Source organism: Dipodomys spectabilis, unplaced genomic scaffold, assembly GCF_019054845.1.
Source record: "Dipodomys spectabilis isolate Male_0828 unplaced genomic scaffold, ASM1905484v1 ptg000085l, whole genome shotgun sequence".
Lineage (NCBI taxonomy): Eukaryota > Metazoa > Chordata > Mammalia > Rodentia > Heteromyidae > Dipodomys > Dipodomys spectabilis.
In genome coordinates, this window is record NW_024870762.1 from 4,467,247 (window position 1) to 4,532,171 (window position 64,925).

General features: G+C 50.7%; 9 protein-coding genes across 21 annotated transcripts; 6 read left to right on the forward strand and 3 right to left on the reverse strand.

Annotated features, from left to right (window-relative positions):
- Positions 1-1,023: 1,023 nt before the first annotated feature.
- On the forward strand, positions 1,024-6,376 carry Daxx (death domain associated protein). 5 transcript variants are annotated; one of them, XM_042684220.1, is made up of 8 exons: positions 1,024-1,126; positions 1,957-2,239; positions 2,395-3,223; positions 3,336-3,550; positions 3,771-4,008; positions 4,164-4,635; positions 4,787-5,012; positions 6,132-6,376. In XM_042684220.1, the coding sequence occupies exons 2-8, from the start codon at positions 2,009-2,011 to the stop codon at positions 6,189-6,191; spliced, it is 2,271 nt and encodes a 756-aa protein (XP_042540154.1). In that variant the 5' UTR covers positions 1,024-1,126; positions 1,957-2,008; the 3' UTR covers positions 6,192-6,376. The 5 variants fall into 5 exon arrangements, with proteins under 5 accessions (XP_042540154.1, XP_042540153.1, XP_042540157.1 ...); XM_042684219.1 differs by having other exon boundaries at positions 1,031-1,160; XM_042684223.1 differs by having other exon boundaries at positions 1,031-1,160; positions 2,593-3,223.
- Positions 6,377-6,764: 388 nt separating this feature from the next.
- On the forward strand, positions 6,765-10,076 carry Zbtb22 (zinc finger and BTB domain containing 22). 2 transcript variants are annotated; one of them, XM_042683959.1, is made up of 2 exons: positions 6,765-6,867; positions 7,696-10,076. In XM_042683959.1, exon 2 carries the CDS (start codon positions 7,772-7,774, stop codon positions 9,671-9,673), a length of 1,902 nt encoding a protein of 633 aa, XP_042539893.1. In that variant the 5' UTR covers positions 6,765-6,867; positions 7,696-7,771; the 3' UTR covers positions 9,674-10,076. The 2 variants fall into 2 exon arrangements, with proteins under 2 accessions (XP_042539893.1, XP_042539894.1); XM_042683960.1 differs by lacking the exon at positions 6,765-6,867 and adding an exon at positions 7,013-7,095.
- A 632-nt stretch (positions 10,077-10,708) lies between these two features.
- Positions 10,709-16,480, forward strand: LOC122111413 (TAP binding protein). Its single transcript, XM_042684236.1, has 8 exons — positions 10,709-10,825; positions 11,282-11,452; positions 12,103-12,363; positions 13,329-13,727; positions 14,062-14,403; positions 14,487-14,576; positions 14,697-14,731; positions 16,216-16,480. The coding sequence occupies exons 1-8, from the start codon at positions 10,789-10,791 to the stop codon at positions 16,225-16,227; spliced, it is 1,347 nt and encodes a 448-aa protein (XP_042540170.1). The 5' UTR covers positions 10,709-10,788; the 3' UTR covers positions 16,228-16,480.
- Positions 16,481-17,184: 704 nt separating this feature from the next.
- Positions 17,185-27,070, forward strand: Rgl2 (ral guanine nucleotide dissociation stimulator like 2). Of its 8 annotated transcripts, none has more exons than XM_042683794.1 (18): positions 17,185-17,787; positions 18,524-18,720; positions 19,997-20,080; positions 20,609-20,787; positions 20,916-20,966; positions 21,053-21,350; positions 21,605-21,856; positions 21,948-22,051; positions 22,156-22,240; positions 22,321-22,389; positions 22,568-22,642; positions 24,700-24,732; positions 24,852-24,973; positions 25,062-25,157; positions 25,239-25,350; positions 25,456-25,749; positions 26,170-26,284; positions 26,399-27,070. In XM_042683794.1, exons 2-18 carry the CDS (start codon positions 18,565-18,567, stop codon positions 26,605-26,607), a joined length of 2,334 nt encoding a protein of 777 aa, XP_042539728.1. In that variant the 5' UTR covers positions 17,185-17,787; positions 18,524-18,564; the 3' UTR covers positions 26,608-27,070. The 8 variants fall into 8 exon arrangements, with proteins under 8 accessions (XP_042539728.1, XP_042539731.1, XP_042539726.1 ...); XM_042683792.1 differs by lacking the exon at positions 17,185-17,787 and adding an exon at positions 18,149-18,291; XM_042683793.1 differs by lacking the exon at positions 17,185-17,787 and adding an exon at positions 18,183-18,328.
- Positions 27,071-28,222: 1,152 nt separating this feature from the next.
- Positions 28,223-29,599, reverse strand: Pfdn6 (prefoldin subunit 6). Its single transcript, XM_042683801.1, has 5 exons — positions 29,439-29,599; positions 29,138-29,288; positions 28,840-28,910; positions 28,616-28,740; positions 28,223-28,424 (listed from the first exon to the last, which is right to left on the reverse strand). The coding sequence occupies exons 2-5, from the start codon at positions 29,199-29,201 to the stop codon at positions 28,295-28,297; spliced, it is 390 nt and encodes a 129-aa protein (XP_042539735.1). The 5' UTR covers positions 29,202-29,288; positions 29,439-29,599; the 3' UTR covers positions 28,223-28,294.
- A 211-nt stretch (positions 29,600-29,810) lies between these two features.
- On the forward strand, positions 29,811-39,174 carry Wdr46 (WD repeat domain 46). The gene is made up of 15 exons (XM_042683799.1): positions 29,811-29,938; positions 30,030-30,233; positions 30,344-30,424; positions 30,566-30,678; positions 30,794-30,881; positions 31,265-31,326; positions 31,825-31,929; positions 32,037-32,187; positions 32,305-32,440; positions 33,022-33,121; positions 37,726-38,039; positions 38,190-38,284; positions 38,453-38,548; positions 38,678-38,791; positions 38,909-39,174. Exons 1-15 carry the CDS (start codon positions 29,870-29,872, stop codon positions 39,014-39,016), a joined length of 1,836 nt encoding a protein of 611 aa, XP_042539733.1. The 5' UTR covers positions 29,811-29,869; the 3' UTR covers positions 39,017-39,174.
- Positions 39,175-39,490: 316 nt separating this feature from the next.
- On the reverse strand, positions 39,491-40,937 carry B3galt4 (beta-1,3-galactosyltransferase 4). Its single transcript, XM_042684149.1, has one exon. The coding sequence runs from the start codon at positions 40,828-40,830 to the stop codon at positions 39,697-39,699; it is 1,134 nt and encodes a 377-aa protein (XP_042540083.1). The 5' UTR covers positions 40,831-40,937; the 3' UTR covers positions 39,491-39,696.
- Positions 40,938-41,927: 990 nt separating this feature from the next.
- Rps18 (ribosomal protein S18) lies at positions 41,928-47,304 on the reverse strand. Its single transcript, XM_042683826.1, has 6 exons — positions 47,226-47,304; positions 46,665-46,763; positions 42,669-42,755; positions 42,488-42,589; positions 42,171-42,262; positions 41,928-42,042 (listed from the first exon to the last, which is right to left on the reverse strand). The coding sequence occupies exons 1-6, from the start codon at positions 47,226-47,228 to the stop codon at positions 41,967-41,969; spliced, it is 459 nt and encodes a 152-aa protein (XP_042539760.1). The 5' UTR covers positions 47,229-47,304; the 3' UTR covers positions 41,928-41,966.
- A 139-nt stretch (positions 47,305-47,443) lies between these two features.
- Positions 47,444-57,798, forward strand: Vps52 (VPS52 subunit of GARP complex). Its single transcript, XM_042683816.1, has 20 exons — positions 47,444-47,754; positions 48,548-48,632; positions 49,862-49,914; positions 50,373-50,448; positions 50,615-50,682; positions 50,953-51,128; positions 51,516-51,666; positions 51,938-52,038; positions 52,136-52,268; positions 52,360-52,417; positions 53,009-53,142; positions 53,760-53,915; positions 54,369-54,487; positions 54,999-55,122; positions 55,344-55,439; positions 55,544-55,651; positions 56,023-56,088; positions 56,753-56,864; positions 57,074-57,192; positions 57,379-57,798. Exons 1-20 carry the CDS (start codon positions 47,665-47,667, stop codon positions 57,523-57,525), a joined length of 2,172 nt encoding a protein of 723 aa, XP_042539750.1. The 5' UTR covers positions 47,444-47,664; the 3' UTR covers positions 57,526-57,798.
- Positions 57,799-64,925: the final 7,127 nt, after the last annotated feature.

The window sequence follows — 64,925 nt, forward strand, 5'->3', positions numbered from 1 at the left end:
GATCACGGGCGGCCCCAGCCTTGCCTCCACGAAACCCTTTAGCCCCCCCCCCCCACCTTCACCATCACCCCCAACCATCACATCGGCTTCTTCCCGTTCTTTCCTCAGCGCTCCCAGAAGAGGAGGTGACCCCCGGTATTTTGTGCGCTTCATCTCTCAGCCCTCACCACGGCCATTTTCACGGGCTTTCCACGAAGCCGCCACCCCTTCCAGTGCCCGCCCTGGACCCTGGATCCCTCGGGATAAAGAAGGGCCTCCTGGCCAGCGCCGCCGACCCTTCAGAGAAGAGCGGAGGGCCAACCTCGGAGGCCCCACCGGCTCGGTCGGCCTTTAGTTCTGGAGCTTGGACAGCAAGTCAATATAGCCATAATAACGCGTGTTCGTAGCGGCTCGTACTCATTTCTGCACACGGGTGTGACTTCGGGGGACGCCGCGCCCGTCGCGGGAGGCAGCTGCTGGACAGCGGCCCCGCGCGGCCCTAGAGAGGAGGAGTAAGCGCCGGGGGGAAGGGTGGGAAAGGGAGCCCGCGGCGCAGGAAAGCAAGGCCGGACGCCTCGCCGGCACCCAAGAGAAGGGAAACGTCTCATTTCCTTCCTCCCACTTTCCTTCCTTTCCCCAAATCCCGCATTGCCTTAGAAAGACCAAGTCCTTCTTAATCCATCCTGCTTGGCTCCCCCTCCCCTCCTCGGAAACATGGTTGCGTCCTACTAGCCCTTGACTCACGGGCGGATGGGTCAGAGGTAGGAAGTTTCTGATTGGCCAAGTCGCGGAAGTACCGGGTGAAAAAAGGCTCACAGCCTATGGGAACGAGCCTCGGCGGAGCCCAGTACCTACGCGAAAATGGCGGCCTCAAACTACTATGGGACGCCGGCGGGGACAAACATCACCCCGTACAAATCCGCAGGAAGAAAACCTCAGATGCTGTGGGCGGGCCCAATCCCACTTCCGGCCACAGGTGACTGTTTGCCGTACGACAATATGGCCGCACCCTGGTTCAAAAAAGGCGGAAACTGGGACTTCCGGTCCGTACTGGGGCCTGCGGTGGGAGGGAGGAAAAGGAAGGCGGAGAGAACATGCTAGGTTCTGAGACCAGCCGCGAGGGTCGCCTTGAGAGACCGTTTCTGAGGTGGGGGCCTGACCGTGTGGACAGCGAAGGAGGGGTGAGAAATACTGAGGGAGAGGTGTTGGGAGAGAAACCTGGGTTGCTGAGTCTGAGGTGTAAGCTGTTGTACCTTGCTGTGTCCGAAAGGGAGCAGGGTGGCCTGCGGCTGAACTGGGGGAGGGGACTTGGCGGGAAGCTCTGAACACTGGCCCGGTCCGACTGGGTTGGTATCAAGAGGAATCAGGAAGAGTCCAGAAGAAGGCCCCCGGTCGGCTACAAGTCAGAAAAAAATGGGGAAAATAGGGTGGGGTGACAGGGAGGGGACTTGAGATGAAAAATCTCCAGCCTCAAGCCAGGTTTGAGGGGAGCCGTCAGGAGGGTGAAATAATGGAGATAATTAAGAGTAAGGAGAACCGATTGCTGGGAGGGAACTTCCGAGACTTGGAGTTGGGAGTGAATTTATGGGGTGGAATGTGGAGGGTTTTCCTGGTTTAAGAGCGGAGGGGGGCAAGCGTGTGAGGTGACACCGACAGGGGGTGTGGAAGGGCTTGTCGGGAATTTGGGTTGCGGTCTGAGACTTGGTATTAGGGTTGGGAGTAAAAACCAACTTTGAGAAACGCAACTGAAAGACCGGAAATCGACGTGGGGGGTGGAGTAGGAGGTGGGGACTTACGGTTTGGGAGGCTCATCACTATCCTACACTTGAAGGACCGGAAAAGCACAAAGAAGTAGTTCCTGAAACTGGGCAGTGAGAGGACGTCCACCTTTGGGCTTGAACCCCAAGAGGACCATAAACTACAAAGGGATGGGGTGATGCTGGAGGGGCTCTTTCTGAGGTCCCCATCCCCTTCTAGCAGGAAATCTGAAATCCCCAACACTTCCTCCCTCGGGGGAATTTGATCCCCCATGGCCACCGCTAACAGCATCATTGTGCTGGATGATGATGATGAAGATGAAGCAGCTGCTCAGCCAGGGCCCTCCCACCCACCCCTGAGTCCTGGCTCACCTCAGGCAGAAGCCCTTGGCTCACCGCAGGCAGAAGCCCCTGGTTCTTCTGAGCCCCTTGGAGCTGAAGGAAATAGTAGTTCTGGCGGCAAGAAATGCTACAAGTTGGAGAATGAGAAGCTGTTTGAAGAGGTGAGCTTCACGGGAGGAGATTCTTGTACTCCAGGGAGGGGGATGGTTGACTGGCTTGCTCTCTGGTCCTGTCTTCCCCACTAACCCCAGCTTACCTTCTTTCTCTCAACTCTTTCCCTTGTCTCTTTCCCCCTTCTTTTCCCTGAACTCTGCAGTTCCTTGAACTGTGTAAGACGCAGACAGCAGACCACCCTGAGGTGGTCCAATTCCTCTCTAACCGGCAGCAGCGGGCCCAGTCTCTGTTTTTGGCCTCAGCAGAGTTCTGCAACATCCTTTCCCGGGTCCTCTCCCGGGCCAGGAGTCGGCCAGCTAAGTTGTATGTGTATATCAATGAACTCTGCACTGTTCTTAAGGCCCATTCTGCCAAGAAGAAGCTGAACCTGGCCCCTCTTGCTACCACTTCCAGTGAGCCCTTTGAGAATAACCCTCCCACAGACTCCTCAAACCTCACACATGCTGAAGCCTCTGCCTCTGAGGCCCCAAGGACCCGTGGTTCCCGACGGCAGATCCAGCGCTTGGAGCAGTTGCTGGCACTCTATGTGGCAGAGATCAAGCGGCTACAGGAAAAGGAGTTGGATCTGTCAGAATTGGATGATCCAGACTCCACATACCTGCAAGAGGCCAGATTGAAGCGGAAGCTTATCCGCCTCTTTGGCCGCCTGTGTGAGCTGAAAGACTGCTCTTCTCTGACTGGCCGTGTCATTGAGCAGCGAATACCTTACCGGGGCACCCGCTATCCAGAGGTTAATAGGCGCATCGAACGGCTCATCAACAAGCCAGGGCTTGATACTTTCCCTGACTATAGAGATGTGCTTCGAGCAGTAGAGAAGGCAGCTGCTCGGCACAGCCTTGGCCTTCCTCGACAGCAGCTTCAGCTCTTGGCTCAGGATGCCTTCCGTGATGTTGGTGTTAGGTTACAAGAGCGCCGCCACCTTGATCTCATCTACAACTTTGGCTGTCACCTCACAGATGACTATAGGCCAGGTAGGAGGCTAGTGGGATGCCCATCAATAACTCTTCAGGGTAGATGTGTGGCAGAGGGGGCATTGCCCTAGTCCCCTCAGGTTTGAGCTGACTGTTGTATTTTTCCACATAGGTATTGACCCAGCACTTTCAGATCCTGCTTTGGCCAGGCGCCTTCGAGAAAACCGAAACTTAGCAATGAGCCGACTGGATGAAGTCATCTCCAAATATGCAGTGATGCAAGACAAAAGTGAGGAGGGGGAGAGACAGAAGCGAAGAGCTCGGCTTTCCCAAGGCACTTCCTCCCAATCTCCAGACTCCCCCAAAGCCTCCTTGGATTCTGGTGAGGTGTGGAAGGGAGACTGTTTCCCCATCTGCCTGCACACACACACGCACACGCACACACACACACACACACATACACATACACACTTTCTCTCTCTCTCTCTCTGTCTCTGTTTCTGACCACCAGAGATTCCAGGGTGTTTGATGGGGGAGTGCACAGAAGGAATATAAGAACCAAACTCTGGGGCAAGGGATTTCTTAGGGAAATTCCTTTGTCTCTCAGGGCCCTAGTGGAATGGCATCCCAAGAATGCCCGCCTACCTCCAAGGCTGACACTGATGATGAGGAAGATGAAGAAAGTGATGAGGAGGAAGAAGAGGAAGAAGAGGAAGAGGAAGAAGCCACAGATTCCGAAGACGAGGATGATCTAGAACAGATACAGGAATGTCAGGAAGATGAAGAGGAGGAGGAAGAGGAAGAAGAAGAGGAGGAAGAAGAAGAGGAGGAGGAGGAAAGAGGAGGTTTGTAGAAGAACATCTATGTCAATTCTACCCTGTTGAGCATGAGCACCTGTTGAGATTCTTTCCTTTCTCTTCTTACTCCTAGTTCCTTTGCAGTAGTAGTCTCCCCTCCCCCAGTCCTCATGTCACTCCTCTCCTCTTTTCTTCTTCCCTAGGTAATAGTAGAAACAAAAGCCCAATGTCACCATCACAGACCTCCACTGAAAACGTGGAGCCCAGCAAAGAGAACAACAGGTCTTCGGAAGAACTGCAAAATAAAGAACTCACAGCGTCACCGGCTTCACTGTTGGAAGAACCCCTGAATCCTTCCAGCATAGATGCTGAAAGCAGTGGAGAACAGTATGAAAAGCTTCCCCTAGAGGAAGAGAGTCCTAAGTCTCAGCTCTTTGAGTTAGAAATTGAAACTTTACCAGTGGATACTACCCCCTCCCCTGAGGAAAAGGATATTTCCTCTTCTGGAAAGCAATCAGAGGATGTCCTCAGTACTGTTTTGGAGAATGGGGCAGCCATGGTCTCCTCCACATCCTTCAATGGAGGTGTCTCTCCTCATGCTTGGGGAGATTCCAGTCCTCCCTGCAAGAAATCTCGCAAGGAGAAGCCAACAGGAATAGGACCATTAAAAACCAGGTAACAACAGGTGGAGGAAAAGGGAAGCAGAGAAGGGATTTCAGGGGACTTTCTGAGGAATATTGAAGGATTGAGGCTTCTGGGAGAGATTGGATACTCTCCTAGATTTAGGCTTCTCACATCCCTCCATGTGTTTGCATTTTATTCTTAGCTGTGTGGAAGAGCAAAAGGCATTACAGGAGAAGAATGGGAAGAAGACAGTATGTACCCTGTCTAGTCCACCTTCCCCCTTGGCTTCTATGGTTCCAGTTGCTGATTCCTCTACAAGGGTGGACTCTCCTAGCCATGGCCTGGTGACCAGCTCCCTCTGCAGCCCTTTTCCAGCCCAGATGTCCCAAGTTCCCCAATCACAAGCTCTTCAACCCAGTTCTTATAAGGTAAGAGGGGTAGTCTTTTTCTTGACCATTCATTGTTTCAGGCCCTCTGTCTGGAACACTTGTCACATCTTATTTCCGTTTTTCCCACCTTAGTTTTAAACATTTTTTCTTTTTTTTTTTTCTTTTTTTTTTCCTTTTTTTTGTCGGTTGTGGAGCTTGAACTCTGGGCATGGGCACCATCCTGCTCAGTTCTTCAGCTCAAGGCTTGCACTCTACCACTTGAGCCACTTGCCACTTCCAGTTTTCTGGTGGTTTATTGGAGATAAGAGTCTCATGGATTTTCCTCCCTGGGCTAGCTTTGATCCAAGATCCTCAGATCTCAGTCTCCTGAATAACTACAATTACAGGTGTGAATCACCAGTGCCCAGCTTTTTTTTTTTTTGGTTATGGGGCTTGTACTCTGGGCCCAGGTACTGTCCCTGAGCTCTTTTGCTGAAGGCTAGCACTCCAGTTTTCTGGTGGTTGGTTGGAGATTAGTGTCTCATGGACTTTCCTCCCCAGGTTGGCTTTGAACCAAGATCCTCATATCTCAGCCTCTTGAGTAGCTGGGATTACAGGCATGAGCCACCAGTGTCTGGCAGTTTTTTGTTTTTTTTTTTTTTTGTCGGTCGTGGGGCTTGAACTCTGGGCCTGGGCGCTGTCCCTCAGCTCTTCAGCTCAAGGCGAGCGCTCTACCACTTGAGCTACAGCGCCACTTCCGGTTTTCTGGTGGTTTATTGGAGATAGGAGTCTCACGGTCTCTCCTGCCCGGGCTGGCTTTGAACCGCGATTCTCAGATCTCAGCCTCCTGAGTAGCTAGGATTACAGGCGTGAGCCACCAGCGCCCGGCAACAGTTTTTAATTTATTTACATGCTTCCTTCTTCTCCTTTGCCTATACTCTTGACTTTTTTTTTTTTTTTTTTGCCAGTCGTGGGGTCTGAACTGTGGGCCTGGGCACTGTCCCTCAGCACTTCAGCTCAAGGCTAGCGCTCTACCATGTGAGCCACAGTGCAACTTCTGGCTTTTATCTGCTTATGTGGTGCTGAGGAATCCAACCCAGGGTCTCATGCATGCAAGGCAAGCACTCTACCACTGAGACACTCTCGACTTCTTTGATTCTGTCTTTCACTTCTCTGCAGATGAGTGTGGCCACACAGTGTGATCCAGAAGAAATCATCGTGCTCTCAGACTCTGATTAGTTCCCTCCCACTCTCCCTGCCTTCCAGAATGATTTGGATAGCATTTGGAGGATGGTGGAAAGCAAATAAATTTGAGGAAGGGATGGACTGATCTAATTCTTTTTTGGTGGTTTCTTTAAAAAATCAAAAGCTTAAGCTTAAGTTTTACACAGAAACAATAAATAATAAAACTTTTTCTTATTGTATTTCTGTCTTGTCCTTCTGTGGTTACAGTTGTGTTTCAGCTGTTCCCCTAGCTTAGGTATAACCCAGGTCCCAGAGCAGCCTGGGAACTATCCTTCATAGCTTGTGTCATCTTAAAATGTCCTTGGGTCTGGACCCCTACATCAGGCTCTTAAAAAAAGAAAAGTGCTTTGGCTTTCTTTTAACTCACTTTACTTTTCTTCAAGGGTTAGGAATGAAAAGGCCAATCAGGGGCTGGCTCAAGATTACTTGGCCAATCCAGGCCCGGAGGAAGGAGGTGGGGCTTTAGGGGGAATGTTAAGAGGCTGGGCATGGGGTTATGTGATCCTGCAAATCAGCTGGAGGCCACAGCTTGGAGGCGGGGCCTGAGGAGCAAAGGCCAGAACCCGTCGCCGGTGGGAAAAGGCAGGGTTACGGAATTAAAGGGGAATGAAAGTTTCTACCAAACCAAGTTCTGGGCCCACAGTGGAAGAGGGGACCTGGTACCTTTAAGGTGGAATGAGGCGATTATTCCTTAAAGGGGAAGTGGCTGTGTCGGCAGAATCTTGCGCAGCTGCACGGGCGGGGTGTTTGCCTTTGCCTTTAATGTCGGTGGGGCAGGAGGAGGAGTGGAGGAGGCGGGCGGAGGGAGTCGGCGCAAGATGGCGGCGGGAGGGGCCCAGGCTGCAGCTCTGGCCGCCGAGTGAGGGGCGGGGGGGTGGGCCCCGGGGCGCGCGGCCCGGTAAGCGGGGACGCGCGGGGTTGGGGGCACCTTCCGGGTGGGAGAAAAGGCCGTGGTAGCGCGCGGGGCGGGGCAGGGGAGGCGGGGTCCAGTGTAGGCGGGGGGGGGTAGACAAGGGGCGGGTCGAAATGACCTGGGGCGGGGCGGGGCGGACTTTCTTGGGCGTGGTTAGTGGTGCGCTGTGGGTGGAGGGGGCGTGGTCTGTGACATCGCTGGGGGGCATCACTTTAGAAGAAGTGGAATCGGGGCTGGTTTCCAGTAGAGGAGCAGATTTGCCACCCTCCCAAGTAGAGTATAAATCACCCCAAAGGTGGATTTTGAAAAGTCGGAGTCAAGCAAATGGTAAATAGGGTGTAATTCCAAGATGCTCCCTAAGAGCGTCTTATTTCTAACCTCTAAGGGAAAGATCATTGCCACTCGTTAGCTGAATGTCCTTGGATAAGCTTAATCTTTCTCAGACTTAGTTTACTTACCTGTCAAATGGGGTTGAGGCATTTACCTATCCTTGTTATGGGAAGTTACTTAGAAGAGTGGTATGAATATGCTTTTGAACTGTAGTGGACATTTACAAAATGTTGTTCTCTTTTTTTTTCTCCCCAGAGACCCCCCCGGCCGCCCTTCTCTTTCCTTTGTTCCTGTGGCTGGGGGGGGGGGGTTAATCCTCTCCTTTCACAACATGGAGCCATCTCCTCTGTCACCCAGTGGGGCAGCACTCCCCCTGCCCCTCTCTCTGGCTCCACCCCCACTGCCCCTGCCAGCAGCTGCAGTGGTACACGTGTCCTTCCCAGAGGTGACCAGTGCTCTCCTGGAGTCCCTTAATCAACAACGGTTGCAGGGCCAACTCTGTGATGTGTCCATTCGAGTGCAGGGACGGGAGTTTCGGGCTCATCGAGCTGTTCTGGCTGCCTCTTCTCCGTACTTCCACGACCAGGTCCTACTCAAGGGCATGACCTCCATCTCACTACCCAGTGTCATGGATCCTGGTGCCTTTGAGACCGTCCTAGCCTCTGCCTACACTGGCCGGCTCAGCATGGCTGCTGCTGACATTGTCAACTTCCTCACTGTGGGATCTGTGCTCCAAATGTGGCACATTGTGGACAAGTGCACTGAACTCCTCCGAGAAGGCCGAGCTTCAGCCACTACCACCATCACTACTACTGCAGCCACTTCTGTCACTGTACCTGGTGTTGGTGTCCCATCAGGGAGTGGGGGCCCTGTGGCCCCTGCCAGCATGGGCTCTGTGCGCTCCCATACCTCCAGCCGGGCCAGTGAGAATCAGTCTCCCAGCAGCAGCAACTACTTCAGCCCTCGGGAGTCTACTGATTTCTCATCTTCTTCCCAAGAGGCATTTGCAGCTTCTGCAGTAGGCAGTGGGGAGCGGCGAGGAGGTGGCCCAGTATTCCCGGCCCCTGTGGTTGGTAGTGGGGCTGCCACTTCTGGGAAGCTGCTGCTGGAGGCAGATGAACTGTGTGATGATGGCACGGATGGGAGAGGGGCAATGGTCCCTGGGGCTGGGCTCCGGAGGCCTGCCTATACACCTACCAGCATCGTGCCACAGAAACACTGGGTGTATGTTAAACGGGGTGGAAATTGCCCTGCACCAGCACCTTTGGTTCCCCAAGACCCAGAGCTAGAGGAGGAGGAAGAGGAGGAAGACTTGGTGCTGACTTGTGAGGATGATGAGGATGAAGAGTTGGGGGGTGGCTCTAGGGTTCTATCAGGGGGAGGCCCTGAGGCTACTCTCAGTATCAGTGATGTCCGAACCCTGACTGAGCCTCCAGACAAGGGGGAGGAGCAGGTCAACTTCTGTGAATCCTCCAATGACTTTGGTCACTATGAGAGTGGGGGTCCTGGGGCAGGGCTGGATGACTCAGGGGGACCCACCCCTTCCTCTTATGCCCCCACACACCCTCCACGACCCCTCCTCCCTTTGGACATGCAGGGCAACCAGATCTTGGTCTTCCCATCATCTTCCTCCTCCTCCTCACAGGCTCCAGGCCAGCCGCCAGGGAACCAAGCAGAACATGGGGCTGTGACGCTTGGGGGCGCATCAACAGCAGGCCTGGGCATGCCAGGTGGCAATGGCGGGGCAGCAGGAGGGACGGGAAGTGGGGATGGAAATAAGATCTTTCTGTGCCACTGCGGGAAGGCCTTCTCCCACAAGAGCATGCGCGATCGGCATGTGAACATGCATCTCAACCTGAGGCCCTTTGACTGCCCCGTGTGCAACAAGAAGTTCAAAATGAAGCACCATCTGACAGAGCACATGAAGACACACACAGGTCTCAAGCCCTACGAGTGTGGTGTCTGCGCCAAGAAGTTCATGTGGCGAGATAGCTTCATGCGTCACCGGGGACACTGTGAGCGAAGGCACCGAATGGGTGGAGCTGGGGGCATACCTGGCCCCGGGGTGTCCACAGGGCCAACCTTACAACCCAAGAGAGAGTCCTCTGGAGGGGGTGGGGCCAGTGGCGATGAGGCAAGTGGGGCCACACCCCCACCCAACAGACGTGTCTGGTCCCCACCAAGTGTCCACAAGGTGGAGATGGGTTTCAATGGAGGTGGAGGAGCGAACTGACTGACGATTGGGGTAACTTCTGGGGAAGAGGGAATGGGGAGCCCACTCCAGGGGTGCTGTGATCCCTGGATGATCTCCCATCACACTGTCTTTATCACTATGGACTTGTACATATTCTGGAGAGGAAACCATGTTTCATTATCAACAGCTCATTCCACTCAGCCCCTTTCTCCCAAGGTATCCCCATTATAGCCCAAAGCCCCAGCTCTACAGAGAAGGGGAAACACGGAGAGAGGAGTGGGAGGGGGTGTTTGGAGCATCCTGGAGTTGCAGGGTCATGAGTCAGGTTGTAGTAGTCTGTACCTGAAGTCTGTGTTTGTGTTGTGGGAGAAGGCCTTTTTTTTATTTTTGCCAGTCCTGGGGCTTGAACTTTGGGCCTGGGTGCTATCCCTGAGCTTTTAAGCTCAAGGCTAGCTCTATATTATTGGGCTACAGCTCCATTTATGGCTTCTTGTGGTTAATTGGACATAAGAGTCTCATGGACTTCCTGCCTGGCCTAGCTTCAAACTGTGATCCTCAGATCTCAGTCTCTTGAACAGCTAGGGTTACAAGTGTGAGCCACCGGCTCCCTGGCCGGGGCCCAGGCCTCCTGAGTCTCACGGAACCTATCCTCTCCCACATGATACACCCCTATTTGTATATCACCTTACACACCTCCATTGGGGTTTCCTAACTCAGTTCTCCCGAGGAAATGGGTGTAGATTAGAAGGGAGTGAAAGCTGTAGTACAGGTTTTAGGTTTTTTTTAAACAGTGATTAAAATATTTATTGGTCACTTCACTTGGCTTCTGACAACCCCTCTGTTTGCTAGGGACCAGGCCCTGGTGGGAGAAAGCTGAAGGAAAAGTGCTGCTGGGAGGAGACCCGAGGGAGGAGTCTAGGGGCGGGGCGGGGCTAGGCGCTCCGGGAAGAGCTGGGAGGACTCGGTGGGGAAGGGGTGGAGAGGGGAGACTGGGGACTCCGGGTGGCCCGTGGGGGATGCACGCGCCTGGGCTCGCCCTCACCCGGCCCCGAGCGCAGGCTGGCGCGGCGCGGCTCCTCCCTCGGCCTGGGCGGAAGCGAAAGGGAAAGCGAAAGAGGAAGGGGAGGCTGGGGTAGTGGAGAGGAGCCCGCGCCATGGAGCCCGCCGCCCTGCTCCTGGCTGTGGGTTTGGGTGAGCAAAGCTGGAGACTTGTCTTGTAGCCCGTGTGGGGGAGGCGGGTAGTGGTCCCATTGCGGGACGCGCGGGACGCTGTGGTCCCACCGGGGGATCGTGGGGCGCAGGTGGACCCATCCAGGGACGCGCGGGGCAGGTGCTCTCACCGGGGGGACGCGCGGGGCTGGGGCTGTGGTCTCACTGGGGGACCGCGGGGCGCAGGTGCGCCCACGGAGGGGGGCGCGGGGGCTGTGGTCCCATCGAGGGGAGGCGGGGGGCAGGTGGTCCCACAGGTGGGACGTGCGGGTGCGGTGGGCCCACCGGGGGAATGCTAGGGGGCGGTGGGCCCTCTGGGGTCGGTAGTCTTACTGGAGGGACGCGGGAGGGGGGGCGTGGTCCCACTAGGCCCCTGACAACCTTGGGTCGGGTCGCTCCAAGCCCTGGCCGTGGCATCACGGGCGTCCTCTCCCCCAGGCCTGGTGACTGCCGCCTCGGCAGGACACACGGCGGTCGAGTGCTGGTTCGTGGAGGACGCTGGCAGGGGTAGCCTGGCCCAGAGACCCGCTGCGCTGCTGCTGCGTCCCGGACCCCAGGGCCCGCCGCCCAGGCCGGACCTCGACCCTAAACTCTACCTCCAAGTGGAAGGTGAGTCTTCCGGGACTCACTCCACCCCTTGCCTCCGAGGATAGGTCTTCACCCTCCCTCCTCCCCCCCCCACCCCCCCACCACTTTTCCCAACGTGCGAGTAGGGGATCCTGGGGCCTGGGGAATGACAGCCGATTGGTCTACTGCTGAACCACATCCTCAGCCTAGATGACACAAACTTTTTTTCCCCATTGCTGAAGATCAAGGGGCAGTCTCCCTCTTAGATCTCTCACTGATTCTGGAATTTCCCCTCCATAAATAAATCGGGATTAAGCTGGGCTGTGGTAGTTCACAGCTATAATCCTAGCTACTCAGGAGACTGAGATTTGAGGATTACGGTTCGAAGCCAGCCAGAACAGAAAAGTCTGTAAGACTTTTACCTCTAATTAACCAGCAAAAAGCTCGAAGTGGAGGTGTGTTTCAAGTAGGTAGCGTGCTAGTCTTGAGCAGAGAAAAACAAGTGAGAGAATGAGGCCAAGTTCAAGCCCCAGTATTGGCACCAAAATAATAGTAGTAATCATAGTAAAGTAAATTGGGATTACCAATGAACTTTTCACTGTGGGTAGTCTTTATTTGAGCTTTTTTGGACACTATCCTTCCAGCCCCTTTTGGGACTCATTTTACAGCTCTACTTCTTTTTCTGCTCTCAGACCCTACAGGCACCCTGCAGGCTGCCTTCAGACGGTACCCCAGGAGTACCCCAGCTCCACACTGCGAGATAAGCCGCTTCCTCCCGTTGCCAGCCTCTTCGAGTTGGCTCAGAGGCCTGACACCCGAGCAGAGCTGCCCCCAGGCTCTGAATGGAGCTTGGCTGATGGTCAGCATGTCTAGCTCGGTCTTTAGCCTCTCCATCCTCCTACAACGACAGCCAGAACCTCAGAAGGAGCCTGTACCTATCACCAAGGCAACAGGTAGCTGGGAAGGAAGATAGATGCAGATGTATTCTAAGGCTTCAGATTAGCCAGGGACTCAAGTCTGGACTTGAGCAAGTCATTTCTCCAAATGGGGTTCACTTTTCTTTTCCTTACTTCTCCTTAACAGTATAATTCGAAACCAACAGTGGTTTGGGGGAGGGGCCTCAAGGTCCTCTATAAGGTGTGGCTTTGCAAAGACCAACCAATGGGGATCTGGGATCTGTATCTTGCTAGGCACCTAGTAGTTCACCCTGTTTCAAACCAGACTTGTTGGCTTTTCTGAGCCCAGAGAGGCAGTGGGCAATTAATGCAGAAATGGAGTATATCTGACCTGGATATCTAGATCTCTGGCACTCCTTACTCACTGTGAGGTGGTGGTGAGAATGTCCTTTTCTCTCTGAGTCTATTTTTTCCAACTATAAAAGACAGATACTAAGCTGGGTGCTGGTGGTTCACACTTGTAATCCTAGCTATTCCAAAGGCTGAAATCTGAGGATCATTTCAAAGCTAGCCTGGACAGGAAAATCCATGAGACTCTTCTCTCCAATGAACCTCCAAAAAAGCTGGATGTGGAGCTGTGGCTCAAGTTATATAGAGTACTACCCTTAAGCAAAAAAGCTCAGAGACAGCACCCAGGCCCTGAGTTCAAGCCCTAATACTGGCACCAAAACTAAAACCAACCAACCATATTCTCAGATCCTACCATCCCCAGAGCTTGAATGGACAGTGTTCAAAGCAGGCTTTAAGGGCTGTACCCTCAGTGCTCCTATTCACCCCTGGACCTGTCTGCTCACTCTGAGCCACGTAAGTTCCCACTCAGTGCCAGAGAAAAGGACATTTTCAGAGATGACAAGTATCAGAAACAGAAGTACCCTCTGTAGAGTGGGTAAATTGGAGTTTGATCCACTCTGTAACTTCATTTCTATTTTTTTCTCTCCCATCTCTCTTTTCCTGTCCCCAAGTGGTGCTGACTGTCCTTTCTCACACCCCTGCCCTTCGAGTCCAGCTGGGACAAGATGCAGTAGTGGACTTGAGCTTCTCTTACATGCCCCCCAACCTCGAGGCTGCTGCATCTCTGCCCCCAGGTCCCCCTCCCTTTGGCCTGGAGTGGCGACGCCAGCACATGGGTAAAGGCCATCTGCTCCTGGCTGCAACTCCTGGACTAGGTGGACAAATGCCAGCAGCCCAGGAGGGAGCAGTGGCATTTGCTGCATGGGATGATGATGAGCCTTGGGGCCCTTGGACCGGGAATGGCACCTTCTGGTTGCCAGCAGTGCAACCCTTTCAGGAAGGCACTTACCTAGCCACAGTTCACCTGCCATACCTTCAAGGACAGGTCACCCTGGAGCTCTCTATGCACAGTGAGTGGGGCACAGAAATTTCTACAGGGAGTGGGGGGGGGGCGGGGGGACTGGGGTTAGGACACCACCAGAGCATGAAGGAGGATGAAGACCAGGGTGCCTAAGTGACATAAATGGGGACCATGGGAAGCCAGAGGGAGAATGGCAGGAATTTGAGTGTCCGTAGGAATCTAGGGAACTTTGGCATGGGGATTCCTATGAAGCAACAATGGGAGACAGTGGTTCCCAGTCCTCAGAGGAAACCTTCCTACCTCTACTTTAGGAAAGCCAGAGGGCAGACAGGGAGGACTATGTGGATTTGTCTTCTCATATTCCTTTCTTACTCTTTCCTCAGAGCCTCCCAAAGTGTCCCTCATGCCAGCACCCCTTGTATGGGCTGCTGCGGGGGAGGCACCCCCAGAGTTGATCTGCCTGGTGTCCCACTTCTACCCCTCTAAAGGCCTGGAGGTGGAGTGGGAGCTCCGGGGTGGTCCAGAGGGCTATTCTGTGAAGGCTGAAGGACAGAGGTGGTTTTCATCTCTCCATCATCATTCGGATGGCTCTGTCAGTCTCTCTGCGTACCTGCAGCCACTTCCAGTCACCACTAAGCAGCATGGGGCACGTTATGCCTGTCGAGTACGTCATCCCAGCCTGCATGCATCAGGGCGCAGCGCAGAGGTCACTCTGAAGGTGGCAGGTAAGAGCTAGGAACACTGTGGCATCAGGCTGGCACCTTTGGATGAAGACAGGATGCTCACTCTCACACCTTCTCTCTGTCAGGCCTGTCTGGGCCCTCTGTTGAGGATGGTATAGGCCTCTTCCTGTCAGCGTTTCTCCTCCTCGGACTAATCAAGGCTCTGGGTTGTGTTGGTGAGTATGAACCCCACTGTGACCATGATCCTCCCCACTATAGACAACCCCCTTCTAGGAGCAGATATACCCACCTCTGCCCATTTCTGAATCTTATCTCCTCTCCATCTATTTCTACAGCCGCCTACCTGAGCATGTGCAAGGATTCAGAGAAGGTAACAGGGCTCCACTTCTTATCTTCTGGCCTCATATTGTTCTTGTTCCAACACTCTCACCCAGGGAGGGAGGGAGGTTGCTGGTATGGTGGGCAGACCCAGACTACGACTTCCCACAGACCTAGGTTAAATCCTGCCCTACATTCTAATTGTAGGGCCTCGTAAGCAAGCTACATCTGCATCTTAGTTTCCCTGAAGGAATTTAAAAATTACTTAGTCCTGTCTAATGGAAATATAATGCAAACCACACATGTAAACTGAAACAATCTACTAGTTAGTAATATTAAACAAGTAAGAATCAGGCATAATATCACATGCCTATAATCCCAGCACTTGAGTCTAAGGCAAGATCCTGAGCTTAAGGTCAGCCTGGGATATATAGAGAGATCATCTCCAATAACAAAAAAAGATCAAGTTAAAAGAAACAGGTAGGGGGCGCTGGGAAGGTAGCTCTGTGGTAGAGCACTTGCCTTGCATGCCTGAGGCCCTGGGTTCGATTCCTCAGCACCACATAAGCAAAAACAATAAAAGCCGGAAGTGGCGCTGTGGCTCAAGTGGTAGAGCACTAGCCTTGAGCTGAAGAGCTGAGGGACAGCGTCCAGGCCCAGATTTCAGGCCCCACAACCGGACCCCTCCCTAAAAAAAAAAAAAAAAGGTAGGGGCTGAGGAGGCTGGTGCAGTGGTAGCACTTGCTTAGCATGTGTGAGGCCCCCAAATTATAAAGGCGGTGGCATAGTTCAATGGAAGAGTGCTTGCCTAGAATGTATGAAGTTCATGGTTTGATCTCATCACCAAAAAATTACAAAAGAAACGGTTTTTGTTTTCTCTTTACCATAAGTAGTGTCAGTATAGAGCTTGAACTCAAGAGTCTCATGACCATTCTTGGCTTTCTTCACTCATGATTGATACTCTACCACTTTAGCTACCCCTCTAATCCAGTATTTTGCTGATAAACTGGGGATAGATTCTCACAGTCTTTTCTGTCTGGACTGGAATTTAACTGTGATCCACCAGGTCTCAGCATCCTGAGTTGCTAGAATTATGTGAGTCCTCACACTTCAGGTGTTAAAATGTTGGCTTTCTTCCATTCCTCCTTTACTTTCTATGGTGCTGTGGATCACATCCAGACTCTCCCATATACTAGGTAGGTGCTCTTCCACAGAACTATATCCCCAGCCTGTCAGCATACTGTACTTGAGACTATCCCTATGGGGCTACCATCCTGGAGGTAGCATTGACTGCCTGTATAGGGGCTAGCACATTGGATTGTGGAGCTCTCAGCCAGCTGTTGGATCGCTTAAATAATACAGTCTATCTCTTGGATAAGGTAAGAGATAATGTATTCCCATATCCCTCGGGCAGAAAAGGTTTGTCCCACCATTATCCCACGGTCTACGTCAAGGATGATCTTACTGGATTGACCATGAGCACTTCAAACCATTTGAAACTCCAAATCCCTCACTTCCTTCTTCATTCTCTTCCAGAAAACACAGTGAAGGCACTCACTATCATCATCCTATAGAAGCCACCGTGATCTCTGGCTGAAGCTAATACAGTGTGCCATTATCGACAAATTCCCTCCGAGTGGCTGGATTTTTTTAAGACACAATCTGGCATTCACTTTTTTAAAGCACTAGGGCAGTGGTTGTTTCTGTTTTAGGACCTCTTATCAGTCTAAAGAGTTTTTAATTATGTGAGAACTATTGATAGTGTACTAAAACTTGAAATTGAGAAAGGTTTAAATCACAAGAATACACTTTGCATTCATTCTGAAAACTGTGGCATCAACACATATCATGCACCTGTGGCATACCATACACTCTTGGGGAATTTTTCTTTTTTTCTGGTACTGGGGATTGAACCCAAGAAGTTGTATTTACAGGTAAGCACTTTGCCACTGAGCTACATCTCAGCCCTTAATATTGGTTTTTTTTTTTTATTTTACTTAAAAAAATTTTTTATTGTGAAAATACTGTACACAGGGGTTACAATTACATGGGCAAGATAATGAGTACATTTCTTATCAAGCATTGTAGCCTCCTCCTTTGTTTCCCCTTCCATCAGCCCTTACTATTGTTTTAAAAGGTCTTATTGAAGTAGTCTGGGGACCTCCAGGACAGAGAACACACCTGGAGAACAGATACCTTAGGGCCAAATCCATTCCTTTTGACCACTGCCGAACTCTCCAATCCTATCTAGTGCCCCCCTAAACTTCCTCTCAGAGGACAGCTATTCTTTTCTCCCAATGAAACCTGCAGCTTGCCTCTGGAGTCTCAATGCTGTGTTCCCCTATGCCTGGCCCATTAGCCCTCTCTGGGCCCAAGACATTTCCTTCTCTCCCCGCCCCGCCCCCCTTTTTTGTGCCAGTAGTGGGGCCTGGGCACCGCTTAATTTTTTTTTTTTCTCACTGAAGGCTGATAGTCTACTACTTAAGCCACAACCCCACTTCCGCTTTTTGGTAGTTAATTGTAAATAAAGTCTCACAGGCTTCCCTGCCCAGGCTAGCATCGAACCATGATCCTGAGATCACCGGCTCCCGGATTTCTTGCCCTTCTGGGGAGGTTTTACCAGGGTTCTATTTAAGTGATTGTGAGTCGTCAACGGCCCATCTTCCCGGACTGGGCCTCTCGAAGGCTGGTCGCAGCTAGTCCGTCTCGCGGCCGGGCGCCCACTGGAGGGCGTCACCAACAGCCGCCGGGAACCGGGCGGCGGCGCGGCCTGGGACCGACCACCACGCCGGGCCAGTCGTGTGGGAATAAAGTGGAGTTCTTGTGCTGCCGAGCGAGTCTCTCATCCTACCCCCTTTCCAAGCGCGATGAGTGCACAGGGCACCGGGTCACCTCCTGCTACCCCGGCATTCCCGGAGACCTCTCGGCCGCCCCAGGAGCTCCTCCTCCCGGCATCCGAGAACCGCTAGGCCCCAGGCGCCGGAAACCCCGCAGCGCCAAGTCTGAGAGCCTGAGCCGGAAGTGGCGACTTCCTGCCACGCCCCCAGGCGAGTGGGCGGGGCCTCCGGCTCCGCTGAAAGCCCGGAGTGGATTCGGTTCGCTGCACTCGTGGGTTGGGGATGGGCTGTGTAACCTCTCCGCGTGGGATACCGGGGTCCTCCCTTGCTTAATAAAGCGCTTCCCGCGGGAGTTTTCGTCTTGTGCTTTTTGGATGCGGGGGGGATGTCAAATTCTGCTCCTGCCCTTCCCCGGGAACAGGAATCTCTGTCCCATTTCAGTGCTGAGTGACGTGGACTCTAGAGTCCCTGAGTGTGTTTTGGGGGACTTGGAGATGGGGACCCGGCGCCCCAGTCCTTGCCCGGGGCCGTCCAGCGCTCCCCCAGTCTGCGGCCCTGGCTCCTGTCCTCACTTCCTTCCCCTTTTGGCTCCCGCTCTCGGAGCCGGCGGACGCGGGGAAGGGGGGGAGCGGAAAGGGCGGGAGGGCCCGGGAGCCCGGCGCCGGGAGGGGGTGCAGGGGGGTGCGGAGAAGCCGTGGAGGGGACTCGACCGGGGGCTGGAGATCGTCGGGAACAGCGGCCCGGGACCCGCGCTGCCCCCACCCCTACCGAGCAGGTCAGAGGTAGAGAACCGGGTGACCCTGCCCATTCCGGTAGCCGTGACCCCCCTCCCCTTACCCCTCCAATGTACCCAGGGCCCCCGTTTTCCATGTCTGTGTCGCCTCCTTCCCCCGGCCTTCCTGCAGGACTCCCATCCGGTTTCCTAGACACCCACCCGCGTCCCTTCCCTGCCCCCGCGCTCCCACGCCTGCCTGACTCTCCACCCCCTCGCCCCCGTCTCTCCCCAGGCGCCCCCATGGCCCGACCCCGCTGATTCCTCCACCCGGCCATGCTCCCGCGGCCCCTGCGGCTGCTTCTGGACACGAGCCCCCCCGGGGGAGTCGTGCTGAGCAGCTTCCGGAGCCGAGACCCCGAAGAGGGTGGGGACCCAGGTGGCCGGGCCGTGGGCGGGGGGCAGGAGGAAGAGGAGGAGGAAGAAGAAGAGGTGAGACGCGGGTGGTGGGACATGGGGTCTACATATTTCGGAGACTCTTCACCTGCCCTCGGTGTCTGGGTCCCACCATCTCCTCCTCCCTGCCTGGCTTCTATCTGCGCCTGTCACTGAGTATCTTGCCGGGCTGCTGCGGGTCCTGGCGTCTCTCCGGGTCTCTGAGTCAGTGTGACTCAGGAGCTGCCCTGCGACGGCCTCAAGTCCGGCCGGCTGTGCCTGCGCGGCCCCGGCCCTCTCCGCCCCAGCCTGCCGGCGTGCCAGCCTCGCGGCTGTGGTGTCTCGGGTCCCCGTCTCCCTCCTCGTTTTTGTTTGGCGGGGAGGGGTTTGTTTCCACAGTAACCGGCTCCTCTGACTCTGGGATTGGGGAGGGAACCCTCCGATTTCGTGATCCCTCCTCCTCCCCCTCCCCCTCCCCCCCCAGCCCTTGGGGCTAGAAGGCCCAGAAGCCAAGGCTTTGGACCGTGGAGGGACGATCCCAGCTGACCTAGGTAGAGTGTAGTAATCTGAGTCCTTAGGGAAAAATGGTGATGTTGTGGGCAGGATTTAAAGCCTAAGGAGAGGCTGGAAGTTAGATTTGGGACCTAGAGGCCCAGGACTCCAGGGTCTAGACTCTGGGTGAAGCGCTGGATTACTGGCAGGGCTGGTTTTTCGGGATCGGTCAGGGGAAGGGCTAGGACCACGTGACTTTGAGTCTATCCCACCAGCGAACATCATCTTCACTTCCCCTTCTCCTTCTTGTACTGGGATTGGAGCCGCTACCTTCAGGGGGTCCCCAGAGCTGAGATAGTGGAAGACTCACCCCAGAACACTCAAGGGGAAGGACTAAGTTTGGGGCTTGTCAGGTTTGGGTGGGGAAGGGCGGGGCTTGTGACTGTGCTTGTGCCTGAGATTTCAGCTACTCAAGGTCTCTTTGCCTTTGGCCTAACTTCCCTCTTCAGCTTTTGCACCCTGTTTCTCTGCCGTGTTGGGGCTCAGCTCTGGGGGGGAGGGGGCTCGAGGGTCTCCAGGATAAGGGTTCCTGCATTCAGTTGAACCCCTTACTGCAACCCCCTCGCCTACACCGGGCTCTGAGGCGTCTAGGGGGGGGCTGTCTGGGCCCCAGGGAGGGAGACCTGGGGTCATCAGCCCCCCCCACCCCTCGTACTCGCTGGTATTGCCCCCTGCCATCACAGGTGAGGGCCACAGGGGAGGTGAAGGGCCGGGGATAGAGGGCTGGTGACAGTGTGGGATGGGCCTGGACTGTCTGACTTCCCCTTCTTTGCTTCTCCAGGCTCCCGTGTCTGTCTGGGATGAGGAGGAAGATGGAGCCACCTTTACTGTCACGAGCCGCCAATATAGGCCTCTTGATCCTTTGGTGAGATCATGACACTGGCTTCTCACCTCTGACCCCCTCATCTAGCTCTCTTTCTTTGGCTGGTTTTTTTTGGCCAGAGTGCTAGGTTAGAATTCTGGAGTTCAGAGCTGGGCACCTATGGTTCATACCTGTAATCATAGTTACTCAGGAGGCTGAGATCTGAGGAACACAGTTCAGAGCCAGCCTGGGCAGGAAAATCTGTGAGACTCTTATCTTCAATTAACCTCCAGAAAACCAGAAGTGGTGCTATAGCTCAAGTAATAGAGCACTAGCCTTCAAGAAAAGAGCTCAGGGACAGTGCCTAGCAGAGTTCAAGCTCCACAACTGACAAAAGGCAAAAAAAAGAAAAAAGAAAAGAAAAAGAATTCCGAAGTTCAGGATTCTGCCATGTTAAGATTTAAGCCAGGTCCTTTACCCTTTCTGAATCTCAGCAAAATGAGCTAGATCTGTTTCTAGATCTGGGATTGTTCTAGATATTCAGAGTATGGTTGAAGAAACGGACAGTGACCAGTCTTCTGTGTCCTCCAGGCCCCCATGCCTCCTCCACGATCTTCTCGACGGCTCCGGGCTGGCACTTTGGAGGCCCTGGTCAGACACCTGTTGGATACCCGGACATCAGGGACTGACGTGACCTTCATATCAGCCTTCCTGGCCACCCACCGGGCCTTCACCTCTACGCCTGCCCTGCTTGGGCTTGTGGTTGACAGGTCAGGGTCATAAGGGACTAAGGGTTGTGGAGGTTTCTGGACATCCTAAACCTGGAACATTCCTGCAATGCAGTCAGAGCCATAGGAGGTTTGGGAAAATGCACAGGTAGATTGTCTTCCCTCTCCAGGCTGGAAGCTCTTGAATCTCATCTTCCTGATGAGCTAGAGAGGACAACAGGGTGAGTGACTCCTGACTTGCATCTCAGTCCCCTCTGCCCAAGCTGCATCTAGACCTCTGACTCTTGGTTGATTCCCCTTCTCCCAGGGTAGCCATTTCTGTACTGTCAACCTGGCTGGCCTCTCACCCTGAGGATTTTGGCTCTGAGGTCAAGGGTCAACTTGACCGGCTTGAGAGCTTCCTGCTTCGGACAGGGTATGCAGCAGGGCAGGGTGTTGGGGAGGGCAGCGCTGACCTCATCCGCAACCTCCGGTCCCGGGTGGACCCCCACACCCCTGACCTTCCTAAGCCCCCGGCCCTCCCTGGCGACCCCCCTGCTGACCCCACGGATGTCCTGGTGTTCCTCGCTGACCACTTGGCCGAACAGCTGACCCTGCTAGATGCGGTGAGACCCCATGACCCTGACCCCTTACTAGCCTCTCCTTGACTCTAGATCCTTCCCTTGGTTCTAACCCTTCCTGATCCAGTTCCCAGCCTCCTCCATCTACTGTTTTGACCTTTTCCCATCTCCCCTGGGTTGTTACCCCTCAAATCCTGTCACCCTCTGGTTCTCTAGCCATCTGAGATCCTCATGTCCCTGATATTGGAAGGCTCACCTCACTTGATTATGAACTTTAACCTCTGCCCTCTACCCTGCAGGAGCTGTTTCTGAACCTGGTGCCTTCCCAGTGCTTGGGGGGCTTGTGGGGTCACAGAGACCGGCCAGGACATTCCCACCTCTGCCCATCTGTCCGAGCTACTGTCACACAGTTCAACAAGGTGGCAGGGGCAGTGGTTAGCTCTGTCCTGGGGGCCACCCCCACTGGAGATGGGCCTGGAGAGGTGACCATTCGGCCACTCCGGCCCCCTCAGAGGGCCCGTCTCCTGGAGAAGTGGATCCGTGTGGCAGAGGTGAGAGGAGATTGCCCTGTTGGGGACCGTGATGTAGAGAAGGTGGGGTGGGGTGTTCCACAGCTTCAGTTTTCCTCTTGGACCTTCACAGGAGTGCCGACTGCTCCGAAACTTTTCTTCAGTTTACGCGGTTGTGTCCGCCTTGCAGTCTAGCCCCATCCACAGGCTTCGGTCAGCGTGGGGGGAGGCAGCCAGGTATGAGGGCATGGCACAGAACAGAGGGTGGAAGTTCTCCTGAGAATTGAGGAGTGGGTGGCTGAGCCAGGCTTGTCTTCAGGGCCACTGTTCTTCCTCCCCAGGGATAGTCTGAGAGTCTTTTCCAGTCTCTGCCAGATTTTCTCCGAGGAGGATAATTATTCCCAGAGCCGGGAACTCCTCATGAAGGTGAGACCCTGCTTTCTGGTTCTCTCAGCCTTCCCTTTGCCTACTTTTCCCTCCATATCTTCTTGCTTTGTCATTGACAGGAAGTGAAACCACAGCCCTCTCTGGAACCACACTCCAAGAAAGCCCCGAGGTCTGGCTCTCGAGGTGGGGTGAGTGACAGGGCTGTTGGGAGGGACTGGGAAAGAGTCTGGAGTATGTATGAGCGAGAATAGACTGGGCTTGAAAGATGAGGCCCAGGGGGTGAGAAGAATGATATCTGTGCTCTGAGGCTGTGGGGAGGTAAATGTAGAGGGACAGAGGGTGTCTGATCCTGACCTCTGACTGCAGGGGGTGGTTCCATACCTTGGCACCTTCCTAAAGGATCTTGTGATGCTGGATGCAGCCTCTAAGGATGAGTTAGAGGTAGGTGTGTATATGTGTATATATAGTGTTCTCACTGTGATGATGTAATAGGTGTGCCTCAGGGTCAGCAAACTTCCCTTCAAAAAGCAGCTGTAAGGCCTAAGGGGCTGACAACTGGGCTCTGGGGCCAGATGGATTTTGTTACCATGGTGAGTGGCCTAACCTCTTGGGCTTCAGTGGTCTCTAGAAACACTAACAGCAGTCTGTTGAGGCAAATGAATTTGTATTCAACCTGGCAAAAATGTCTGCATAGAGAGTTTGCTAAAACAAATATTGAGGGGTTGAGAAGGTGGCTCAGTGGTAGAGCGCTTGCCTTGCATGCCGGAGACCCTGGGTTCGATTCCTCAGCACCACATAAGCAAAAAGAAAAAAGCCGGAAGTGGAGCTGTGGCTCAAGTGGTAGAGCGCTAGCCTTGAGTTGAAGAGCTGAGGGACAGCGCCCAGGCCCAGAGTTCAGGCCCCACGACCGGACCCCCCCCAAAAAATAAATAAAATAAAACAAATATTGAAGGGATATAACTCAGGAGTAGAGTACCTGCCTAACATGCGAAAAGCCCTGGGTTTCATCCTGAATACTGGAAAACTAAAAGTTCCTTACCTTTGTGTGTGTGTGTGTGTGTGTGTGTGTGTGTGTGTGTCCTTGGCCTTGAACTCAGGGCCCAGATGCTGTCCCTGAGCTATTTTGATAATTGTTAATATTCTACCACTTGAGCCACAGCTCTGTGTCTGACTTTTTGGGTACTTAATTGGAGATAAGTCTCACGGGACTTTTCTCCTTAGGCTGGCATCAAACTGAGATCCTCAGATCTCAGCCTCCTGAATAGCTAGGATTACAAGCTGAGCTACTGATAGTACTAGGCTCCTTACCTTCTTTGAGTCTCATTTTATCATCTGTGAGGTTAGCTCCATTTTCTACCTCAACTCCAACTTAAAAGAAAAACAACAACCAGGGGCTGGGAAGGTGGCTCAGTGGTAGAGTGCTTGCCTTGCATGCATGAGGCCCTGGGTTCGATTTCTCAGCACCACATAAGCAGAAAAGGCTGGAAGTGGTGCTGTGGCTCAAGTGGTAGAGTAGCCTTGAGATCAGGCCCCATGATTGAGGAAAAGAAAAAAGAACCTAAGAACGAAAAAGGAAAGAAACAGGATTGGAGGCATGGTCAAGTGGTAGAGTGCTAACCAATGAGCAAATGTTAGGTACTGAGTTTGAGTCCCTTTCTTGGAATAAGAAGAAATAAAGGGTGAAGTGCTGAGTGCTGGTGATCATGCCTGTAGTTATTCAGGGGGCTGAGATCTGAGGATCTGTTTGAAACCAGCTTAGGCAGGAAAATCTGTGAGACTTATCTCCAATTAAGTACCAAAATAAGTCAGAAGTGACTAGACGCTGGTGGCTCATGCCTGTAATCCTACCTACTCAAGAGGCTGAGATCTGAGAATCATGGTTCAAAGCCAGCCTGGGCAGAAAAGTCTGCAAGACTCTATCTCCAATTAATCACCAGAAAACTAGAAGTGGGTATAGCACTAGCCTTGAGTAAAAGAATAGCACTCAGGACCTGATTTCAAGCCCCATGGCTGACAAAAATAAATTTAAAATATCACAAGTTGAGCTGTGACTCATGTGGTAGAGCCCTAGCCTTGAGTGCAAAACCTAAGAAAAAGTGCTGGGGGGGCTGGGAAGGTGGCTCAGTGATAGAGCGCTTGCCTTGCATACCTGAGGCCATGGGTTCGATTCCTCAGCACCACATAAGCAAAAAGAAAAAAGCCGGAAGTGGCGCTGTGGCTCAAGTGGTAGAGTGCTAGCCTTGAGCTGAAGAGCTGAGGGACAGCGCCCAGGCCCAGAGTTCAGGCCCCACAACCAGACCCAAAAACAAAACAAAACAAAGAAAAAGTGCTGGGGGTGGGGTGGGGTGGGGGGAGGTGAAGTGGAGAGCTTGGAAATGAGAGATATGAGGGGAAGGGAAAGGATGCCTGGAGGAGTCAGAGAGCCCTGTGATTAGAAGAGACACTCTGTTACCCTAAGTGGGATTCCCACTTTCACTCCTATCCCATGGTCTTTGCAGAATGGCTACATCAATTTTGACAAACGGAGAAAGGTGAGCGGTCTGCATGCACTGGATGCTGGATGCCCCATCAGTGTCCCAGGAAGGGGAGGAGGAGGGAAAGCTGGGAGTCTTTATGTTTTGGCTTCTGAAGCCTGAGGACTCTTTTCCAGGAGTTTGCTGTCCTTTCTGAGTTGAGGCGGCTCCAGAATGAATGTCGAGGCTATGACCTCCGACCTGACTCTGATATCCAACAATGGCTCCAGGGACTCCGGCCGCTGACGGAGGCTCAGAGGTGAATAGCTGAGCGAGGTTGGGGTTGTAGGGCTGGATGTTGGGATTGGTGGCAGGTCCTGACCTCTGTCTATTGCTCCCCCCTCCAGTCACCGTGTGTCCTGTGAGGTGGAGCCATCTGGAACCAGTGATCCTCCGGCTCCAAGGGTGCTCCGTCCAACACTAGTCATCTCACAGTGGACAGAGTGAGGGAGGCAGCAGCTGGGGAGGGGGGGGCATTTCTTGGGATTTGTCACTTTTCCTCTGATTCTCTCCTGCCACTCCAGCGTTTTAGGCTCTGTTGGAGGCCCCACCCCCCTTGTGGCCTGGGACAGGCCCAGTGTAGGGGGCGATGAGGTGTCTGGAACCCCTGCTCCTTTGCTCACCCGGTTGGCCCAGGTGAGCACTGCTTTTGATCACTGATTTCAACACTGATCCTGACTCTGATTATTTCTTCCTTAGCTTCTCTGACTTCATGACAGTTCCTATGTTGTTTGACCCTAGCATATGAAATGGCCATCCGTCTCATCTCTGGACTCTGCCCTGGAAAACAGTCCCTCTTTGCACACTCCAACGGATCCTAGCCACCTCTCTCCCCCAGCCTCCTCCCCTCGGCCTTCTCGGGGTCACCGCCGCTCAGCCTCCTGTGGCTCCCCACTGAGCGGGGGTACAGGAGAAGGGCCTTTCAGGGGGACTGGATGTGGGGGAGGGGGATCTGGGCCAGGGTCCTCTGATTGCCGAATCATCCGAGTCCAGATGGAGCTGGGCGAAGATGGCAGTGTCTACAAGAGCATCTTGGTGAGGGAGCCTGAGGCTGGGGCTGGGGGAAAAGGAGGGTGCCTTGTTGGAGTGTAAATGTTGTCAGGTTTGGGCAGCCAAGTAGAGTTGATTCTAGTTTTAATTCTGACCTTTGGCTTTAGCAGCTGTTTTATTTTGGTGGCTACTTTGCACTAACAGCTATGTCTTGTATTTTGGGAGTTCTATGAGACTTTCAGGACCAACAGCAGTTTTCCCACAGGGAAGCAGCCTTGTTACACTGGGCACCATGTGGGCTGGCTTATGGGGTTCGGGGAGCCACCATATTGGGTTTCCTGTTCATTTTAAAGCATTAGACACAGGTAACCTTCTTTTGGTTGGGTAGGTGACTGAGGTTGGAAGGATGGGAACTAGAGGTCATCATGGCCAATTTATTGCTCTTCTGGTTTCCTGTCCTGCCAGGTAACAAGCCAGGACAAGGCCCCAAGTGTCATCAGCCGTGTCCTTAAGAAAAACAATCGTGATTCTGCCGTGGCTTCAGAGTTTGAACTGGTACAGCTGCTACCAGGGGAGCGAGGTCAGAGGGCAGGAGGGAAGGCAAGTGGGATGGGGGGGTGGTACCATCAGTGGATTGTTTCCACATCTGGGCAGTTGTCTGATGACTGCTTGACACTTTCCTCTGAACCTGCAGAGCTGACCATTCCGCCCTCAGCTAACGTCTTCTATGCCATGGATGGAGCATCCCATGACTTCCTCCTACGGCGGCGAAGGCCCTCTACTGTCACTCCGGGCTCTGCCAGCGGCCCCTCTGCCTCAGGAACTCCCCCAAGTGAGGGAGGAGGAGGCTCCTTTCCCCGGATCAAGGCTACAGGGAGGAAGATTGCACGTGCGCTATTCTGATGAGGAAACCCTGTTGACTTAACAGAAGTCATAGATGGCGTTCATACCAGATATGGGGAGCCATCTTGAAAGGTGGCAGTTGTAACTCATGAGACAGAAATTCTGAGAGGTGACCAGCTACCCTGGGGCAGTGAAGTGCCACTTGTTTACCAAACTGCTAAGAATAAACCCATATGGGAGCGGGTAATCTTGTACACAAGATGGATACCTTTGGCAGCTCCTCACCTCTGATGAATGTGGCACACAGATAATATGGGAAAATGCACTGGTTTCTGATTCCTGCCACATTCTAGCATGTGAAGGGCCAAGGAAAGGCCTAGAGTAGGGCAGGGGAAGGAAAGGCCTAGAGGCTCTGAGCCCCAGGGCAGAGAGGAATGGCCAGTAGGTTCTAATACTTCCCTTTCCCCATTCTGGGGATTACAGTCACTGTGACACTAAGATAATAAACCAAAACACTACCTGACTTTATCTCTATCCTTGCAACACATTCTTGAACGGGTTGCTGGGCATGGGAATGGGGGTGGAGAGTTGGCCAGGTAGGAGCCAGGGAACATGAACGGGTACAATGTCTTCTACTCCCACGAGGAGCTCAAAGCAATGTATGAAAAATAGTTTCCTCAGAACAGTTCATTCCTCATGTGACCTCTTCATTCTCAGTTGCTTTACTACCTCTCACCTTTCATAGACCCGTGTGAAGCAGAAGCCACCAGATGAAAATGATGGCTATGAAGAACTTCCTTGGGGTCACCTTTGTAAGACACAATTCTAGCACCAAGAGAAAGAACAACTTTGTGGACAACACATATTTTAGAAGGGATTTTAAGTCACATTCAAAATATTCTAGGAAGAGAGGCTGAAAAGAATTAAAAGATGTCAGGGTTGGCTGGGTGCTGGTGCTCATGCCTGTAATCCTAGCCATTCAGGAGGCTGAGATCTGAGGATTGAGGTTCAAAGCCAGCCTGGGCAGGAAAGTGCATAAGACTGTTATCTCCAATTAGCCACCAGAAAACCAGAAATGGTGCTTTAGCTCAAAGTGCTAGCCTTGAGCAGAAGAACTGAAGGACAGCATCCAGGCCCTGAGTTCAAGTCCCACAACTAACAAAAACAAGGGATAGAGGTTTGGCTCAAGTGATAGAGCATCTGTCTAGCAAGCAGGAGACCCTAAGTTCCCTAGTATGACCAAAAAAAGGCCATATATGTCATATATGGAAAAAGCTGGTTTAAAACATTCAAATTAGATTCAAGAAAGATAGCTGGGCTCTGGTAGCTGTAATGATATAATCCTAGCTACTCGGGAGGTTGAGATCTCAGGATCAAGGTTCAAAACCAGCCTGGGCAGGAAAGTCAGTGAGACTCTTGTCTTCAATAAATCTCAGAGAAAGCCAGAAGTGTGTTGTGGCTCAAGTAGTAGAGTGCTAGCCTTGAGCACAAAGAGGATCAGGGACAGCACCCAGGTCTTGAGTTCAAGCCCCAGGATCGGCAAAAAAAAAAAAAAAAAAGGGACCTAGGGAGGAATGTAAGTGATTATGTCTATGATGGAAGGGGCTAGAGAAATGGATAGAAATATGACTGAAGAGGCCGGACAGAAAACAAAGCCAGGTGTTTAAAAATTTTATTAACTACTATAATATAGTCCCTAAAGCTGCCTCCTTCCCACCCCTCCCTTCCCTTCCCCCCACTATGGGGGTCAGGCCTTCCCAGGAGCTCCTGCCTTTGCTGCCTGGGCTCGCTGGAACTCCTGCTGCAGCTGGGCTAGGGTCTCCCTCTGTTGCTCTGACTGCCGCTCAAGGTCTCGAAGCTGGGATTCATATCGCTTACTGAGGAGAAGAAAGGAAGACAAGTAGAAAAATTGAAATTAGTGGGGCTCATTGAGAGAGCTGAAGGCAAGAAAGTCATTGGTGGAAAACTTGAGGTCTAAGGGAGGGGGAGGGGAAACGGGACTGCTGGGGACAGATGGAGAACTACAATATATAGGTGAGGTGAGCACAGGTTGGTGGGACAGACTTACATTTCAGCTGTGATATAGTCCAGCCTCTTTCCCACTGTGGCCCGAGCCTCTCCCAGCTCCTGTTTGACCAGCACTGGACCCAGAAGTTTGAACACTACATTGGACCCATCCAGCAGAGCCAGCTCCTGATGGAGGGAGAGAACACGGCCGATTGAACCATAGCCAGCACAGGTAAGTCCCTTCTCGCCCCCCCCCCCCCCCCCCCCGGAATCTCAGTTTCTCACCTCCTTCACGATGTTATTTTCTGTTAGTTGTGCCTCAAGCTTCTGCCTTCCTGACATGGATTTACTCAAGTCTGAGGTATTGGGGGAGAAAAATGATTAGGAACATCAAATGTGTCAGAGACCCCCACAATCCCATCCCGAAGAAAATGGACGTGAGGGAGTAGAGATTGACGAAGTCAGCGGTGAATGAATACTGAGGCGAGAAGCAAGTGCAGGCGAGGACCGGGACGGGACAGGAATCTTTATCTAGACAAGGCTTTGGGGTCTGAGTGGATTGGGATGGGGCCACACCCCTTACCTTTCTGTAGCTGTTGGTATTTCTCCACTTCTCCCTGCAGCTTCTTTTGGATCAGCTCAGCCATGGCGAGGATGAAAGTCTGCGGGGAGTGGGAGGGGAGCGCTGGGTCTGAAGATCAGGAAGGTACCCGAGGTCCCTTTTCTGGTCTGGCCTGCAGAAATGACAGCTCTTGTGAGGAGCAGACCCTTGGAAACACCGAGGCCTCTCCTCGCCCTGGATCTCGACACTATCCCGGCTTCGGGACAGCAGGAGCGAAGCCGGACCTCCCCAAACCCTCCGACCCAAACCCTATCCCACTCACGTTCTCCCGTCTGTATTAGAACCCGGAAGTAAACAGGGAATGCTGGGAAAAGACCACGCCTGAAGCTGCTTTAGGAACCGATGCTGGGAAATGTAGTTCTAACATGTTCAACGAGTGTCATTCTACCAAAGAGAGGGGACTCGAGCTGCTTTAGGTGAGGTAATGAAGTTAATCTGGAAGAAGAGACTGACTTGCATCCTGGTTCCTGGCAACCGACTGGCCTTTTATCCATTCAGTCGTAAATTGTAGCTCGGGAGATCAGGCCCCGCCTGTCAAAGGCATGCCCTCACTCAGGATGGCGGCTGGATGCCTTCAGTCCTGGCAAGGCGCTGATTGGGTGAAGGCCAGAGGACTTCCGGAAGTTTGCAAAAGCGGACGGTGTTACTGCTCTGGGGAGTTTTTGCACGTGGATCGTTGTTCGGGTGGGCGAGATGGAGACAGCCCCCACGCCCGGCAAGGATGTTCCACCCAAGAAAGACAAACTTCAGGCCAAGAGAAAGGTAGAGGCCCTAGGTGGGGTTTTTTTTAGTTGCGGGGTTTGAGGTTCGGGACGTGTCGTACGGAGTACGGGAGCGTCTGATCTGCTCTTAGAAACCGCGGCGATATTGGGAGGAAGAGAGCACTCCGACCGCTACCGGGGCTTCTCCAGGGCCTCCGGCTAAGAAGAGGAATCAGGAGTTCCGTCCCCAGAGGCCAAAGAATAGTGGTGTCTCAAAGAAGTCTCGGATCTCCAAGACGCCCCTGGTCCCCAGGAAGGCCCGTGATCAGAAGAAGTCACAGCGCAGTCTGTCGGGGGTGAGCCTGGGACCTGATGGGATTGTGAAGCAAGACGCTCTGTGCTTTTGACAGTGAGAGTTCTGGGGACACCCAGAACTTGCCAGTTGATTGTCACTTTCCTTTACCAGGCCCAGGACCCATTCCCAGGCCCCGCCCCCGCCCCTGTGGAGGAGGCCCAGAAGTTCCGTCGTATTGACAAATCAAAAAAGGTGAGGACCAGTTAGAGTGTGGGAATGGGTTGAAGGAGGAGTGTCTTTGGATGAGGTTGATGGAGACTGGGCCAGGAGGCTCTCCTGTGACTCTGCATGTCCTCAGGTACTTCTATTTATCTCCCATCAACAATGTTATAGATCCCACATTCTAAGACCAAAACCCGAAGCAAACTTGAGGTAGCTGAAGCTGAGGAAGAAGAGGCAAGTGTCAGAGCTGCTCGTTCTGAACTGCTGCTTGTTGAGGAACCTGGGTGAGTACATCCTAATCTGGGCCTTGCTCACCCCAGTTTACATGACTTCTCATTTATATATTGGTTTGCAGATTTCATATTGAGAAGCTTTACTGCCTTCCATGTTGGCTTTCAGGTTTCTAGAAGGGGAGGATGGGGAAGACACAGCGAAGATACTCCAGACTGACATTGTGGAGGCTGTGGACATTGCAAGTGCTGCCAAGGTGGGTCTGAGGAGGAAGAGCATAGTCCATGAGCGCAGCACCAAAAAGAATAGCACGAGCCGGGCGCTGGTGGCTCACGCCTGTAATCCTAGCTACTCAGGAGGCTGAGATCTGAGGATCGCGGTTCAAAGCCAGCCCGGGCAGGAAAGACCGCCGTGAGACTCCTATCTCCAATAAACCACCAGAAAGCCGGAAGTGGCGCTGTAGCTCAAGTGGTAGAGCGCTCGCCTTGAGCTGAAGAGCTGAGGGACAGCGCCCAGGCCCAGAGTTCAGGCCACACGACCGACAAAAAAAAAAAAAAAAAAGAATAGCACAGTGGTTTACTGAGGGGAAGCCATTCTTTTCTTGATTTTTTTTCTTTTTTCTACTCTTCCTTTTCTTAGCACTTTAGTTTGAATCTTCGACAGTTTGGACCTTACAGACTGAACTATTCTCAGACTGGGAGGTAAAGTTGAATTCTGGCTTTTTTCTTTTTTCTTTTTTGTATCAGTGCTGGAGTTTGAACTCAGGAACTTGGGTACTTACCCTTAGCTTTTTCACTTGAGCAACAGCTCTACTTCCTGGGCTGACTTCAAACCACAATCCTCAGATCTCAGGCATGAATCACCAGCACCCCTCCTTATCCCCCTTCCCTCCCCCCCCTTTCTTTCTCTCTTTCTTTCTTTGGTAGTGGTGATGGGACTTGAGCCAAGGGTCTTGTTCATAATAAAGATGCTGGGCCACTGAGCTAGTTTCCTAGCCTTCAGTGACTCTTGAACTTGTCATGTTTCCTTAACCTCACTGGCTGTGCCATATGTGTTTCGATTGTTGATGAGGAGATTGAACATCTATAGGAACACATCTCCTCTTCCCTGGAGAGAAGCTAGCATGAGGAAGACCTCAAAATATTTGAGTCACAGTGCTGCCTTGCATTCATACCATGCCTTTCCTTCATCTCCAACAGACACCTGGCTTTTGGAGGGCGTCGGGGTCATGTGGCTGCCCTCGATTGGGTGACAAAGAAGCTAACATGTGAAATCAACGTCATGGAGGCAGTGCGGGACATCCAGTCAGTGTCTTCTCTGTTGTTGGTCAGTGGGGGGTGAGAACAGCCATTCCATTGAGTGACAACCTGGGATTCCATTTCCCATCGAACCACTCTTCTTTTCCCCCCAGGTTTCTCCATTCTGAGACACTCTTTGCTGTTGCTCAGAACCGCTGGCTTTACATTTATGACAACCAGGGCATCGAGCTCCATTGCATCCGCCGCTGTGACCGAGTAACACGGCTTGAATTCCTGCCCTTCCACTTCCTCCTGGCCACAGCTGTGAGTGGCTGTGGAATATAGGGCCTGATGGCAGTCCTTGGGAATCTTTTTCCTCTAGGGCTTCAGTAGAGGGAAGACAATACAGCCCCCCATACTCAGTTATTCTCTCGTTCTTAGTCAGAGACAGGATTTCTGACCTACTTGGATGTGTCAGTGGGGAAGATTGTGGCAGCTCTGAATGCTCGGGCTGGACGGCTGAGTGTCATGGCTCAGAACCCTTACAATGCTGTCATCCACCTTGGACACAGTAATGGTGAGTCCTGAGGCTTGCTTTTTGAGGGGACAGTCCTTGAGATTAAGCATCTTGTCATATAAGCCACATCTTCAGCTCCTTTTATGCCTTGGTTATTTTGGGCCTACCAAGCCTGGGCTGCAATTCCCCAATTTGTGCTTTTCCATGTCACTAGAGATGACAGATGTGCCCAGCCACAGATTGAGATGGAGTCTTGTCAACTTTTGTTTTTGCCAGTACTGGGGCTTGAACTCTGGGCCTGGTCACTGTCCCTGGGCTCCTTTTGCTCAAGGCTAGCATTCTACCACTTGAACCACAGTGCCACTTCCAGCCTTTTCTGTTTATATGGTACTGAGGAATTGAACGCAGGGCTTCATGCATGCTACACAGGCACTCTATCACTAAGCTCCATTTCCAGCTTTTTGTTGGCTAGCTGGAGGTAAGTCTCCGATTTGTCTTCCCAGGCTCCCTTTGAACTTTGATCATCAGCTCTCAGTCTCCTGAGTAGCTAGGATTTACAAGTGTGATCTACCAACCCCTGGTCCTTTACCTGTTTAATAGTCAAAGGTGTTGTGTTGATAATTCTAATTCTTTTTTTCCAGGTACTGTGTCTTTATGGAGTCCAGCTGTGAAGGAGCCACTGGCAAAGATTCTTTGTCACCGTGGTGCAGTCCGGGCTGTGGCAGTAGATTCTACAGGCACGTAAGTCACTTGTTTGAAGATGAGGTATTTGGGTCATGGACTTCACTTTGGCTGCTGGGCATAGGTTCTGGGTTATCACTCACCAATCATATAAGTGTGGGCACATAGCTTTTAACCTCTGTGTGCCAGTTCCTAATCCTGAGTGGAGATATGAGTCTAATTCGGGGTCATCTTAGAAAGATAAATATTTTAGGCTTTGCTTAACAAAGAGGTACTTAAATAGCAATAGAAAAAGTAATTGTTAAAATATCTTTCTTTTTCTTTTAATTTTTGCCATTCCTGGGTTTGAATTTAGGGCCTGGGCACTGTCCCTGAGCTCCTTGTGCTCAAGATTAGTGCACTTGGGTCACAGCGCCACTTCCAACTTTTTCGGTTTATGTGGTATTGAGGAATTGAAGGACTTTACACATGTTAAGCAAGCACTCTATGGGCTGGGAAGGTGGCTCAGTGGTAGAGCGCTTGCCTTGCATGCCTGAGGCCCTGGGTTCGATTCCTCAGTACCATATAAGCAAAAAGAAAAAAGCCGGAAGTGGCGCTATGGCTCAAGTGGTAGAGTGCTAGCCTTGAGCTAAAGAGCTAAGAGACAGTGCCCAGGCCCAGAGTTCAGGCCCCACGACCAGACCCAAAAAAAACAAAAAGTCTTTAGATGGTGAAAATTTAAAGTATAATGACCATCATAATATTCTTGGAATATTAGACTCCATTTTGGGGGGGGGATGGGTGGGGGCAGGGTCAGTTGTAGGGCTTGAACTCAGGACCTGAGCTCTTTTGCTCAAAGCTAACACAGCTCCATTTCTGATTTTGAGTGCTTAATTGGAAATAAGCATCTTACTTTTATCAATGGATTTTTTCTGCCTAGACTAGCTTTGAACCATGATTCTTAAATCTCAGTCTCCTGAGTAGCTAGGGTTACACTGGCACCCGGCTCTTTTTCTCTCTCTCTTTTTTTGTTTCCTTTCCAGTACTGGGGTTTGAACTATAGGTCTTGAAGTCTTAGCTTTTTTTTTTTTTTCTCTACCACTTGAGCCATGTCCAATCCAGCAGTTTGCTGATTAGAGTTTCACAGACTTTCCTGTCCCAGCTGGCTTCAAACTGTGATTCTGAGATCTCAGCCTTGTGAGTAGCTAGGATTTCAGGTGTGAGTCACCAGTGTCCAACTGATGGATCCAAATCTTCAAATGTTACTGTTAATGTGAATCTCTGAAGAAACCCATCTGAGGCTGAGTTCAATCAGAGTACTGCCAAACAAAGGCAAGTGGCTACCAACTTACTGATCCTTTCAGGTTAAGACCCCTTGGCTTTCATAATTGTATCTTTGGGAAAAATGATTTGGTTCTGTCCTTTTTACTTCCTAGCTGTGTTCGCTTGGCTCTAGAGAGTGAAGAGTCTTATCTAAAGCTTTCTGTCATTTGTGCACAGACTGCCTGGGCTAGCCACTGTGCCCAAGTCTTGATCACTTAGTTCACTGTTGAAAACATAGGGTTTTCAACACTGTGATTCTGGACAGCTCTGGTCTTTGATCTTAGGCCTGTCTCTGCTTATCCTTGGTCCTCAACAGCAGCTCTTCCAGCAGGCTCTGCAGGCCATGGGCTTTGGGTGAAGCTGGCCTTTTCCAATTCCTCAAGGTGCTTTCTGAAGTTTACAATGGCATTTAAGTGGATTGGCTTGTCAAGACCAACTTGTCATTTGCAAGTTTAGTAGTCTAGCAGTGTGACCTTGAATGCTATCTAGTTGCTGGGCTGGTATTTACCTTGGGGTGGGTTATTTATTGAGGAGAACCTGTGTTGCAAACTGCTGCAAGTGCCTTAACCCATTGCGACCACCTTAACCCACTGTGACTGGGCTCTGGGAACAAGGCAGTGACAGAAGCCAGACCGTGAAACTGGTTTTGGGGCACCAGGGGGCCTGTCCCTCTCGCTAGCTACAGACACCCCAAGGTCCCATTAAAAAGGTCTTTATTGATTTTGGGACAGGGTAGTAGATGCAGAAAGTCAGGTAGCAATTTCTTTGAAGTTACAGACACCAGCATGTGAAACATTCCTAGGATGAGTGACTTCCTGAGCTTAGAAAGTAAAGGCAGGCAGCAAACAAGGTCCAGGAAAGTCTAGGTTCTGATTAAATCACATATTAAATCTCTGTAATGCTAGAAGAGATTGATATTTTTCAGACTATTCCCAGCCTTCTGGGAATTAAGAAAATGGCATTCTAATTCTTATGATCAGAGCTCATGGTTCAGCATTTACAGATTCCCACAAACTGGTATTTGCCCTGGAGTTGAGCCATTGGTTTGCCCAAGAGTTTTGCTGGCCCCTACAGTCATTCCTAGTTTTCACTACATATGCATGATCTTCAGTTCCACACTACTGTACTACTGGCTTTTTTGCTCAGGTTGTCCTGTCAGAAACACAGCTGGCCCTCTTGGGTCCCTGGTAACTTCCAAGGTGAATCTCTCTCACAGTAACTGTTTGGTCCCTTCCTGGGTCACAACAGAGGCCTAAAGAAAGAATCATTGGCCCTTTGACAAACATGTCCTCTGGCCTGGTTAATTCCCCTTTTCAGCTTCTCCACAGAACAACTTGAACTAGAACTTCCAATCTCTGAAAGTAATCTACTTACATAGTGCATTATTCTTGGAAAAGATTTGGTAACCAGTGTTGCAGGGAAAGCAGAGACAGTGAGCTGAGTTGTAATTTGCTACTTTCTTTTTTTTTTAATTTTTATTTTTATTGTGAAATACTGTACAGAGGGGTTACAATTACATGGGCAAGATAATGAGTACATTTCTTATCAAGCATTGTAGCCTCCTCCTTTGTTTCCCATCCCTTCCCATCCTCCCCCCCCCCCCCCCCGCCCCACTTTGCTACTTTCTTTTTTTTTTTGGTCCGGTCGTGGGGCCTGAACTCTGGGCCTGGGCGCTGTCCCTCAGCTCTTCAGCTCAAGGCTAGCGCTCTACCACTTGAGCCACAGCGCCACTTCTGGCCTTTTTCTTTTTTGCTTATGTGGTGCAGAGGAATCAAACCCAGGGCCTCATGCATGCAAGGCAAGCACTCTACCACTGAGCCACCTTCCCAGCCCCTTGCCTACTTTCTAAGTAGCTTTTTTTTCTTTTCTTTTTTGGTCAGTCATGGGACTTCTGGTTTTCTGGTGGTTTATTGGAGATAAGAGTCTCAAGAGCTTTCATGCTTGGGCTGGCTTTGAACCACAATCCTCAGGTCTCAGCCTTCTGAGTGGCTAGGATTATAGGTGTGAGCCACCAGTGTCCGGCTTCTAAGTAGCTTTTCTTAAAAGTCGATGTGGTCTTCACTTTGTGACTTGTCACTGCTACCTACAGCAGTGTTGGGCTAATGAGCAATGAGTATTCCTTAGTTGGACTTTAAGGAAGCCCTACTGTCTCCTTTTTTTTGGGGGGGGGTCTGGTCGTGGGGCCTAAACTCTGGGCCTGGGCACTGTCCCTCAGCTCTTTAGCTCAAGGCTAGTGCTCTACCATCTGAACCACAGTGCCACTTCCAGCTTTTTTCTTTTTGCTTATGTGGTACTGAGGAATCGAACCCAGGGCCTCATGCATGCAAGGCAAGCACTCTACCACTGAGCCACCTTCCCAGCCCCCTTTGTCTCCTCTTGATTTAACATACTTGCCACATTTCCCATCAATCTGTCCATAAACCTGCTTCTGTCTCACTGTATCTACATTGGTGTTAATGTATCTGACTTGGTCTAAGTACTGTCCAGATCCCATTATTCCAGAGAAGTCTTTTTTTTTAATTTTTACATGTTTTATTAGCACTTATTAGTGTATAGGGAACTCTTCTCTGATGACTGCATCTGCTGTTTGCTGAGCTGCTATGCAGTATAGGACACCATATTTAGGTGTATCTTGACATGTGTTCTCCCTTAGATCTTAAGAGGGTAGAATGGTGATAATAGGTAGGACCCTAGACATAAAACAACAACAACAAATGTATATGTAAAAAGAAAAGTAATAGGGGGCTGGGAAGGTGGCTCAGTGGTAGCATGCTTGCCTTGCATGCATGAGGCCCTAAGTCAATTCCTCAGCACCACATAAGCAGAAAAAGCCAAAAGTGGCGCTGTGGCTCAAGTGGTAGAGTGCTAGCCTTGAGCTGAAGAGCTGAGGGACAGCACCCAGGTCCAGAGTTCAGACCCCACGACTGACCAAAAAAAAAAAAAAAAAAAGAAAAAAGAAAAATAATAGCCCTGATTGGGTGCCAGTGGCTTATGCCAGTAACTCTAGCTACTCAGGAGGCTGAGATCTGAGGATTGCAGTCTGAAACCAGTCCAGGCAGAAAAGTCCTTGTGAGACTCTAGTTAACCACAGGGTCCTCAGTTCAAGGCCCACAACCATCAAAGGGAAAAAAAAAAAAAGCCCTGACTTGACTACTCAATGATTCCGATTTCCTTTTTCTAACTTCAGTCTCCTTATTTATAAAAGGGACACATATATATAGTGTGTGTGAAACTTACTGGGAGAGTTAGTGTAATGGTAGAGGATATTATTAGTGTTTTCCTTCCTGTCCTGATGTGAACACTTGCACCTGGCTGCAGGCCTTAGTGCTGACAGATGAATTGATTCCCTCTTCTCCCCCCAGGTACATGGCTACCTCTGGCCTGGACCACCAGCTGAAGATTTTTGACTTGCGAGGGACATTCCAGCCCTTGAGTGCTCGGACCTTGCCCCAGGGAGCAGGGCATGTGGCTTTTTCCCAGCGGGGACTGTTGGTTGCGGGCATGGGTGACGTTGTCAACATATGGGCAGGGCAGGGCAAGGCCAGCCCACCCTCCCTGGAGCAGCCCTACCTCACTCACCGGCTCTCAGGCCATGTGCATGACCTTCAGTTCTGCCCCTTTGAAGATGTGCTGGGAGTTGGGCACAGTGTGGGAATCACCAGCATGCTGGTCCCTGGTAAGTGGGCTAGGGGACAGACAATGCAGAAAGTGACAACTGGGTGAAATGTGTGTGGGCCTGAAACGGTCAAGAGTGGGTAGGGAACATGGTTGGGCTGGAGCTAAAGGACTAGGTTCTTCCTTATGGTTTCCTCTCCTTCCCTGCCAGGGGCTGCTGAGCCCAACTTTGATGGCCTGGAGAATAACCCATACAGGAGCCGGAAACAGCGCCAGGAATGGGAGGTGAAGGCCTTGTTGGAGAAGGTGAGCTACCTGCTGGAGCCAAGGCTAGGAGAAAGAGAGAGCTCAGTGATCCCCTATCTGGGGTTTTTGGGGAGATAGGGTTCAGCAGTCTCTTTGGCCTTTGCGCCTTCCTGGTGTTACCTTCCCGTGGCTCATTAATCCATACCTATCCCTCTGTGACACTTTCAGGTACCTGCAGAGCTCATCTGTCTGGACCCCCGAGCTCTGGCAGAGGTAGATGTCATCTCTTTGGAGCAAGCAAAGAAGGAGCGGATAGAGAGGCTGGTATGGAGTAGCACCTGAGCATCGAGACCCTTCTCCCACCCTACATTCCTCCCTTTACTCTGGGCTTGCCCCCAGTTCTGTGTCTCAGGAGGTAGTTGTTACTAATTTTACTCCTGTCCACTCACTCAGGGTTATGACCCGGATGCCAAGGCTCCCTTCCAGCCCAGGCTGAAGCAGAAGGGCCGCAGCTCCACAGCAAGTCTGGTGAAGAGGAAGAAGAAGGTCATGGACAAGGAGCACAGGGTAAAGGAACCTTGGGGTTCGCCTGGCCTCCCAGTCTGCAGCTTTCTCCTGATTATATGCCAGATCTTGCTAGCAGCCACTGGTCACCTCTCCCTGTGTCTCCTCATTTGTTTCTAGGACAAAGTCAGACAGAGTCTTGAGCAGCAACAGAAGCAACAGCAGAAACAAGAGAAAGCTAAGCCCACAGGGGCCCGACCATCTGCACTGGACAGATTTGTGCGCTGAGCCAGGCTCCAGGGTGGCCTGGGAACAACCTCTTCCTAAGATCACCCGCAGGGAAATAACTATTTCCTGGAATGAGGGGACATGTGTCCCTTTTCCCAACTGTGTAGACAACTAGGTCCTTGGGTGGGTTGGTATTAAAGAAAACAAGGTTTTTGTAATATGCCTCAAATGTCCTGTGGGCCTCTACTGCCCTTTGCCAACATGGGACTATCTAGGCCCAGAGGGGTCAGTGTCCTGCCTCCATTTTCCTACTTCAGTTACCTTGTGGTTGTGGCCTGTTCAGGCCTTCCTCTCCAGATTATGTGCTTTCTCCTCTCTGTCCCTGGGGGAGTGCTCTTCCTACCCATCAGGGTTGGCCCCTCAGTTTTCTAGGTATGTCTTGGGAGTTCTGGTGAGGACACATGGCACTTAAAAGGGTGGAGAAGCAAGTTTTATTGAGGAGCACATGCCCCTCTTTTTCCCTGGCTCAGGAAATGGAACAGTCCCAGGATTTTTATTATTGTATATCTGGTGACCATCTTTGGGGCTGGCAAGCCAAACTCCAAGCTCCTATCTGGAGACAGACTCAGTCTGGTATGAGGAAGTTAATCCGCTTTAGCCAACAAGAGTCCTTAGGGCCTGAAAGAGGTCTTGGTGCTGGCTGGACAGGTAGCTCCTTACTCTGACAGCTCCATGCGTTGTCAACTATGAAGCCAGGCCATGAACCGACACCGCAGGATCCCCAGGAATCCCTGAAGCCAGGAGCAAAAAGGTGCAGTTCTTTCCCCATGTAATCCATGCAGTAGCTTCCAGGCTTCCTGCATCTTCCAGGGATCCAATTTGTGGGATGTCAGCAGGAATTTCCCATAGCAGCACCTGTCCAAGGGGTAGTGGGTGGCACCAGCCAGCTTGACTGAATGGGTTGGGGTGAGGCCTCCTCGGCGAGCACTTACCCCTACAAACACGTCCTCTAGTGGCAGAAGGGGTGCTCCACTGGCCAACTTGAGTATGAGCTGTACAGCAGAAGCAGACAGCACGTACCCTGTGCCTGAGGCATATGGTGGAAAAGGACCCCAGGTGTCAGGCCACTGCTCCTCTGACACTCTGTGCCGGCTCCCCGGGGCCCGAGAGGGGCTAGCTCTCCAGTGCACTCGGCCCAGGTACAGGAGAGGCACTTTCTCTCTCCTTGAGGCCTGGCCACCTTTCTGCTGTTCATTCATAACGTTGGCCTTTTTGTGGGGTTCCAGACCTCTGTCCCATCTTTCCGGAGGGCCCCCTCGCAGGATCAGTTCAGACACCAGCTCAGGAACGTTGACATAAACATCATCATCGGTCTTGAGGATGTAGCGGGCCATGGGGCAGTATTTATCTGCCCAGTTCAGCCCACTGAGGGTCTTGAGGGTGAGGTTGCGGTAGGAGTCCTGGAAGGCAGCCTGCAAGATGTCCGCCTTGGCCACTGACTCCTGGGCCAAGTAGTTCTCTTGTTGCCTGCTGGGTTCTCCTAGCAGGAAGAGCGTCTGCACCCGGAGGCCCCGTGCCTCATGCAGCCCACCCCACGAGGCCCGAATGGCATTCCTCTGGTTCAGATTCCCTGGAGCTGAGCACACCAAAATCAGCAAGAAAGGTGGGGCGCCTGGAACCCTGCAGGCCTCCTGGTTGGGGATCAAAAGGCGCGGCAGATCTAAGGGAGGTCCTGGTGAGGCGGGGGCCGGGAGGAAAGACGCCAATGAGAGGCTCAGCAGTTCCTCCCCAACCCCCGAGGGCCCGAAGAGCGTCCACAACATCACCAGCAGCAGGGAAGCAAGTAGGAGGCGGCGGAAGGGGCTGAGGGGCATGGCGGCGTCCGGCTCCAGCGGGCTGAGGGTGGGTTGCAGGGGCACGTGCCTGTGCCCACAGGCGCTGGGACTCGGCGGGACCGACAGCCAGGACCGTTGCCTGGCTGTGCTCCGTGACTGGCTGCCAGGCCCCACCCACTCCCATCATCCCCCCGTGCCGGAAGTGGCGCGGCTTCGCTCCCGAAAACCACCTTTCTGCTTTATGTCTTCTCTAGTCTTGAGGGAACTGTACGTCCATCGGGGCGACTTTCCCGTGAGCCCCAATTCTAGACGCAGGGCAACTCACCCAAGCAGAACCTGGTTTTACTATGAACCTCGTCTCACAAGCGCTGTGCAGCCCAACCCCCAGGCCACCTTCAAACTGTTGGCTCTAGATGGTCCCAAGCTGAAGGAGGAAGCTTTCACATAAAAAGTATTGTTTTTCAGACTGGGTGCCACTGGTTCAGGACTGGTAATTCTGGCTACTCAGGCTCGAGATCTGAGAATACTGTTTGGCATGTAAGTCTGTGAGACAGTCACACCCAAGGAACAAACAGCTGGAAGCAGAGCTGTGGCAGAGCAATAGCCTTGAGCATAAATACTCAGGGGAAGTATACAAGCTGCATTCAAGGCCCATACAGCCCCCTCCCCCCCCCCCCCCCCCCCCCGCCCCGAATTATTTAGGTGTGGCAGTACTCTGGAGGTGAAATAGAAGTTGGCAAAAGTTTCCCCTATTTTTTTTTTGTCGGTCGTGGGGCTTGAACTCTGGGCCTGGGTGCTGTCCCACAGCTCTTCAGCTTAAGGTGAGTGCTCTACCACTTGAGCTACAGTGCCACTTCCGGTTTTCTGGTGGTTTATTGGAGGTATGAGTCTTTCCTGTCCGGGCTGGCTTTGAACCTGGATCCTCAGATCTCAGCCTCCTGAGTAGCTAGGATTACAGGTATGAGCCACCAGTGCCCGGCTTACTTTCCGCTATTTCTGATGTGAAACACTTGCTATTGCGTTTAACACAACCTACTGTTTTATGGAGCATGGGCAATATTCTGCTAGATGATTAACCAACAGGGTTCAGCATCTCCTCTATCAGGAGAAAAAAAATGAAGCACAAAGCAAGAAGCCATCAGTATATAAACTATTTATTAACAGAAAAGGCCTACTCATTTCTTCTTGGACACACCCACAGTGCGTCCACGGCGTCCAGTGGTCTTGGTGTGTTGGCCTCTAACTCGAAGGCTGCAGGTGAAAAGAGAAAGATCAGTGTATGTACAGCACTTGGAAAATATTTCAAAAAATTGAAGACAGCACAAGGAATCACTGCTGATAGTGTTAGCGACAGGCAGGTACCGGCCACCCCAACTCACCCCCAGAAGTGGCGCAGCCCTCTATGGGCTCGAATCTTCTTCAGCCGCTCCAGGTCTTCACGGAGCTTATTATCCAGACCATTGGCCAGAACCTGGATTTAGATGAGGAGCATATTTTACTTCCTGACATCCTAGACCCATTTCTTTTTCTTTCTGTTTTTAGTGGGTCGTGGGGCTTCAACTCTGGGCCTGGGTGCTATCCCTGAGCTCTTTAGCTCAAGGCAAGTGCTTTACCACTCAAGCGACAGCACCACTTCCGGTTTTCTGGCAGTTAATTGGAGATACTAAGCCCATTCCCCAACATTTCAGCCACACACCTGGCTGTATTTTCCATCCTTTACATCCTTCTGTCTGTTTAAGAACCAGTCTGGAATCTTGTACTGACGTGGATTCTGCATAATGGTGATCACACGTTCCACCTAGCAGAGGGTATGAACTGAGATGTAGGTTTCTCTTTTTAAAGGTGGTCCCAATTCCCTTCCCAGTCAGGGTTCTCACCTCATCCTCTGTGAGTTCTCCAGCCCTCTTGGTGAGGTCAATGTCTGCTTTCCTCAACACCACATGAGCGTATCTTCGCCCCACACCCTAAGATGAGAGATTTTAGAATTAAAAAAAAAAATCATTGCTTTCCTTGATGATCCTATTATACCAAGATCCCACAAAGGTAGGATCTGCAATAATCCAGCACTTTGTAGTTTCCCAGACCAGTCTCCCCTCACCTATCATCCCAAATAAGCTCTCAAGGAAAAAGATAACTAAGTGTTCCACAACAGTGAGGGAGAGGGGAACTTATGGGCACCAGTGTTGAACTCAGGGTCCTATGCTTGCTTTTCTGTTCCCACTCACATCATGACCCAACGCAGCCTTTTGCTTACTTTGGAATCTTATGGACTTTACTGCACATGCTGGCCTCAAACTGAGACCATCTAAACCTCAACCATTTGAGCAGCTAGAAATTGGTGGCCTGGGGCTGGGAAGGTGGCTCAGTGTTAAAGTGCTTGTCCCGCATGCATGAGGCCCTGGGTTCGATTCCCCAGCACCACATAAGCAGAAAAACACGGAAGTGGCGCTGTGGTTTAAGTGCTAAGGAGCTAGCCTTGAGCTGAAGAGCTGAGGGACGGTGCCCAAGCCGAGTTCAGGCCCCAAGACCGACAAGAAAAAAAAATAAATTGGTGCCGGGCGCTGGTGGCTCATGCCCGTAATCCTAGCTACTCAGGAGGCTGAGATCTGAGGATTGCGGTTCAAATCCAGCCCGGGCAGGAGACCGTGAGACTCCTATCTCCAATAAACCACCAGAAAAGCGGAAGTGGCACTGTAGCTCAAGTGGTAGAGCACTTGCCTTGAGCTGAGGGACAGCGCCCAGGCCCAGAGTTCAAGCCCCACAACTGACCAAAAAATAAATAAATAAATAAATTGGTGGCCAAAGCCACTAAGTTAGGTCTACAGTTCTGGAGGCAACTTGGCAATGTTTCCCATCACCATAGAGATAGTTAATTTTCTCCCCAAAGCCAAGCAAATGCTTATGTCAGTAGTAAATACCAACACTGCACCCCTTTCTGTCTAAATTCAAACCAAACCAACTAGGATAATGGAAATTGTGTACTGAGTTCAATAGTTAATACATGACTGTTGAGTTTAGAGGATGGGACACATACTACAGAGATAGTCAGCCACATATAGTGATGTAGCTACAAACCAAGGACAACAAAGGGTTTCAGGTGACAACCAGATCAGCCAAAGGAAGGATTTTCAGTGCCTCCCGAGGGATTGGTATGGTGCTGCTGACTTTACTTCGGACTTTCAACCCCTACTGCTGAGGAAATAGAAGTTGCTTCAAAACAACTTTGTTTGTGGCAACTTATATTCAAACAATATTATCTGAGAATAAATTCAAACCCCAAATGTTTCCAACCCAATAAATAGCAGTGGTTGGGCTTGGAATGTGGCCTAGTGGTAGAGCGCTTGCCTAGCATGCACCAAGCACTGGGTTCGATTTCTCAGTACCACATAAAGAGAAAAAGCCAGAAGTGGCACTGTTGCTCAAGTAGCACAGCACTAGTAGCCTTGAGCAAAAGAAGCTCAGGGACAATGCCCAGGCCAAGCTCAAGTGCCAGGACTGGCAAAAAACAAAAGCAGTGGTCTGTCCAACTGAAGGGAAAGGAAAAGAGACTATCCTTAAACAACATAGCAGGCCAAGTGAAGTGGCTCATGTCCTTGCAACTCCAAGGACAGACTGTGAGGATCGGTTTGAGGGTAGCCTAGGTATGTATTGGGCAGTACTGTTGCTTGTATCTTGAGTTTACAAGAAACTGATAGTTTTTATAAAGAAGGAACACACTTAAAGTCCTTTTAAGCTGGAAGGGATGCTCAAGAATTAAAGGTGGATTGATCCCAAAACGATGATTTATGAGTGAGGTGTACCCCTAAACACTATCAAGACTCCAGGCTAGCCTGAGGAGGAAAAGGGGGTGGGGGGCAAAATCCTACCTGATAAAGCAAAAAGGGTTGGAGATATGATTCAAGTGGCAGAGTATTTACCTAACAACCGTGAGGTCCCAAGTCCAATTCCCTGAATTGCCTAAACACTTCTAGAAGCAACTGATCCCATATAAATTTCTACCAATTCCCATCACCTTTCCCAGAGAAATGTTCATTTTTGGGGTCCCCACGCAGTCAGCAACTTGCATTACTCAATACACTAGGATCTCCAAGAGATGTACAACATATACCCCGATCAAACTGCTTTTCCTTTTTTTGGGGGGAGGGGGTTGGTATACTGGGGATGGAACCCAAGACACTGCACTTGCTGGGCAGCGCTTTGTCACTAAGCTACCCCAACTACTTTTCTATGTATTTTTAGTTGACCCATTATAGCTACACAATTTATTATTATTATTTTTTGGATCCGGTAGAGGGCCTGAACTCTGGGCCTGGGCACTGTCCCTCAGCTCTTCAGCTCAAGGATAATGCTCTACCACTTGAGCCACAGTGCCACTTCCGGCTTTTTTTCGGCTTATGTGGTGCTGAGGAATTGAACCCAGGGCCTCATGCATGCAAGGCAAGCGCTCTACCACTGAGCCACCTTCCCAGCCCTAGCTACACAATTTAAAGAGGCAGATGACCAGTGCAGCACAAACACGCTCTTAACATACATCCTTTCTACTAACACATTTGGTTTGCCCCAAGTAAATAGGCAGTAAATATTAGTACAAGAAGGAATGGCTGCGGTCTTTCCTGCAGTATAGCATTAGAAATAAGTAATGAAGACGGGCTACGTAGACCAAACTCTTCTTGAAAATATGGTCCCTCCTCCTGCCTCAGTGCTAGCATTACAGGAATGCTGTCACACCTCACTCATAAATCATCGTTTTGGGATCAATTCACCTTTAATTCTTGAGCATCCCCTCCAGCTTAAAAGGACTTTAAGTGTGTTCCTTCTTTATAAAAACTATCTGTTTCTTGTAAACTCAAGATACAAGCAACAGTACTGCCCAATACCACTTACTCTAAAACTGCACAGCATGTGCCACACTAGAAGCTAGGGGGAAGTCAACCCCTCCTGGAGGACACACATACTGATAGGCAAGACAAGACATTCAGCTACTTCCACAATTCCCCATCTGGAAATTCATTAGGTTTGTGAGGAGAAATATCTAATACCACATTCACCCATTGCAACAAGTCAAAGTAGAAATGTTTCTCATTTCAACTAGAAAGGAGCATTGGGGGCTGGGATGTAGCTCAGTGGCAAAGCACTTGCCTAGCAAGTGCAATGTCCTGGGTTCGATCTCCAGTACCGAAAGAAAGAAAGAAAGGAGCACTGGCATTCACCTCTGGCATTGAAACACCCTGCTCACTTCTGATTATCTTATCAGTTGGCAAATTTCTCCCAAAATAATCACCTAATTTTTAGTATCCATGAATTTCACAGGAGATACAATTCACTGAGGGATAAGGACGACATAATCAAACCTAGAAAGGAGACTTTACAAACTGATAGTTAAAGGAAAATTTCATGTAGTAAGGTGACCATACCCCTTTTTTTCCACATGAAGTGCTTTGAGTTTAGACCACTCTCTGGCTTTTATTGTTTTCCTTTTATGGAATGTGTTAAGGGGGTTAGTCATTCACTTAAGCAGTGATGTTTTTTTTTTTTTTAATTTACTTTTTGGGTCCGGTCGTGGGGCCTGAACTCTGGGCGTGGGTGCCGTCCCTCAGCTCTTCAGCTCAAGGCTAGCGCTCTACCACTTGAGCCACAGCATCACTTCCGGCTTTTTTCTTTTGCTTATGTGGTGCTGGAGGAATCGAACCCAGAGCCTCATGCATGCAAGGCCAGCGCTCTACCACTGAGCCACCTTCCCAGCAAAAGCAGTGATGTCTTAAACTCAGGGGAAGAGGAAATCTGGATAAGACTTAGACCTCCTAACCTAGCCTCTTCGAGAGCCTTAGGCCTTCACTGAAGTGTCTTAACCCCTACCCCTTACCCTTCTTTACCTTAATGGCAGTGATGGCAAAGGCTATTTTCCGCCGCCCATCGATGTTGGTGTTGAGTACTCGCAAAATGTGCTGGAACTTCTCAGGAATCACTAAAGACTAGAAGTATGGGGGAGAAGTCGGACACCATTAACCATCAACCCAAAAAGTCGCTAAGGCAATGCAACCATCTCCAACAGGTATGTTAAGCTTGTCACACAGCGAGTCCCGATTCCCTCCCCTTAGTTTAGCACACAACTCCTCAGACAGCAAGAACATGAAACACTCAAGCGTGAGAAAATGCCAACCACTGGCAACAGGACGCACAATGGAGGTTTCCAAAAGTGTACTCTTAGTGGCGATGGCCGGAAGTCCCCACACACGCCTAAGCCTTGGCAACGTTCAAGTGCCGGGGCAGTGACCCTTCCACGAGCCCTGGTCGTCCCTTCCCAGGGGTGCGATCCAAAGCTCCACATACAAAGTTGCAGGCCCTCAAATTATGGTGTTCTCGATGTCCCGACAGCAAACCTTCCCTGTCCCAGTTCCGATGTCGCCGGATCCCAGCGCGGATCCCAGTCTTACCATGGCGGCAGCACCAGCGGCGGCGTGTAGGCCTCCTGTGGAAGAGAGAGCGGAAGTGACGTTAATCCCTTTTATAGTTTCTAGGCGGAAGAGGCGGATCCATCTAGGCTAAGCGCTTTCGGAAACTGCTTCCGCGGGAGTTTACTTCTGAGAATCCGTATTGGGTGTTGCAACTTCCGGTGCCGTCTTCCTTTCAGTCCCGGGTTCCCGGGTAGGCGGGCAACAAAGGTTCCGGTGTGAGACTATGCTGGAGACTTTCGTATTTCCATTTGCTCTCCGGCGTGGTTGGCCAGAGCTGAAAGAGGAAGACTGGAACCGAACAATTTAACTAGGATATTTAGGAATTGTCGCTCTATAGGAGAAATTCTGGGACTTGTAGTTTTACCTCGGGAGACAGACTCGCCGTGACTGACAGCTGCCGGAAGTGAGGCTACAGGGAATGGCTGCCGCGGCGACCATGGCGGCTGCTGCCCGGGAGCTGGTGTTGCGGGCGGGGACCGCAGATATGGAGGAGGAGGAGGGCCCGCTGGTGAGAGCGCCGGGCTGTTTGTACTGTGTAGTCTCGTCCGGTTATCCTTGCCGCAGAAAGGACTCTGTCGTGTTCAGACCCAAGGGCTGCAGTCAGCTCCCCTGCTACGGCGATGCTACTTGTTTGGCTTGCCATGGTTTTCCTTGGAATAGGACCTGAGCTTCAGCGGGGACCAAAGTGGCTGTAACTCAGGTTCCGGGGGCACAGTTTCAATTTCCCACTCACCTTTTTTTTTTTTTTTTCCTGTAGTGGTAGAGTGAATATAGATAGAGAGTATGGCCTCTGGGACCAGACTCGTTTTGCCACTTACAAGCTATGCATGTTTTAGGCAAACGAAATAACCTCCCCGTGCTACCACTTTCCATAAAGTGAGAAGATATTAGGGCCAACCGGATAGGTTTTCGTTATGATTAGATGGATGAGTAGGTGACATACAGGTATACACCCCATGTTAGCTGAAAATTCTTGAAAGTCGGGGAGCTCCTCAGAGGTATAATAGAACACATGAGATAACAGGAGTCTGAGTGTCCTAAACTGTCCTCGGCAAATTCCTAATTTTCCTCATTTGGACCCCACAAGTCTTCATGAATTGCCTTCTTGTTTTATTCCCTATCCATTAGCCCAAAGTAGTAGACTGAGTACACTGTAAGAATTAGTTTTTTGTTTTTTTTTACTCAGTACCTTTGATTCTCCAATACCAACACTCTCATCCCATTATATTCTTTTCTCCTCTCTGTTCTCCCCTCTCCCTCTCCCCCCCTCCCTCTCTCTCTGTATCCCTTCCTGTCCTCAGGGGGCTGGTCCTGGGCTCCAAGAGCCACTGCAACTTGGAGAGTTGGACATCACCTCTGATGAATTTATCCTGGATGAAGTGGATGGTAAGTGATGATGTGGGGTGGGAGGAGAGTACAGAATATTCCCAGATACTCCCTCCAAGGAATTTGTTACAAGATCCCCAGTAAATGGCCCATAACATCAAACCCTGTACTGTTTCTCCATATACCTATGATAACATTTAATTTCTTTTTGCTTATGTGGTGCTGAGGAATCGAACCCAGGGCCTCATGCATGTGGGGCAAGCGCTCTACCACTGAGCCACTTTCCCAGCCCTCGATAACATTTAATTTCTAAATTAAGCACAAAGAAATGAGCAATAATGATTAGTATCAAAACAGCAGCTAGGGGGCTGGGGGTTTAGCCCAGCGGAAGGGCGCCCGCAAGGCCCTGGGTTCGGTTCTCAGCCCTGGGGGGGGGGGGGGGGCGGGGGAGACATATAAAACAGCAGCTAGGAAAATATACTGTGACAAAATTGTCAGCATCATTATTCTTGCACTTTGGGCCTATTATTAAGTAAAGGAAGGGTTATTTGGACATAAGTATTCCCATATGTAAACAACTGATGTGATAACTTAGAAGGTTACTAAGGGATTAACAAAGAGACTAATAGCATAGCCTGCATAGGTACACTCAGCAAAGAGATGATTCACATTCCAGGTGGATGGAATGGGATGACATGAGAGTTCAAGCTACTCAGAATGGTGCCGAAATTTAAAGTGCAAATTATTTATTTGCAGAGTTTCTCCATTTAAAAATTTTGACTTGTGGTTGGCCATGACTAACTGAAACAAAACAAAGTGAAACCAAGTCTTCTTTTGTTTTTTGGGCTGAACTCTGGGCCCAGGCGCTGTCCCTCAGCTCTTCAGCTCAAGGATAGTGCTCTACCACTTGAGCCACAGCGCCATTTCTGGCTTTTTTTTTTCCTGCTTATGTGGTGCTGAGGAATTGAATCCAGGGCCTCATGCATGCAAGGCAAGCACTCTACCACTGAGCCACCTTCCCAGCCCCATTCCAGTTTTTTTTTTTTTTTAAATGCTTATGTGGTGCTGAGGAATTGCACCCAGGGCCTCATGCATGCAAGGCAAGCGCTCTACCACTGAGCCATCTTCCCAGCCGGAAACCAAGTCAGTCTTAAGAGGACTTTACCTATAATCTGAGAGGCATGGAGGCCTCCGGCCAGGAGGAATAAGTCAGGGATTGGTGTGCAAATGCTGAATAGGGTGGAGAGGGAACTGTGGTGTTTGACTCTGTGGTAAACTTCTATTTACAGTTCACATTCAGGCAAATCTGGAGGATGAGTTAGTAAAGGAAGCTCTTAAAACGGTGAGGCTCTTCATTATACTAATCAGTACCCCTTTCCCTTCTCTCCTAAAAGAAGGAAAAATCTCCTGTTCTTGTGATATCACCTTGGTGGTGTGTGTGTGTGTGTGTGTGTGTGTGTGTGTGTGTGTGTGTGTGTGTGTGCACGTGTGCTTGTACTAGGGCTTGAACTTAGGGCCTGGGTGCTATACCTTAGCTTTTTAGCTCATGCTAGCACTCTACCACTGAGCCATAGCTCTACTTCGAGCTTTTTAGTTGGAAATACGAATCTCTCCAACTCTTCTGCCTGGGCAGTCTTTGAACCGAATAATCAGATCTCAACCTTCTAAGTAGTTAGGATTATAAGGGTGAGTCACTTGCACCCAGCTCACCTTGGTATCTTATTTCATCCTTCACTGATTCTGTTTTGGTGTTATTAGACTGTAGCTCCCTCTTAACTTGGTTTCTTTATGTTCTCACAGGGTGTGGATCTTCGTCACTATTCAAAGCAGGTTGAGCTGGAGCTACAACAAATTGAGCAGAAATCCATTCGGGATTGTATCCTTCAGCTGAGGGAGAGGATGGTGTTATTAACATGGGGATTTTGCAGGGTGAGGGGCTGGCATTTTCTCTCTGAGGTTTCTATCACTTCAGGGAGAAATTAGACACTATAGTTCTGAGGATCTTCATCTTCACTGTGAGGCCCTTGACTTTTGTGGGTTAGATATCCAAGAGAGTGAGAACATAGCATCTCTGCACAACCAGATCACAGCCTGTGATGCTGTCCTGGAGGTTAGTAACCCTAGCCTGTGGCCCCTGAAAACTCAGAACTGGATTATGGCCTCTGGTGCCATCATCAGCTTCAGGAAGGGAAAAGTGAGGGTCTCTTTCAGGATGCCCTCAAACAGAAATTTTTGCTTTAAGTGCCATCATTAATATCTCCTTGTGGTAGGGATACCTCATCATCTGCCACTCTCATGAACTGGTGACTGCTTGGCTATTCACCAGGAGACTTACGTGACCCAACCTTGTAGCACACCAGCATCATCTTCTCTCCCCCAGCGCATGGAGCAGATGCTGGGAGCTTTTCAGAGTGACCTCAGCTCCATCAGTTCTGAGATCCGAACACTGCAGGAACAGTCAGGAGCCATGAATATTCGACTTCGAAACCGCCAGGCAGTTCGGGGAAAGCTTGGGGAGCTTGTTGATGGTCTGGTGGTACCCTCTGCTCTGGTCACGTGAGTCACTAGTGTGAAAGGTCATGACGTCCATAGCAGGTAGATAGTCTGAGGGGACCTTTCCTATTTTTTGCCTGGCTTAGGTCATTAGGTGCCGTCTAGAAATTACTAAGTTGGTAAACCATCATTTCTAACTCTGATGTTTGGTTTAAGTATCATAGGTCAGGAGTGATCCAAGATCAGATATAAAGTGAGGGCAGCCAAGCCTTATGTGTGCATGAGGTGAAAGACTTGGAATAGAAAACTTTGTACCTACATCCTAACTGTGTGAGACAGTACTAAAAAGAAAGCAGTGACAGAGGCTAGATGGAAGGGGCTGTGGTTTGGGCCTGGATTAGGGTTGTGGAGTCTTCCTTCTAATGCATTTCAAACCTCCCTACTACTCAGGGCAATTCTTGAAGCTCCAGTGACAGAGCCTAGGTTCCTGGAGCAGCTGCAGGAGCTGGATGCTAAGGCAGCTGCAGTCAGAGAGCAGGAAGCTAGAGGCACAGCAGCCTGTGCAGACGTCAGAGGCGTGCTTGACCGGCTCCGGGTCAAGGTAGGAGATGGAGGTGGACATTCCAGAGACTACTAGAACCGGCCTCTCTGAGAACCTCACTAGCTTATCCTTGCCCCTGTGGGTTTTCAGGAAAATCCAAAGAAACATTAAAGAAGTATTCTCGGGGCTGGGGGTTTAGCTCAGCGGAAGGGCGCCCACCTGGTGAGCGCAAGGTCCTGGGTTCGGTCCTCAGCCCTGGGGAAAAAAAAAAAAGTATTCTCACTTGTCCCACTTACAACTTCATGCCCTGTGTTTGTTTCACCACATCCAGGCAGTGACAAAGATCCGAGAGTTCATCCTCCAGAAGATTTATTCCTTCAGGAAACCAATGACCAACTATCAGATCCCCCAGACAGCTCTACTGAAGTACAGGTCACCACCCCAGGGAAGGGCATAGAGGGGCCTCTGAACCCCTAGCAGTGGGCATCTTGTTTGTTGGGAAGATACTGATTTGTCCTCGGATTTCCAGGTTCTTCTATCAGTTCCTGCTGGGCAATGAACGAGCAACAGCGAAGGAGATCAGGGACGAGTATGTGGAGACACTAAGCAAGATCTACCTGTCTTACTACCGCTCTTACCTGGGGCGGCTCATGAAGGTGCAGGTGAGACCAGAAAGGGAGAGGCATTCCTGAGCACATGGACTTGGAGTGGTACCACCCACCCAGGGATTTCTTTCCTTCTTTATTTTTCTAGTATGAGGAAGTTGCTGAGAAAGATGACCTAATGGGCGTGGAAGATACAGCAAAAAAAGATATCCTGGAACTGGTGTTCAGCTGAAAAAGGGAGAACTCCTGGCTTCAGCTGCCAAGGGACTTAGGCTTGTCTTTACTTGTGGGACAAAACTTTTGAGAATGTGTTGAAAGCTATAATTTTCTCCTATAGAAAAAGTACTCATTATTTTGACACGTAGGTGGTGGTGGTGGGATGTGTGTGTGTGTGAGAGAGTGAGTGTGAGTATAGAACTCAGGGACTAGGAATTGTCCCTTAGCCTTTTCTGCTCAAGTCTGATGCTCTAGCACTTGAGCCACATCTCCACTTTTATCTTTTTGGTGGTTAATTGGAGATAGGAGAGTCATGGACTTTCCTGTATGAGCTGGCTTCAAACCAATATCTTCAGATCTCAGCCTCCTGAGTAGCTCTTATAAAATTATAGGCGTGAGCCACTGGCACCTGGCTATTCACACATATTTTTGTGTCAGAGTGTGTAGAGATTCCTCAGCACCCATTGGCACAGGTCAGAGAAAGGGGCTAGCCTTGCTGTCTCTGGCTGACCCTGGAGTTCCTGGGGTCATGCTCCCTGGGTCCAGTGCAATCTCATTTTCCCTGACTTGACCCTCCTCACGATTCTTCTCGAAGCCATCCCTCCGCAGCAGGAACACTATCTTCACCCTGGGAACCCGAGGCGCTGTCATCTCCCCCACTGAACTTGAAGCCCCCATCCTGGTGCCCCACACAGCCCAGCGTGGAGAGCAGAGGGTATGAGGGGAGTGTGGAAGGCAAGGCCTCAGATAAAACTTCCCATTCTCTGGGCCTGTATCATTCCTCCTAGACCTGGGTGCCTGGCCTGCTTCAATGTGAAAAGGGCTAGGAACGCTGCATTTAAGAGCAAACCAAGGGAGTGACTTGTGAGGCAACTGTCATGGATACAGGAGTAGTGACAGCAAGTGGCAGAGACTAATTCTTTTTTTTTTTTTTTTGTCGGTCATGGGGCTTGAACTCTGGGCTTGGGCACTATCCCTGTACTCTTCAGCTCAAGGCGAGCGCTCTACCACTCGAGCCACAGCGCCACTTCTGGCTTTCTAGTGGTTTATTAGAGATAAGAGTCTCACTGACCTTTCTGCCTGGGCTGGCTTTGAACCATGATCCTCAGATCTCAGCCTCCTGAGTAGCTAGGATTACAGGCATGAGCCACTGGTGCCCGGCTTGATTAATTCTTATTCCAATGTTTGGTGCCTATTCAGGGTGTTCTTTCCCTGCACAGAGCAAGGTTGACTAGGGAGCGTCTGCTGAGCTCTCATTACCCAAGTTTGCTGAGTTTCCATAGAGTGGTGGGTGTTTGTTCCATCCCTCTCTCTTTCCCCCTCTCCTCTTAGTATCCATTTGAGGCCCTCTTCCGCAGCCAGCACTATGCCCTCCTAGATAATTCCTGCCGTGAATATCTTTTCATCTGTGAATTTTTTGTGGTATCTGGCCCAGCTGCTCACGACCTCTTCCATGCCGTCATGGGCCGAACACTCAACATGACCCTGGTAAGATCACCATTCCCATGCCTTTAAACCTCTTTGCCATTAGTCCTCAGCAGCACGCAGTGGGCTCCTAACTCTGCTCATACAGAATGCAGGAGTCCTTCCTTTTAAAGTGGCAGCCATGTACTCTCAACTCTTCAAAAAACCCTTAGAGCGTGGGTCCTCAAGACTGTGATGTGAAAATGTGATGCTAATCCACAACCAGGCTGAGACACCTAAAAATGAACCCCTGGCCCAAGCTCAGCCTGAAGTTCTGCTGATGGGCCTGTGATCATTGTCCCTGAGTGAGGCAGTGGCAGCCTGAGTGGCCAGGGAACAGGGGAGGAGGGGACATTTCCCTCCTAGGTATCTCCCTGCCCAGACTTGTTTCCAAATTCATGCATTTAGTTGTCTGTGGTGACTTGACCGTGCATAACAAACATTTTCTTGAGATCCTCTCTTGTTCCTAAATCACAGAAACACCTGGAGTCCTATCTGACTGACTGCTATGATGCCATTGCTGTGTTCCTGTGTATCCACATTGTTCTCCGATTCCGCAATATTGCAGCTAAGAGGGACGTCCCTGCCCTGGACAGGTCACTGAGTTCTGGTCTTTGATGCCCTGCCGGCCTTGAACTCTTTGTCTTATACATCATCACCCCAACCCTTGAGATCCTTCTGATCTGACCTCCCTGACCTTTATTCGCATTGGTGTGCTCTAGAGGCAGTGTTGCTGCTTTAACTCACTTTTCTTTTTTTTTTTTGGTCGGTCGTGGGGCTTGAACTCTGGGCCTGGGCGCTGTCCCTCAGCTCTTCAGCTCAAGGCGAGCGCTCTCCCACTTGAGCTACAGCGCCACTTCCAGTTTTCTGGTGGTTTATTGGAGATAGGAGTCTCACGGTCTTTCCTGCCCGGGCTGGCTTTGAACCGCGATCCTCAGATCTCAGCCTCCTGAGTAGCCAGGATTACAGGCGTGAGCCACCAGCGCCCGGCTAACTCACTTTTCATATGCAACCTTCTACCTGCTTCCCCCTAGTAATCTGGGGATGCCTGGCTCTCTCCCAACATTTCCTTGCCCACTGACTTCTGATTTCTGATTAAGCCCACAGGTACTGGGAACAGGTGCTTGCCTTGTTGTGGCCACGGTTTGAGTTGATCCTGGAAATGAATGTCCAGAGTGTCCGAAGCACTGATCCCCAGCGCCTTGGGGGGCTGGATACTCGACCCCACTATGTAAGGGAGGATGAGCGTAACAAGGGGATTCTTGAAGGGCAAGCTTTAAGCTTTACTGTAGGCTTCCCAAGGTCACGGTTGTGTTGTGAGGGGCAGGCAGGCATGGTGGCTGGCGCTGCTGGGAGAAGGGATGGGAGGAGGAGTCATACAGCATTGGGTGGCTGGGGGAGCTAGGAGGTTGAATCCTCAGCCAGGGATACCACGCAGCCTCTTTCTTCTAGATCACACGCCGATACGCGGAGTTCTCCTCTGCTCTGGTTAGCATCAACCAGACAATTCCCAATGAGCGCACCATGCAGCTGCTGGGGCAGCTACAGGTAAGGGCGGGGCAGACAGGCTTCCCAGCAGCAAGCCTGCACCTCAGGCGGAACCTGCCCATTCTGATGCCTCCTGAGTCACCATTGCTTTTCGGCTTTTCCAGGTGGAGGTGGAGAATTTTGTCCTCCGAGTGGCTGCCGAGTTCTCCTCGAGGAAGGAGCAGCTAGTGTTTCTGATCAACAACTATGACATGATGCTGGGGGTGCTGATGGTGAGGAACACACTTGTCTCACCACCCACAGCTCTGCAAGCTCTGCAGGGCACAGATGATGTATATATTGGTCAGCATTTTGGAGTCTGGGCAGTGTCTGGAATGTAGACTGTAGGAGACATCCTGGCATGAAGGATTACTCTCCCTAGATTTGACTTTTTTTTAATTTAATTTAATTTTATTTGAGAACATACAGTACAGAGGGGTTACAATTACATGGGCAGGATAATGCATACATTTCTTACCAAGCATTGCAGCCTCCTCCTTTGTTTACCCTTCACCTCCCTTCCCAGCCTCCCCTCTCCCCCCCACCCAATCCTCCCCCCACCCCACCCCCAGATTTGACATTTATCCTTGATTTCCCTCCCTAGGAGCGGGCTGCGGATGACAGCAAAGAGGTTGAGAGTTTTCAGCAGCTGCTCAATGCTCGGACACAGGTAGGGGTTTGGGGTAAAAGGAAGGAACAGTCTTCTATGCCATATATAGTTAGCATATGTGTTGGGAATGTGGCCTAATGGACCTTAGGTATATAGAATTGGAGTTATAGCTCTGGGTTAGCAAAATGCTGTCATTGTTGGGTCTAATTTCCTTTCTCTTTTTTTGTGCCAGTCCTAGGGCTTGAAGTCAGCCTTGTGCTCTTACTTGTGGTTAATTAGAGATGAGTCTCACACACAGACTTAGCCTTCCAGGCTAGTTTTGAACCTTAATCCTCAGGTCTCACCCTCCTGAGTAGGACTATAGGCTTAAGCCATTGGTGCCTGGCTTCTTTTCTTTTGTTTTATTTTCTTTCCATTCCTTTTCTTTTCTTCTCTAGTCTTTTCCTTCCTTCCTTCTTTTCTTCCTTTCTTCCTTCCTTCCTGCCTTCCTGCCTTTCTCTTTCTCTTTTTCTCTCTTCCTTTCTTCCTTTCTTTCTTTTGGACCTTGGATATTTTCTCTACCTCTTGTGAAACCATTGGTATCTGGAAACATATAATCTTTGCAGAGAGTTCATCTGGTCAGCCTTACTAGCATCCATACCGAGTAAGTCATAATGCCAGGATTCAGACAATTTGTTGGTACCAGGATTCCTGACCCTGTGTGTATGCTTATGTGACTCCCCAGGAATTCATTGAAGAGCTGCTCTCTCCCCCCTTTGGGGGTCTGGTGGCATTTGTGAAAGAAGCTGAGGCTTTGATTGAGCGTGGACAGGCTGAGCGACTTCGAGGAGAAGAAGGTATTGTGATGGTGTCATAATGGTGGGGTTAGTGGTAAGGAGAATGAAAAGGAAAAATGATGGGATGAGGATTACAGGGGGAGGGGCACTGCAGGAAACATTTGAGAAAAGAGGGGTTTGGTGGTGAGGATGGCTATGCCTTGGGGAGGACTTACTGGGGTGGAACTTCCCGTGGCCTAGTCCCTCTGACACTTTCATTCTGCTGTCAGCCCGAGTAACTCAGCTGATCCGTGGCTTTGGCAGTTCCTGGAAATCATCAGTGGAGTCTCTGAGTCAGGATGTAATGCGCAGTTTCACCAACTTCAGAAATGGAACCAGTATCATCCAGGTGACCTGAAATTCCCAGCCCAGGTCCCAGTTCCCATCACTGACATTTTCCTCTTTTGCTTGGGCTCAACATCATCTAAATAACCCTTAATTTTCAACTATGAGCTGTGCTTAAAGTTCTGAATGAGCCCTGATGATCCCCATCATCAACATTAGCACTGATCTCTCTGTGACTTTCTCTGACCAGGGAGCATTGACCCAGCTGATCCAGCTCTATCATCGCTTCCACCGGGTGCTGTCCCAGCCGCAGCTTCGGGCCCTTCCTGCCAGGGCAGAGCTCATCAACATTCACCACCTGATGGTGGAGCTCAAGAAGCACAAGCCCAACTTCTGACTTGCTGGATTCTCCCTGAGGCCTTCCAGCCTTGTCCATGGACTTCTGCACCCCACCACACTCCAGTTTCCAGTTGCCTCCTAGGCCTTTGACACACTTGCCCAGCCTCCATTGCTTCCAAGTCACTGATTTTTTTTTTTTTTTTTTGGACTCAAAGTAATTCCTGTAGCTTTTTGACTGAAAGTCTCAACTACTGAACACTAACCCATCTCCTGGCTTGAGAATTATTCAAAGTCAGTCTGAAGGAAATAATAAATATTTAATGTAACACAACACTCTTTCCTCTTTCTCCTTAATATGAGGGCCACCGTATCTTTTGTCCAGAATCTTCCCTCTCAGATTACTTAGATTTACATCTCTTCTAGAAAGAAGGGGCAGGGACAGTAACCTCTACTAGCCTGTAGCTGCTTCCGGTGGGAGAGGTGGCTGGTTATTTGGAAAGGGGACTATGAACTGGGAAGGTGGCTCAGTGGTAGAGTGCGCCTTGCATGCATGAGGCTCTGGGTTCAATTCTCCAGTACCACATAAGCGGGAAAAAGCCGGAAGTGGTGCTGTGGCTCAAGTAGTAGAGAGCTAGCATTGAGCTGAAATGCTGAGGGACAGCACCCAAGCCCAGAGTTCAGGGCTCATGACCAACAACAACAAAAAAAAACATAGGTAGTCAGGTTACAAGGGCAGATGCTGTGAGGGCTGTGGTCATAGTCACGAGTGTTATGGCTGTCACAACCTTTTGATGAGGGGCTGCTGCACTCTTCCCAATTAGGTCTGGGGTGGACCTGATTTGCAATATATCCATTTCTCTTTGATTAAGAGCCTTCCTGTGGCTCTGCCTCTATACCTCATTTGAACTCAATCTAGACTGGAAAGACACTCTGGCTCCTTTAAGTCTTAAGTGGAAAGATGCTGAGCAGCGGGGAGCTAATTGGGATATATGTTCCCTCCATCCCCACAGCCAAATCATTCATTTCCCACATCCCAAGCCTGGTGGATGGACGGCTTGGACCTTGCTTGCTTCTTGGTCAAGTAGAACTAGTGCGTGGAGGTGGGGGGTGGGGCATGGGGGGTGCTAGTGAGGCCAGGCAAGACAGACCCACCTGATCGGTTGCTATAGGGGAGGGCGTGCCTGGGGGGAGGTTACTGGATGAGTTTATCAGCTCCCTCCTCTTTAGGGTTCTCCCCATACAACTAACTGAGTGGTTCTGGTATTTGAAGGCTTTAGAGTTGTCTTGGCATGGGAGCAAGGCATGGGAGGGCTGGAGCTCAGAGGAGAATTGGGGTAGTGGGGAGATGACGTCAGTGGAGGAAGGTGAGGTTCCATATTGGGCCACACACCTGAAAGTGGGGAGGGGAACCAAATCTGAGTTCTTAACTGAACTCACACTACCACTGGATTCTCAGCGTACCCCTCCCCTTAACCTTGTCATACAGGTTCCCAGAAAGGAAAGCTTGCTCAGTGCTGCGCTGGCTTATGGAGGGGCTGTGAGCTCATCCCAGATGCTGGAGCTGGGGAATTCTCAGCCTTTCCCAGGAGTCATGTCTGACCACCACCTAGTCCACCCCTCCTTCGGGTTTCAGTCTCGGGGATTCAGGTGTTCTGGCATTGACCTGACTCCAAGCTCAGCTCCAGGGCAGGAGAAGGGCCAAGGATCAGGGTTTTTGGACAGAAGTGTAGGCTGCTTTGACAAAAAGGGCGGTTTCTGAAGAGGGTCCTCTGCTGACTTGTGAAGACTGCTGACAGGTGACTTCACCAAGCTCCACTAGTGAGGTGTCGGCGTTGATCAACAAAATAGCCACAAGAAAAGGAGAGGAGCGGGGAGAGAGAAAGGGCGAGAGGAGTGAGGAGGAGAGGGAAGGGTGAGGAGGAGAGGAAACGATCTAACGTGGGGTCAGCTGTGCAGGCAGACACCATGGGTCTTCCCAGTTTCAGTCAGTCTTCCCTTCTTCTGCTCATCCTCCTCTCCAAATCTTCAGACATAATTCATGAGCAGGGGGCTTGGCAGGCCTAACTGCAAAAGCTGAGGGACAGTGCTGGAGTGTGAATAGAAAGGGCTACGGGACAGCTTAGGCTGGTGACTTTGGGACCCAGTGATCATTCAAGTGATGCCGTGAGTGTGCAATTTTTAGGGCCATATAACTTCCCCCCTGGGATCTATAGCACTCTGACTCTACAGCCTCCCAGGATAAGACAATTCAGAAATGGGAGGATAGGAATAGGAACCTATGTAGACCTCGAGGGGGCAGCATAGACCACAGGATGGAGCCTGTCTCTCCATCACCTGAGCTGGCTTGTGCTGGGCTTACAGGTGAAGGCATGGAAGTTGCCCCAAGCCATCTACACACTGAAGTTGCTGAAGGGCTTTTCCTCCAGCTGTTGCTTATATAGGTATTGTGACCTTCAGACTGAAACCTCTGGGAGAAGATCACCATCCCTCAAACTTGGTCCTCCCTTCTGCTGAGGATCATAAGCTGGCCTCAGGGAGCAGGAGCATGGGGAGCAGTGTAGGACAGAGCCTTGTCCACACCCTCCCTTCTTCCTATGCTAGTTGCTGCAACCAGTTTCTGCATCTGGCACAGGGGTCCCTCATGTCACATCGGAAGGATATGGAGATGTCCCCATGGTCTGTAATGGCCCTCAACACTGTTTTGGGACCTCTGCCCATTAAGGAGATATTTCCCTTTATTTCTGTACTTGCATGCCTCTCCTTCCCTGGGTTGTTTCTGAAGTGGCCTTTTAGGAAACATGTCCTAGGCAGCTAACGGCCCATATACCTCTGTGAATGTTCAGGGCCCACCCAAGCTTGAATTTTAGAGCTAAGAATGGGGACATGTGCCCTGAGGACAAAAGGCAGCCACAGCATGGCGGCACCCGTAGCTCACGCCTGTAATCCTAGCTGCTCAGGAGGCCAGATCTGAGGACCATGCTGTTGTTGTTTTTCTGTTGGTCATGGGGCTTGAACTCTGGGCCTGGGCGCTGTCCCTGAGCTCTTCAGCTCAAGGCTAGCCCTCTACCACTTGAGCCACAGCACTACTTCCAGTTTTCTGAGTGGTTTATTGGAGATAAAAGTCTCACGAACTTTCCTGCCTGGGCTGGTGTTAAACTACAATCCTCAGATCTCAGCCTCCTGAGTAGCTAGGATATTACAGGTGTGAGCCACCAGCGCCCAGCTAGGACCATGGGTCTGAAGACAACCTAGTCAGGAAAGTCTGGGAGACTCTTATCTCCAATTAACCACCAAAAAAAGAAAGAAAGAAAGAAATGGGGCTATGGCTCCAGTAATAGAGTGCTAGCCTTCAGCAAAAAGGCTCAGGGATAGCGCCTTAGACCCTGAATTCAAACCCTAGGACTGGCGCATGTGCACACACACATACACATGTATATATACTCTCAAAAAGCTTGGGCTGGGAAGGTGGCTCAGTGGTAGAGCGCTTGCCTTTCATGCATGAGGCCCTGGGTTCGATTCCTCAGCACCACATAAGCAGGAAAAAAAGCCGGAAGTGGCACTGAGGGACAGTGCCCAGGCCCAGAGTTCAGGCCTACAACTGGACCCCCACCCAAAAAAAAAAAAAAAAAAAGCTGGAAATGGAAGCCAGGCACTGGTGGCTCACTCACGCCTATAATCCTAGCTACTCAGGAGGCTGAGATCTGAGGATCATGGTTCAAAGTCAGCCCAGACAGTTAAGTCTGTGACTCTTATCTCCAATAAACTACCAGAAAACTGAAATGGTGCTGTGGCTCAAGTGGTACAGCACTCGCCTTGAGCTGAAGAGCTGAGGGACAGCGCCCAGGCCCAGAGTTCAAGCCCCATGGCCAACAAAAAAACAAACAAAAAGCTGGAAATGGAGCTTCGGCTTGAGTGATAAAGCACAATAATATTTATGTGTATACACACATACATATATTCACATACACATATACACAAGTGTATATGTATGTTTTCTGTATTCTTCAGCCTGAAGCTATCTTACTTCTAGGGCTGGGAAGGTAGCTCAGTGGTAGAGTGCTTGCCTTGCATGCTTGAGGCCCTGGGTTCGATTCCTTAGCACCACATAAGCAGAAAAAAACAGCCAGAAGTGGCACTGTTGCTCAAGAGGTAGAACAGTAGCCTTGAGCTGAAGAGCTGAGGGACAGTGCCCAGGCCCAGATTCAGACCCCATGACCGGACCCCCGCCAAAAAAAAGAGAGAATTGATTGAAGCTATCTTACTTCTATTTTTCTTTTATCTCTCTTATTTTAGGGATCAGTAGGTTTGGGGATTTTTCTTTGTGGAAGTTCCCTGTATCCCTGCCATTGATATTTTGTTCATCTGCTGGAGGTCTCCATGCCTCATCATTAGAAAGCCACTTTTGGGCCTGATACATGGCTGTGAAATGTCAGAGACCTTGAGGAACCAAACTTTGTATGTATATGTATATGTTGGTCCTGGAGCTTGAACTCAGGACCTGGGCAATGTCCCTTAGCCCACAGTACTTGCTCTCTCTCTCTCTCGTGGTTAATTGGAAATTATAGAGTCTCTCAGATTTATTGACCTTGGTTGGCTTCAAACTGTGATCCTCAGATCTCAGCCTCCTGAATATAGGATTATAGGCCTGAGCCACAGTGCCCGTTTTTTGCAGTGTTTTTCTTTGTTGGTGTTTATGATTCTCCTAGTGAGAATCTGGGCTAGACATGTGAAGGGGCTTTTCTGCTGGGCTTCGGTTGTCTGCCAAGACAACTGTCACTGATTTAATTTTTTTCTTTTTGACAGTCCTGGAGTTTGAATCCAGGACCTTGAATCTGTGGTTTAACCATTTACCATGAAGTCTGTGAATATCTACTATTTTCATCCCATGTACAGAAGAGGAACTTGAGACCCAGGATGTAACAAGGCTGGGCTGGAAACACAGGCAGGTCTGTTCTAGAGGCTGTGATCTTAGCCCCTAAGCTACAACATGGGTGAAATCCAATCTGTTTCCCATTTCTTTTTAAAAATTTTTAGAAGTCATTTTTAGGGCTGGAAATATGGCTTAGTGGTAGAATGCTTGCCTAGCATGCATGAAACCCTGGGTTAGATTCCTCACTACCACATAAACAGAAAAGGCCAGAAGTGGCACTGTAGCTCAAGTAGTAGAATGCTTACCATGAGTTACAGAGCTCAGGGACAGTGCCCAGGCTCAGAGTTCAAACCAGAAGAAGAAGAAGGAGGAGGAGGAGGAGGAGGAGGAGGAGGAGGAGGAGGAGGAGGAGGAGGAGGAGGAGGAGGAGGAGGAGGAAGAAGAAGGAAGAAGAAGAAGGAAAAAGGAAGAAGCAGTAGCAGCAGCAGCAGCAGCAGCCTGGCCTTGTGTTTGTGAGGCCAGTTTTCTTCAGCCCCCCAAGTTCTGGGATTACAGGTGTACACCACAGGGTTTGGCTGTTTCTATCATTTAATAGTGCTAGTGTAAGCCTTTTAGCCTGCTTGTTCTATGGCATTGTTGTCTGCACACTACTGTGTACTTTCTGTCCCAGACCTACCCCTCCACTTGCCCCTCCCTCCCCTGCCCTCACACCCTCTAATGAGTTGCTACCCCCTCATGCCCTTAACTTCTCCTTCGAGCCTTCCCTCCACTGTCTGCCTGCAGCTGAAATTCAATTCTCCCTAGAGGGCACCACCTCCTCGGCAAGCTTCTGAAATGAGAGCTGTTTATTTTCTTCTCGGCAAGAGTGCCTTCCTTGCTCCTGGTTGCTGCCTTTCAGACTATTCCTCTCCTGGCCTCAATGACAGCTCTTAAAATAACCCTCTGCCTCCAAGACACAGCCCTCTCCCCTTTCCCATTGTCACCTACCAGACCTCTCTTCCTCCACGAGGGGAAGGCTGGCACCTGGCTGATTGTCTGGGTTCCCATCACATCCTGCTAGGTAAGTTTACTGAGTACTTTCACACAGCCTCTCAACAACTTGGCTTTGTCCCCAAGGACCCACTCTGCTGTAACTCAGCCACCATTCTCATGATCACACCCCTGACCAGAAGCCCCAGAAGCAGCTTGCTGTCAGCCATTATTGTCTTACTTCCTTCTGTCCTTTTGTTACCCACAACCACTTGTCATTCCCCTAGACCTCAGGTCCGATGGTGCCTCCTGTCCTCCAACTTGTCTGTCCCTCCCTGTCCAGCCAGCCTCCATGCTGTGGTAGCTTCATTTCAGAGCTCCCTGGATAACGTCCTGAATTCTTGCCTTCTGCATTTTGACTGACCTGGCAAAACCCAAGCCAACAGATCAGACTACTGATCTGTTTTCTTTGGGATTGTACTCTGATTGTACTGAGGAGTGTTGGGGGATTGGGAGAATCATAGAATTTAGCTAGGTGCTGGTGGCTCATGCCTGTAATCCTAGCTACTCAGGACGCTGAGATCTGAAGATCATGGTTGGAAGGAAGCCTGGGCAGGAAAGCCCATGAGACTCTTATTTTCAATTAACATCCAAGAAAGCAGAAGTGGAGCTGTGGCTCAAGTGGTAGAAGGCTAGCCTTGAACACAAAAGCTCAGAGACAAACTGGGCACTGGTGGCTCACGCCTGTAATCCCAGCTACTTAGGAGGCTGAGATCTGAGGATCTCAGTTCAAAGCCAGCCCAGGCAGAAAGGTCTGTGAGACTCTTATCTCCAATAAACCACTAGAAGACTGGAAGTGGTGCTGTGGCTCAAGCGGTAGAGTGCTCGCCTTGAGCTGAAGAGCACAGGGACAGTGCCCAGGCCCAGAGTTCAAGCCCCATGACTCTCCAAAAAAAAAAAAAAAGCTCAGAGACAGTGCTCAGGCCCAGACTTTGAGCCCAGGCTCAGCAAAATAAATAAATTTAATTAAATTAAATTAAAAAATGAAAGATTAGGGCTGAGAAGGTGGCTCAGTGGTAGAGTGCTTGCCTCGCATGCATGAGGCCCTGGGTTTGATTCCTCAGCACCATATAAGCAGAAAAAGCTGGAAGTGGTGCTGTGGCTCAAGTGGTAGAGCACTAGCCTTGAGCTGAAGAGCTGAGGGACAGCACCCAGGCCCAGAGTTCAGGACTGACAAAAAAAATAATTTAAAAAGATTAAAGATTAAAAAAAAATCACAGAACCAGGAAGTGGTCACTGCTTCTCCTTCCTGGTCATCAACCCCGAGGAGTCATCCTTTAGTGCCGTGACCAGTCACACACACTTTCATCTCCTGGGTCCTGGTACGGGGCCCTTTTCTCTCTCGTCTCATTTTTTAATATGGACTCTCAAATTGCCTGATGAAGTGCTATCTCCCGGTAGTGGCGAGGATCTGTTTCCTTGCTTCTCGTTGTGTTCATGAGGTAGTGATTTGTGTTAAATGACACACACAACAATCTCAAATGATTGTGGAACATTTTGTTATATTCAATAATTCTTCCAAGAAGTGGAAATGAGGTTTTCTCTTTGTGGCTGTTTTT

What these genes read in the sequence shown, in the direction of transcription:
- Daxx (XM_042684220.1), top strand. Translation starts at nt 2,009, where the DNA reads ATGGCCACCGCTAACAGCATCATTGTGCTGGATGATGATGATGAAGAT. An exon ending in CCTCCTTGGATTCTGGTGAG is followed by an intron (nt 3,551 to 3,770) that starts GTGTGGAAGGGA and finishes TTTGTCTCTCAG; the next exon opens with GGCCCTAGTGGAATGGCATC. An exon ending in GGAGGAGGAGGAAAGAGGAG is followed by an intron (nt 4,009 to 4,163) that starts GTTTGTAGAAGA and finishes CTTCTTCCCTAG; the next exon opens with GTAATAGTAGAAACAAAAGC.
- Zbtb22 (XM_042683959.1), top strand. Translation starts at nt 7,772, where the DNA reads ATGGAGCCATCTCCTCTGTCACCCAGTGGGGCAGCACTCCCCCTGCCC.
- LOC122111413 (XM_042684236.1), top strand. Translation starts at nt 10,789, where the DNA reads ATGGAGCCCGCCGCCCTGCTCCTGGCTGTGGGTTTGG. An exon ending in ACCTATCACCAAGGCAACAG is followed by an intron (nt 12,364 to 13,328) that starts GTAGCTGGGAAG and finishes CCTGTCCCCAAG; the next exon opens with TGGTGCTGACTGTCCTTTCT. An exon ending in CCTGGAGCTCTCTATGCACA is followed by an intron (nt 13,728 to 14,061) that starts GTGAGTGGGGCA and finishes CTCTTTCCTCAG; the next exon opens with AGCCTCCCAAAGTGTCCCTC.
- Rgl2 (XM_042683794.1), top strand. Translation starts at nt 18,565, where the DNA reads ATGCTCCCGCGGCCCCTGCGGCTGCTTCTGGACACGAGCCCCCCCGGG. An exon ending in CCGCTGACGGAGGCTCAGAG is followed by an intron (nt 24,974 to 25,061) that starts GTGAATAGCTGA and finishes TCCCCCCTCCAG; the next exon opens with TCACCGTGTGTCCTGTGAGG. An exon ending in GCTGCTACCAGGGGAGCGAG is followed by an intron (nt 26,285 to 26,398) that starts GTCAGAGGGCAG and finishes CTGAACCTGCAG; the next exon opens with AGCTGACCATTCCGCCCTCA.
- Pfdn6 (XM_042683801.1), bottom strand. Translation starts at nt 29,201, where the DNA reads ATGGCTGAGCTGATCCAAAAGAAGCTGCAGGGAGAAGTGGAGAAATAC. An exon ending in AAAATAACATCGTGAAGGAG is followed by an intron (nt 28,741 to 28,839) that starts GTGAGAAACTGA and finishes TCCCTCCATCAG; the next exon opens with GAGCTGGCTCTGCTGGATGG. An exon ending in GACTATATCACAGCTGAAAT is followed by an intron (nt 28,425 to 28,615) that starts GTAAGTCTGTCC and finishes TCTTCTCCTCAG; the next exon opens with TAAGCGATATGAATCCCAGC.
- Wdr46 (XM_042683799.1), top strand. Translation starts at nt 29,870, where the DNA reads ATGGAGACAGCCCCCACGCCCGGCAAGGATGTTCCACCCAAGAAAGAC. An exon ending in CACAGCGCAGTCTGTCGGGG is followed by an intron (nt 30,234 to 30,343) that starts GTGAGCCTGGGA and finishes TTCCTTTACCAG; the next exon opens with GCCCAGGACCCATTCCCAGG. An exon ending in CCACCTTGGACACAGTAATG is followed by an intron (nt 32,441 to 33,021) that starts GTGAGTCCTGAG and finishes CTTTTTTTCCAG; the next exon opens with GTACTGTGTCTTTATGGAGT.
- B3galt4 (XM_042684149.1), bottom strand. Translation starts at nt 40,830, where the DNA reads ATGCCCCTCAGCCCCTTCCGCCGCCTCCTACTTGCTTCCCTGCTGCTG.
- Rps18 (XM_042683826.1), bottom strand. An exon ending in TTGCCATCACTGCCATTAAG is followed by an intron (nt 42,756 to 46,664) that starts GTAAAGAAGGGT and finishes CTCTCATCTTAG; the next exon opens with GGTGTGGGGCGAAGATACGC. An exon ending in AGGATGGAAAATACAGCCAG is followed by an intron (nt 42,263 to 42,487) that starts GTGTGTGGCTGA and finishes ATCTAAATCCAG; the next exon opens with GTTCTGGCCAATGGTCTGGA.
- Vps52 (XM_042683816.1), top strand. Translation starts at nt 47,665, where the DNA reads ATGGCTGCCGCGGCGACCATGGCGGCTGCTGCCCGGGAGCTGGTGTTG. An exon ending in GGCGGCTCATGAAGGTGCAG is followed by an intron (nt 52,269 to 52,359) that starts GTGAGACCAGAA and finishes TTATTTTTCTAG; the next exon opens with TATGAGGAAGTTGCTGAGAA. An exon ending in CCCAGCGTGGAGAGCAGAGG is followed by an intron (nt 53,143 to 53,759) that starts GTATGAGGGGAG and finishes CTCTCCTCTTAG; the next exon opens with TATCCATTTGAGGCCCTCTT.